Source organism: Sciurus carolinensis, chromosome 8 (assembly GCF_902686445.1).
Source record: "Sciurus carolinensis chromosome 8, mSciCar1.2, whole genome shotgun sequence".
NCBI lineage: Eukaryota > Metazoa > Chordata > Mammalia > Rodentia > Sciuridae > Sciurus > Sciurus carolinensis.
This window is the reverse complement of record NC_062220.1, coordinates 121,111,515-121,183,603: the sequence shown is the minus strand read 5'-3', so window position 1 is coordinate 121,183,603 and position 72,089 is coordinate 121,111,515. Positions and strand designations below refer to the sequence as shown.

At 39.0% G+C, this 72,089-nt stretch overlaps 1 protein-coding gene and 1 pseudogene across 1 annotated transcript; one reads left to right on the top strand and one right to left on the bottom strand.

Annotated features, from left to right (window-relative positions):
• Positions 1 to 16,718: 16,718 nt before the first annotated feature.
• On the top strand, positions 16,719 to 30,103 carry LOC124990773 (immunoglobulin lambda-like polypeptide 5). Its single transcript, XM_047561132.1, has 3 exons — positions 16,719 to 16,935; positions 28,083 to 28,201; positions 29,657 to 30,103. The coding sequence occupies exons 1-3, from the start codon at positions 16,721 to 16,723 to the stop codon at positions 29,974 to 29,976; spliced, it is 654 nt and encodes a 217-aa protein (XP_047417088.1). The 5' UTR covers positions 16,719 to 16,720; the 3' UTR covers positions 29,977 to 30,103.
• A 3,920-nt stretch (positions 30,104 to 34,023) lies between these two features.
• On the bottom strand, positions 34,024 to 34,491 carry LOC124990177 (acyl carrier protein, mitochondrial-like; annotated as a pseudogene).
• Positions 34,492 to 72,089: the final 37,598 nt, after the last annotated feature.

Genomic DNA, 72,089 nt, shown 5'->3' with positions numbered 1-72,089 from the left:
CTAATGTGAATTCTGGGGGAAGAGAGACGGGGAAGGCAAATTTGAAGCAATTCATTCTTTTGAGATTGAAATATTAAAATACTGAGGTGTCTGTCTTCATATAACCTCATAGCATCCAGGTCTAGAATACTGTGGTTACCACAGGCAGATAAGGAGCTATGGATTTCTGCTCAACAAACATAAGGTATAATTAGGAGTGGGTAGTTAGAATGTTCAGGCTCCCACGGGGGTGAATCCTGGGATACTTTTTGCTAACCTGGGAGGGATGAGGCTGAGCATGGTTAAATTCATTCAGCAATTCTCTTGCCTTACACCAGTCAGTGGAGATGACCTTCTCAGACTCTTGACTCTCACAATGCAGAATCTGCAGAGCAATAAACACTCAGCTGTGTGTGCTGAGTATGTGCTGAGAGTTCCCTGTGGGCCTCTTCCCAACACTGTCCATGGTGGCCTTTGATGCAGGCCACACAAATCCTGTGCTGGTGATGGTGAAGACGTGGGCATTTGTCTGGGACCACTAAAGGGCTTGTTGCTAAGTAAAGACAGCTTGAAAGTTAGGCTGACACTACTTATCTCAGGCAGTTGTGGGTAAGGGATGAGGGCAAGGGCACAGAAAAGTAGTGGGAGGCTCTGTGGAGAAGACACAGCCGAAGTGCACCCAGTGGGGGCAGATGTTTATAGCTGCCTTCGGTAATTTCAGCCATCCGGATCTAGTTCATTACCTAGCTAGTGCAGAAGAGAAACTTGGGCAACCTGAAGTGGAGCATTAAAGGATGTGGTCTCTGGGAGGCCTTCCAACATTGCTGGGAACCCCTTATGGTGTTGGGCATAAATTGGGTCTTCTTGAGGTGACCAAGCTCTTGTGAATGATGACAAAGGACCCTATGAATTAGGGACAAGGAGGGTTGAAGGAAGATCTGCTATAGAAGAACTCTACCTTGCAGGAGTGGTAGATAGGACAGAGCAGGCAAGTGACTGGTAGAGAGGATTAAGCCCCTGAAGGCTTGTTCCTCCACAGTGTCCCCTGTTCCTGGCTCTGTGCTGGCACTCAGGATTCATCATCTAGTCAATCTTTGTTTTTGCACGGGAGATCAAAACTGAAGGTGTTAGGTGTTACTTATTTCTTGAAGATAGTCACTGGAGTACTGTTCTGGGGGCTTATTCACAATCCTTTCATTTCTCATGTACTGGTCAAGGAAGAGTGGGTCCCATTTTACAGCTAACACCAGGGATGAGCCACCAGGTATTCTGGAGCCAGTGGAAATACACCTCAATCTCATCCAGCAGGGAAGAGTGAAGTGTTCTTCATTGTGCTGTCCTGTTTTGCCTATTTTAAAAACATGGGGAGGGTCTCTGTGCCCCCTGATGCTGGAAGCTGCACATTCATGAAGTACTATCCTCCATGGAGTGAAAATCATGAGGAAGATGGAACTGTCATGCATCTGGAGGGAGCAGTGGTCACAGGTACATGCTGTGGTTTCAATTGTCCAGATCTGATTCATCACATAGCTGAGGCAGATGTGTAGCTCCAGCAACCTCAAACCAGTACATTTTCTTTCTTTTTTAATTAATTTTTAATTTGTTCTAATTAGCTGTACATGACAGTAGAGTGCATTTATACATTTTGTTAGATCATACACAAATGGAGTGCAATTTTTCATTCTGATTGTACATATTGTAGGATCATATCAGTCATGCACTCATGAGGCAACAATGTCGGCTTCACTCTAGTACACTTCTCACCGCATACCCCTTCCTCTTCCTTCACTCCCCTCTATCTAATATAAAGTAACTCTATTCTTCCCTATCCCCCCAGCTTATGGTGAATTAGCATCTGCATATCAGAGAAAACATTTGGCCTTTGGTTTTTTGGGTTTGGCTTATTTCACTTAGCATGATTTCTCCAACACCACCCATTTATCAGCAAATGCCATAATTTCATTCCTCTTTAAAGCTGAGTATTATTCTGTAACATATATAGATATATATAAATATATATATAAATATATATATATATATATATATATATATATATATATATTACATTTAAACCAGTACATTTTTAGTCAACTTTTCATTGCTCTAACCAAAAGACCCAATAAGAACAATTTAGAGGAGGAAAAGTTTACTTGGGCTCACAATTCCAGAGGTTAAGTGCATGGAGGTCAACTCCATTGCTGTGGGTCTGAGGTGAGGCAGGACATCATGGTAGAAGGGCATAGTGATGGAAAGCAGCTCAGAACCATGGCAACCAGGAAGGAGAGAGAGAGAGAGAGAGAGAGAGAGAGAGAGAGAGAGAGAGAGATCTGCTCTGCTCACCAGGGACGAAATACAACCCCCAAAGGCATGCCCCAGTGACCTGCTTCCTCCAGCCACACCATACTTGCCTACAGTTACCACACATCAGTTTATTGAGTCATTTATTAGGTTACAACTCTCAAAATCTAATCATTTCACCTCTGAACATTGCGTTATCTCCACTTGTGAATTTTGGGAAACACCTCATATCTAAACCGTAGGAGTACATCTTCAGGGATTTCCCTGTGAATTTCTTCCCCCAATTCAGTAAGCTAGACTACCTCCACAAGGTTCTTATTGTCGTGCTATCTCTCAGGCCAGTTACACAAGGTGCTCAGGTAAGTGTATAGGAAAGTCCAATTGACTGGTGTTATTAGTTTCCCAGGGCTGCCTTTAAAAAAAGTGTCACAAACTGAGTGACTTAAAACAACAGAAATTTATTCTCCCATTGTAGACCACCATGATGTTTCACCAGCTCTGTTATTCTTAAACCTGCCAACTTAACAGTAACTTTAAACAATGGATCTTCTTGAGAACTACACAAAGCTCCTATCATTGCACTTTGCAAGTGTGGAAAAACTGCATAGATGTTTCTAAGTTTATGTAACTTTCTGAGTACAAAGAATAATGCTTGCGTAGTCTTTAACCTGATAATGAGACATATAAATAAAGATTGCTGGCATAACTCTTTAGTTCTTACTCTCCATAAGAGAGCAGAACTCCACCTGATCCCAGCTTTATCTTCAAAATCTGCATGTGTGTTTCTTTATTTTCTAATCCCCCATCGCCCCTCCCTGGAACCACAAGTTTGGCTGCACTGGTAGCAGTCAGAGGGATGGGGGCTAGGGAAGAATGGAGGAACTTTGGATTAGGCAGAGGGGAGTGAGGAGAAGGAAACGGGGTGGGGGGATGGGAAGGATGGTGAATGAGATGGACATTATTACTCTATATACATTTATGATTGCACAACTGGTGTGACTCTGCATCATGTATAGACAGAGGAATGAGAAGTTGTGCTCTATTTGTGTACAATGTGTAAAAATGCATTCTGCTGTAATATATAACTAATTAGAACAAATAAAAAAATAAAATATCACTTTGAAAAAAACCCAAAAATAACAGTGGAAGAATATCTTCAATAGTCTCATAAGTAGACTTGGTAGAGTCAAAGGAAAAACCAGTGAACTTGATAGACCCATAGAAACTATTCAACCTGATATAGAAAAAGTAGTGCACAAAATGTAGCTAACAACCAGGACTGTGGGACAAAACCAAGTGATCTAATCTGTCACTGGAATCCCAAAAGAAGAAAGAACAAGTTATTAGAGATGTTCGAAGAGATGATGTTTCAGAATTTTAAAAAAATATTGAAAGGCATCAATTCACAGATCTGAGAGCTCAAGAAGAATTAAAAATCCAAACACCTAGCCACACACTATTCAAGGTGGTGAAAACTAAAGATAAATATCTGTTTAAAGATAAGCAGAAAACCATAAAGACATTCAGAGAAAAAAGAATTCCACAGTGATTGGGCCATATATTAAGTGAACATAGTCTACTATTGCAACATTTAAAAAACTACTTCAACTGGACATTTTAAATAGTAAGAGTACATTCATAGTAACAAAGAGGAGAATTATAGCACATTTTTCACTAGAAAACAATATATAATACATAAAAATTGAGTTGGTTATATGCAAATATCCTTCCATTTTATATAAGAGACTTGAGCATCCATGGAGTTTGATATCTGTGGGGGTGTGTGGAACTAATCCCCCATGGATACCAAGGAACACCTGTATTTTTATTATACCATTTTATTTTCACCATTGTCTTAAATAAAAACAATGGCCAAGAGATATTCCTATTGAATTGTATAATAAAAAAATCTGGGGGCAGTTACAATTACAGACTTCAGAAAAAGGATTATTATCAAGAGTAAAGAGACACCAAGTAATGAAAAAGGACTCAAAACAAAGAAGACAAAACTATTCTAAATGTGAATTGATAATAAAACTTCAAAGTTCTTGAAATAGATATTAATAGAACTGAAAGGAAAAAATTCACAATTGGAAGAACTAGCAAGTGAGTTTAGGAAGGTCATGAGATACAAGAAAAATATTTAAGAAAAACCAATTATATTTCTGTACCTAATTTGGCCTGAATCTTTATCAAAAAAGAATGTTAAATTTTGTCAATTGTTTTCTGTCTATTGAGATAATCAGTAATTTTTATTCTTCATTCTGTTAATATGGTGTATTACATTGCTTGATTTGTGTATGTTGCATCCTGGGAATGAATCTCAGTTGGTTGTGATGTCTGTCTGGTTTTTGGTATCAGGGTAATGCAGGCCTCTTATAAAGAGTATTGGGGAATTTGGAAGTCCAGCTCAGTGATAGAGTACTCTTCTAACATGTGTGAGGCTCTGGATCAATCCCAACTACCAAAACCAAAATTTTGGAAGCATTCCCTGGTATACTTTTTAGAAAAATTTAAGGATTGATATGAATTCTTATTCTATAGTTGATAGAATTAACTTGTGAAGTCATTTGGTTCTGGACTTCCTTTTTGGGAAACTTTCATTCTACTTATTTTTTTCATTGATCTGTTCAGTCTGCTCATCTCTTCTTAATTTAGTCTTGGTAGGTTGTATATTTCTAGGATTTATCCATTTCTTCTAGGTTGTCCACTGTTTTTGGCATGTAATTGTTCATAATATTCCATTATGATTTTCTATTTTGGTGGCATACATCACAGTCCCTTTTCTTAAATTTCTCAAAATAATTTGATTTTTCATTTCTTAGGTAGTCTTCCTAAAGGTTTATCAATTTTGTTTTTCATTTCAAAGAACCAACTGTAGTTTTGTTGATGTTTCTAATATTTTCTGCTCTCCATTTCATTTATTTATTTATTTATTTATTTCATTATAAACAAATGGGTTACAATTGTTTCTCTGTTTGTACATGAAGTGGAGGCATACCATTTGTGTAATCATACATTTACATAGGGTAATGATGTTTTATTCCTTCTGTTTTTTTTCCTTCCCCTCACCCCACCCACCCCTCTTTTCCCTCTATACAGTCCCTCCTTCCTCCATTCTTGCCTCCCTCCAATCCCCCATTATGTATCATTATCCGCTTATTAGCGAGATTATTTGTCCTTTGGTTTTTTGAGATTGGCTTATCTCACTTAGCATGATATTCTCCAATTTCATCCATTTGCCTGCAAATGCCATAATTTTATTATTCTTTATAGCTGAGTAATATTCCATTGTATATATATACCACAGTTTCTTTATCCATTCATCAACTTAAGGACATCTAGGATGGTTCCACAATCTGGCTATTGTGAATTGAGTAGCTATGAACATTGATGTGGCTGTATCTCTGTAGTATGCTGATTTTAAGTCCTTTGGGTATAGGCCGAGGAGTGGGATAGCTGGGTCAAATGGTGGGTCCATTCCAAGTTTTCTAAGGAATCTCCACACTGCTTTCCAGAGTGGCTGCACTAATTTGCAGCTCCACCAGCAATGTATGAGTGTACCTTTTTCCCCACATCCTCGCCAACACCTATTGTTGCTTGTATTCTTGATAATCGCCATTCTAATTGGGGTGAGATGGAATCTTAGTGTAGTTTTGATTTGCATTTCTCTTATTTCTAAAGATGGTGAACATTTTTTCATATGTTTGTTGATTGCTTATAGATCTTCTTCTGTGAAGTGTCTGTTCATATCCTTAGTCCATTTTTTGATTGAGTTATTTGTATTCTTGGTGTAGAGTTTTTTGAGTTCTTTATATATTCTGGAAATTAGTGCTCTATCTGAAGTATGATTGGCAAAAATTTTCTCCCACTCTGTAGGCTCTTTTTTCACATTGCTGATAGTATCCTTTGCTGAAAGAAAGCTTTTTAGTTTGAATCTATCCCAGTTATTGATTCTTGCTTTTATTTCTTGTGCTATGGGAGTCCTGTTGAGGAAGTCTGATCCTAAGCCGACATGTTGAAGCTCTGGACCTACTTTTTCTTCTATAAGGTGCAGGGTCTCTGGTCTGATTCCAAGGTCCTTAATTCATTGTGAGTTGATTTTTGTGCAGGGTGAGACATAGGGATTTAGTTTCATTCTGTTGCATATGGATTTCCAGTTTTCTCAGCACCATTTGTTGAACAGTCTGTCTTTTCTCCATTGCATATTTTTGGCACCTTTGTCTAGTATGAGAAAATTGTATTTATTTGGGTTTGTGTCCATGTCCTCTATTCTGTACCATTGATCTACCTGTCTATTTTGGTGCCAATACCAATTCGTTTTTGTTACTGTTGCTTTGTAGTATAGTTGAAGGTCTGGTATTGTGATACCCTCTGCTTCACTCTTCCTGCTAAGGATTGCTTTAGCTATTCTGGGTTTCTTATTCTTCCAGATGAATTTCATGATTGCTTGCTATATTTCTGTAAGGTGAGTCATTGGGATTTTAATTGGAATTGCATTGAATCTGTATAGCACTTTTGGTAGTTTGACCATTTTGACAATATTAATTCTGCCTATCTGAGAACATGGGAGATCTTTCCATCTTCTAAATTTCTTATTCAATTTCTTTCTTCAATGTTTTGTAGTTTTTATTGTACAGATCTTTTACCTCTTTGGTTAGATTGATTCCCAACTATTTGATTTTCTTCGAAGCTATTGTGAATGGGTAGTTTTCCTAACTTCTCTTTCTGAGGATTCATCACATATGTATAAAAATGCATTGGATTTATGAGCATTAATCTTATATCCTGCTACTTTACTGAATTCACTTATGAGTTCTAAAAGTTTTCTGGTGGAATTTTCTGGTTCCTCTAAATGTATTATCATGTCATCAGCAAATAGGGATACTTTGAGTTCTTCTTTTCCTATTCATATCCCTTTAATTTCCTTGGTTTGTCTAATTGCTTTGGCTAGAGTTTTGAGGTCAATGCTGAATAGAAGTGAATAGAAGTGAATAGAAGTGAAAGAGGTGAAAGAGGTGAAAGAGGTGAAAGAAGGCATCCCTGCCTTGTTCCAGTTTTTAGGGGGAATGCTTTCAGTTTTTCACCATTTAGAATGATATTGGCCACGGGCTTAGCATAGATGGCCTTTATAATGTTAAGGAATGTTCCCACTATCCCTATATTTTCCAGTGTTTTGAGCATGAAGGGATGCTGTATTTTATCAAATGCTTTTTCTACTTCTATCGAAATAATCATGTGATTCTTGACTTTAAGTCTATTGATGTGGTGAATTACATTTATTGAACCAACCTTGCATCCCTGGGATAAAATCCGCTTGATCGTGGTGCATTATCTTTTTAATATATTTTTGTATGTGATTTTCTAAGATTTTGTTGAGAATTTTTGCGTTGATGTTCATTAAGGATATTGGTCTGAAATTTTCTTTCCTCGATGTGTCTGTCTGGTTTAGGTATCAGGGTAATACTGGCTTCATAGAATGAGTTTGGGAGGGTTCCCTCCTCTTCTATGTCATGAAATATTTTGAGGAGTATTGGAATGAGCTCTTCTTTAAAGGTTTTGTAAAACTCAGCTGAGAACCCATCTGGTTCTGGATTTTTCTTTGTTGGTAGGCTTTTGATGACTTCTTCTATTTCATTACTTGAAATTGATTTATTTAAGCTGTGTATGTCCTCCTCATTCAGTTTAGGTAATTCATATGTCTCTAGAAACCTGTTGATGTCTTTGAGATTTTCTATTTTGTTGGAGTATAGATTTTCAAAATAGTTTCTAATTATGTTTTGTATTTCACTCGTGTCTGTTGTGATATTTCCTTGTTCATTCTGAATTTTAGTAATTTGGGTTTTCTCTCTCCTTCTCTTTGTTACTGTGGTAAGGGTTTATCAATTTTATTTTTTCAAAGAACCAACTATTTATTTTGTCAATTTTTTTGATTGTTTCTTTTGTTTTAATTTTGTTGATTTCAGCTCTGATTTTAACTATTTCCTGTCTTCTACTACTTTTGGTGTTGCTCTGTTCTTCTTTTCTAGGGCTTTGAGTCATAGTGTTAGGTTGTTTATTTGTTGATTTTTTTTTCTTCTTTTATTGAATGCACTCCATGAAATAAATTTTCCTCTAAGAACTGCTTTCATAGTGTCCCAGAGATTTTGATATGATGTGTCTTTGTTTTCATTTACCTCTAAGAATTTTTAAATTTCCTTCCTAATATATTCTGTTATCCATTCATCATATAATAGCATAATTGTTTAATCTCCAGGTGTTGGAGTAGTTTCTGTTTTTTACTGTGTCATTTATTTCTAATTTCAATCCATTATGATCTGATGGAATACAAGGTAGTATCTCTATCTTCTTGTATTTGCTAACATTAGCTTTGTGGCATAATATATGGTCTATTTTAGAGAAGGATCCATGTGCTGCTGAGCAGAAAGTGTATTTGCTCTTTGTTTGATGGTATATTCTATAAATGTCTGTTAAGTCTAAATTATTGATTGTGTTATTGAGATCTATGGTTTCTTTGTTCAATTTTTGTTTGGAAGATCTGTCCAGTGGTGAGAGAGGTGTGTTAAAATCACCTAGTATTATTTGTTGTGGTCTATTTTATTTCTGGCATTGGAAGGATTTGTTCAACGTATATGGATGAGCCACTGTTTGGGGCATAGATATTTATGATATGTCTTGCTGATTTATGCTTCCCTTAAGCAGTATGAAATGTCCTTCTTTATCCCTTCTGACTGACATTGGCTTGAAGTCCACATTATCTGATATGAGGACGGATACTTCGGGTTTTTTGCTGTGTCCATGTGCGTGGTATGTTTTTCCCCATCCTTTCACTTTTAGTCTGTGGGTATCTCTTTCTATGAGGTGAGTCTCTTGCAGGCAACATATTGTTGGATCTTTCTTTTTAATCCAATCTGCCAGTCTATGTCTTTTGATTGATTAATTCAGGCCATTAACATTCAGGGTTATTATTGAAATATGATTTGTATTCCCGGTCATTTTGCTCATTTTTGTTTTTGACATGGCTTGGTTTCTCCTTTATTTGGCTGTTCCTTTAGGGTAGTTCTTCCCTTTGCTGATTTGCATCATTGTTTTTCATCTCTTCCTCATGGAATATTTTGCTGAGAATGTTGTGTAGTGCCGGCTTTCTTTTTGTAAATTCCTTTAGCTTTTGTTTATCATGGAAGGATTTTATTTCATCATCAAATCTGAAGGTAAGTTTTGCTGGGTATAAGATTCTTGTTTGGCATCCATTTTCTTTCAGAGCTTGAAAAATGTTGTTCCAGCTTTTAGGGTCTGGGTTGAAAAATCTGCTGATGTCTGTATTGGTTTCCCCCTGAATGTAGTTTGATTCTTTTCTCTCGCAGCCTTTAAGATTCTATCTTTATTTTGTATGTTAGGTATTTTCATTATAAAGTGCCTTGATGTGGGTCTGTTGTAATTTTGTGTATTTGGAGTCCTATAAGCTTCTTGTACTTGATTTTCCATTTCATTCTTCAGATTTGCGTAATTTTCTGATATTATTTCATTGAAGAGCTTGTTCATTCCTTTGGTTTGTATCTCTGTGCCTTCCTCAATCCCAATAATTCTTAAATTTGGCCTTTTCATGATATCCCATAGGTCTTGTAGATTCTGTTCGTGATTTCTTACCATCTTCTCTGTTTGGTCAACTTTGTTTTAAAGATTAAATATTTTGTCTTCAATGTCTGAGGTTCTGTCTTCCAGGTGTTCTATCCTATTGGTTATGCTTTCTATGGAGTTTTTAATTTGGTTTATTGTTTCCTTCATTTCAAGGATTTCTCTCTGTTTTTTTTTTTTTTTTTTTTTTTTCGGTATCTCTCTTTATTGAAATGATCTTTTGCTTCCCACATTTGATCTTTTAACTGTTGAGTGGTGCGATCATTCAAAGCGTGCATTTGCTCTTTCATCTCATTGTTTGCTTCTCTGATCATTTTAATTATGTACATTCTGAACTTCCTTTCTGACATTTCTTCTGCCTTGCTGTCATTGGATTTTATTGATATAGCATCTAGGTTTGTTTGGGAAATTTTCTTCCCTTGTTTTCTCATATTGTTCAGGTATCTACCCCTCTAGTAGTGAAACTTTTAGATATTGCAGATTTCTTCTGTTGACTTATAGTGTCCCTGTCGGTTTCCAGTAACTCACCTCCTAGCCTTCAGTAGCCCAAAGTCTTGGAGGAAGTTGATAATGCGGTGCTCCACAAGGAAGCTGCTCCTTTAGGGGTGGTGACCCTCAGGTGGGGTATATTCCCTGCTAGTGGGCAGAGGCGCCTCCACTTGTTGACCAATGGTCAGCCAAAGGGGGCCTAGACTGAGGGCTGGGCTTTGCTGGTCTGGTCCTGTATCTCTGGTTCTACTACCTTGGTGGGAAAGCCTTTGCTGGGTGGGGAAGACTCACCAAGTGGGGAGGTCTCACTGGGCAGCTCTCCTGCGAGAAGTTTCCTTCATTCCAGAATTACCACCTGGGTTTGGCAGCCCTCCTCTGCGACGTTCCTTGGGGATCGGAACTACCACCTGGGCCATGGAGCCTCGCCCTGTGCCAAAGTCTCTCACTGGATGGCCCTCCTCTGAGAAGCTGCCTGTAGTCCAGTCCTGCTGCCCATGCCTGGGGCCCTAGCTCTGCACCGAAGCCTCTTACTTGATGGCCTTCCTCTACAATGCTCCATTTCATTTATTTTTGTCTTTATTATTTCCTTCTTTCAGATAACGTTAGACTTAGTTTGTACTTTTTTTAGTTATTTGATATATAATGGTAGGCTATTCGTTTGAGATCTTTCTTTTAACAATATAAACATTTATTGCTATAGATTTCTCTTAGTACTGATTTTTCTGCATCCCATAAGTTTTGGTATTTTGTGATTTTATTTTCCTTTTTCAAGGTAGTTTCTAATTTAACTTGCAATTTCTTCTTTGATCCAGTGGTGTTCAATAGTGTGTTATTTAATTTCTGTATTTTCAAATGTTTGTTTTCCTTTTGTTACTGATTTCTAGTTTCATTCCATTTGGTTTGAAAAGGATAGTTATTTTTTGCAGACAGTTTTTGAGGTAATATTTTTGGAGATTGTATGCATGTGTATGAGTGTGTGTGTGTGTGTGTGTGTGTGTGTGTGTGTGTAACCCAAGTTGACTTAAGTCATGATCTGCATTTGTCAGTCTCTCTGGTAGTTGGGATTACAGTTGTATACCACCATACTCAGTTTACTGAAAAGGATAAGTTTCAATATTATTAAATTTGTGAAGATTTATTTGTGTTCAGGTCTGTGCTTTTTTTCTGGGGGATGTTTGGGTACATTTAAGATGAATGGAATGCTCTGTATATGTCTGTTATGTTCATCTATTCTGTAAGGTTATTCAGGTCTGCTGTTTCCTTGATAATTTTCTTTGTGTCTATTATTATAAATGAAATATTGCAATATTCTATTGTTGCTGTCTCCCTTCAAAGAAGTCAGTGCTCTTTGCCTATCTCTGTCTGTATGTCTTGGGATGGGGATCGATGTGTGGTTGCCAGGGCAAGTAGATATAGGAATAGGGTGATATGAAGGAACATGAGAGATTTTTCTTTGGAGAGATGAAGCTGTTTTACATCTTTGTGTGTGTGTGTGTATATATATATATATATATATATATATATATATATAGTGTGTAAATATATATATATATATATATATATATATATATATTTAGTTGTAGGTGGACATAATGCCTTTACTTTATTTTTATGTGGTGCTGAGGATGGAACCCAGGACCCTATGTGTGCTAGGTGAGCTCGCTATAACTGAGCCACAACCCCAGACCCCTGTTTTACATCTTAATGGTGGTGGTGATTATAAGACTAGATGCATTTTTCAAAACTCAGAAATGAACACTAAACAGGATAAATTTTCATATATATAAAATTTTATCTTGGTACACATGATATAAAAGAAGTTCACATACTAAGATCTCTATGCATGACCATGAAAGCCATTGGCAATGGTTTGGAAACAATTTGAGTGGGTCCCCCAAGGGTCCATATATCCGAAACTGGTCCCCAATGTGGCAGTGTTATGGTGATGGAACCTTTAGTAGGTGAGGCCTAGTGTAAGGTATTGGGTCATGGTGACAGGGTCCTTGGAAGGAATTAATGATGGTCTTACAGAGTGAATGAGTTTTTGAGAGAATGGGTTGCCTTTCTCCACATTGCAATGAAGCCAGGCGGTCCCTTACCAAGGCACTAACACTATGCTCTTGAGCCTCCAAAGCTGTGAACTAAATAAAATTCTTTTCTTTATAAAGTATCAAGCCTCAGTTAGTTTCTATAGCAAAAGAAAAGAGATCAAAACACCATCTGCCTCCCAGCAGAACTTGTACAAGGTTGAGTGTGAACCAAGTAGACAAGGGGAGAGGCAGCCCATGCAATTGAAGCATCCAAGACATGGGATCTCAGGTTGAAGTGTGCTCAGGGAGTTGTTTGAATGTTCTATAAAGAGCAAGATCATTGAGTGTATAGAGGGGAGGAAGAGGGTTGGGGGCAGGCTGAAAGTTTGGAAGGCATTGTAAAGACTTTGACTTTCCCCTAAGTTAATGGGGAGGTTGCTTCAAAACTTGTTTTTTCTTTTGTTTTTAATGCTCAAATTTTATTTTTAAAGTTGAGATTGTGTTCTGGTTGAAGGCACTATCTATATGAACCTGGGAGAGAACCCCCTAGGGTGTAAGATGGGCAGTGTATTAATGTTTACTGTTGCTATAACTAAGTACCTGAGACTGGGTATTTTATAAAGAAAAAAAGAGTTTACTTGACTCACAATTCCAGTGACTGGAGGGTCCAAATAGTATTGTACTAGCTTCCTGGCTGTCTCACAACATAGCAGTGAAACAGAAAGAGAGTCAACCACATGCAAAGGGGCCAGGTACATAGGATGGCCTTACTTTATAAGAATGCTCTTTAGAAAGAACTAGCTCACAAAAGTAGCATTAAGCCTTCTAGGCTGAAACCCCCGATGACATAATTACCTTTCACTACGCTAGGCCCCACCTTTTGAAAGTTACACCACCTGTCAACATCTTATGAACCTTTGGGAATACACTTAAGCCACATCCCAACCGTAGCAGGCAAGCATCAGGTAAAAGAGTCTGCACATCTGGGCCCCCTCTATCTGTGCTTGTGCTTAATGGTTCTGTGTGTCTTAGTGGTTTCTGACACAGAATTTTTTGAGAACTCTGCTCAGCCTCCATGTCTTGGAGGCAATCTTGTCTCGCACATGTAACACAGACTACTCTTTCAAATTTTCCCCTGGTTCTTGTATTGTGCTTTCAGCTCTTCCTAGCTTTTGTCATGGCCATTTGCTATCAGGGGCCATCAGGTAGGCCTTGGGTTGGGGATCTCTCTCTTCCCAGTGGTGTTAGCAAGGAAGAGGTAGATAGAGCTGGTCATCTGGGGGTGCTGGTCTCACTAACCCTCTAACTTGGGTCACTGTGGGTCCTGCATGGAGCTGCTTCCATGGCTTCAGTCAACCTCTGCTGGAAGGAGTAATGGTTGGGAGATAATTAGTCTTGCCCTCTGCCTGAAAACCTACTATACCTCAGTCATTTAATCCTTGGCAAAGGTGCCAAAACACACACTGGAGAAGATAGCCCAACCACCATTAAACAAATGGTGCTGGGAGCACTGATTAGCTACATGTGGAAGAATGAAATCAGACCCTTTTCTCTCACCCTGCACAAAAATCAACTCAAAATGGATCAAAGACCTAGGAATTAGACCAGAAACTATGCAACTCCTAGAAGAAAACGTAAGGTCAACATTCCAGCATTTAGGCACAGGCAATGACTTTCTCAATTGAACCCCTAAAGCTCAGGAAGCAATGCAAAGAGTTAACAAATGGAACAGCAACAAATTCTGCATGGCAAAGGAAACAATTAGGAACGTGAAGAGAGACGCTACAGAATGGGAGAAAATCTTTGCTAGCTATTGTTCTGACAGAGGATTAATATCTAGACTATACAAAGAACTCAAAAAACTTTATGGCAAAAAATCAAATAACCCAATTAATAAATAGGAAGGTGAATTAATCATACATTTCTCAAAAGAAGAAATACAAATAGCATGCAAACATGTGAAAAATGTTCAACATCATTGTTAGGAAAATGCAAATTAGAACTATACTGAGACTTCATCTCACACCAGTCAGAATGGAATACAAATAATAATAAATGCCGGAAAGGATGTGGAGAAAAAGGAACACTTTTGCATGTTTGGTGGGACTGTAAATTAGTATAACCACTGTCAAAATCAGTATGGAGTTTCCTCAAACATCTAGGAGTAGAACCACTATATGACCCAGCTATACCCCTCCTTCGTACTTATCCTAATGAATTAAAGCCATCATACTACAGTGATACATACATAACCGTGTTTATAGCAGCACAATTCACAATAACCACACTATGAAACCAGCCTATATGTGCATCAATAGATGAATGGACAAAGAAAATGTGGTATATATGTACACAATGGAATTTTATTCAGCCATAAAGTAAAATGAAATTATGGCAGGAAAATGTATGGTATGTAGAGACCATCATGTTAAGCAAAATAAGTCAAACTCTGAAGGTCAAGAGTTGGATGTCTTCTCCCACATGTGGAAGCTAGAAAGGAAAAAGGAAAATAAAGTTTGGGGGTGGGGAATCTCATGAAAATTGAAGGGAGATCAATAGAATAGAGGAAAGGGACCAGAAGAAGGAGAGGAAGGAAAGGAGAAATACTGGGGAATGATGTTGGCCAAGTTTTATTGTTATATTATGTGCATTGTTATATTACGTACAACAAATCCCACAACTATAATGCACCAATAAAAGTATGTGAAAATTAAAAAAAAAACAAAGAAAAGGTGATTGTGTTCATCTGTCCTGGGACTAATGGCAAAACCTATAAGGAGGGAGAAGAGAAGAGACTTGAGAATGAAGAACCTGTACCAGGGGGTGCCACCCCTGAGGCTGAGGCTGGGCTGAACTCAGGGTTTGAGGCAGGCCCAGCTCAGGGTCCTGTGGGGTTGAGCCTGTGGGCAGGGTGTGGGTGGCTGCATCTGTGCAAAAAGTGAAGTGGGAGAGCAGGATTGGGGTCCAGGCTTGGTGGAGATATCTCAGAGCACTGTCCCTGCCCACAGCTGGGGAGCACTCTCAGGCCCCGTTTTCCTTGGCTTAGGCCTTATGTAAATGTGACCCTGTCATGTCTGGGGGCTCCTGGTGGCTCTGAGCAGGGTTAATCTCCCCAGTTTCATGACATCTCTGAGGGCTTCCCTTCTGCCCATCTCAAGCAAGTGGGCTCTTGCTTTCGGAGTGTGATATGGTCAGGGTCCCAGAAACTTTGCTACTACCATCACTTTACAGCAGCTCTCAAATGTAGACTCAGATTCAGCAGGTCTAGGAAGGTACCAAAATGTGGCATTATTTATAGGCTTCCAGGTGATGCTGTTGCTACCAACCTGCAAACTATGCTTCGAAGGTTCAAATGCAACTATATAGAACAACCTTGTTAAAAGGTGTTTGCATTTGCCCAGGAGGTGATGGAGGCCAATGGCTGTAATTGACTTCACCAAGAGTTGATACCCTGGGGAAGTCAAAATCCACCAATTTAAATGCTAATCTCATCCAAACACCTTTTTCCTTAGAGCAGGAGCTCCACTGACTAAGGACCTGAACTGGAGACCCCTGGTGACTCCCCTAGCCAAGGGAGCCCTAATAGACATGAGCTTCCTATGCAGGGGCCATCGCATAGAGGAAGAGGCTTAGAAAACTGATATGTAATACTGGTCCATTCATTCACATGTCCACTAGAAAGTCCTGCTTGCTGTGTGTAAATCTTATTGCTAGACAGCAGGCATGCAATAATGAATGGGAAAAACCCCCTACCCTCTCTGTTTCAAGTCTAATGCAAGTATTCTTAATGGGACCCTTTTCTCACCATATTTCCCCTACTCTCTGCTGGTCATAAACACCCCAATCCTGCCCCACCCCCTGAACTCAAGCCCTCTGGGGAATCCTGTTCTGCAGGGGCTCAGCCGCTGTCTACAGAACCAACCCACAGCTCCAGCAAAATGCCCCACAGACCCAAGGTGTCCTTGGGGAACTGGAGAATGAGGGCCAAGCGTGCCCCACTGGGGCCCCAAAGGCGGGGCCAGATCAGCCACTGTGATGGGAAGCAGTTGAGCCCAAATCCTGACCACAGCAGAGCAGTTAGCAGGTGTTCCTCTGAGACAGACCCTTAGAGTTAACGGCCATGGGCTTTGTAAGGGGACAGGCTGGGGATGGGGACCAGAGCCTCCAGGGCAAGGACTGGTTACATAGACCCATGTGCATTTGAGTGGCTGCAGTCAGCAAGAGGATCAGGGACTTCAGGAAGTCCACGCAGCACTTGGGGCCAGAAGTGCCTTTGTCGCTGAGGACGGATGAAACCCAGGATAGGCCATGTGGGCCCTGAGGTCCCCAGGGGGCTGTGCCTTGGCCCCAGCCCATGCAGGGCCCTTCTGCTATTATTGCTGCTGGGCCTGGATGTGGGTGCCCAGGACCTTCTGCCTCCAACAGCAGCACCATGGAGCAGGGACCCAGGCCCCAGAGCCCGGGCAGGAAGCAGCCTCTCTATCCTACGGAACCTGTGGGGCAGGTAATGGGTCACGTGAGTTGTGGGGGGACTTATTGTTCCAGACATGAGTGAATGACCAGAGGGATTGAGAAGGAAGGATCAGCCTGAGATAGGGTCCTGGACATATGCTGGTTTAAAGTATTAATATTTTGTCTGCCTTGAATTAACTTGTAATAATTCTTATTTTTAAATGTTGTGTTAAAATATGATTTATCTTGACTCATCAGACTCTGGTTCTCCTTAAATTATGCATCAAGTTAAGTGCCTCACTGGCTTCCTCTTTTTTGGGTAAGACAGAAAAGGAGGTGCTGGTAAAGCCTGTGGCAGATGGCAGGTGGTAACAGTCCAGAACACCAAGAGATGGGCTGTAGCTGGTGTTGCAGGTGATGCCTCCCATTTGGTCCCTAGGTCATCAGACCCTCAGCAAATGTCTACCCCTTCCTCCAGGAGCCCAATTCCACCCAGGGAGTAGGTACCTCCATAGGAAAACACCAGGATAGGGTCTGCATGGGGCACAGTATGTCCCAATTTGTGATATGACCTGAGCCCCCTCCTGTCTGTGTGTAGTGGAAAGTCCCTAGACAAAGCACTGAGCATCTGATCAATTTACAATAATCTGTGACACAACAGCTATTCATCACTTGTGCACCTCATATCCAGTGGGTGCTAATCATTGAAGGGGAAGAACTCCCCCTCAGTGGCCCCTCAAGGGAGGTCCTGCTGTTATTTCCTTTTTACAGATGAGAGTAGAGGCCAGAGAGATGAGAGGTGATGTGACCTACCCAAGGTCATATGGATCATGGGCAAAGACCCCCAAGTCCTGAGTTTGATGTAATCCAGTTCTTTGCTGTTCCCTTCCTGTAAATTGGTGCAGCTGATGAATCCAGCCAAGTGAGGGATTCTAGTTGGGCAAGGGCCTTGGAGTCTAGCACCTGCCTAGGGGATGCTGGGGATGTCATAGTGAGAGGCTCCAGCTGCATGAGCGGCCTGGCCCTCTGCTACATTGGGAGCATGGAGGTTGGGTCAGTATCTGTGATGTGGCCAGGGCAAGGGACTCAACATACTGCAGGGACTGCTGAGCAAGAAATCCCAATCAGGGTCAGGTTCTCTGCCAGAGCTGAGATTCTGGAGAAACACAATTTACCCCAACTCAGACTACTGGGAGAGGAGACCCAGTGAGATGATAGTCACACAGGGTGTGATACCTGCAGGACAGAGACTGAGCTAGAATGGAAAACAGGTAGAGGGTTCCACCTGGGAAAGAGTATCGCAGGTGTAGAACTCTCAGGAAACTTCTGGTGGTTGGCAGGACTGCATCTGGTGGGTCCTGGGATCAAGGTGGTCTGAGAGGAGGTTGGACAGAAAACCAGGCCCAGACCCAGAGGTCCTATCCTGGGAGGACAGACTTCATCTAGGAGAATCCTGGGGAACATTTGCAAAGAAGCAACACGACTAGACTTAAATGGGTGGGTAGGTGGGGATCTGGAATTCCAGAGAGAATTTTGTGGTGGCTCAGGCAGAATTTAACAGGGACAGATCCAGGAGGTGAAGGGAACAGGAGAGAGAGGAACAAGAACTACCCATTTTTTTTTTTTTTTTTTTTTTTTTTGAGAGGTGGCTCTTGCTAAGTTGACCAGGCTGGCCTGGAATTCCAGATCCTCTCACCTCAACCTCCCAAGTAACTGGGATTACAGTTGTGTGCCACTGCACCTCACCCCTGACTTTTTGATGGGCAGTTAAGAAAACATGTGACCATATGGGAAGGTTCAAGAAAAGTACTCTGCAAAGCATACTGTGAGGGGAGCGAGAGCTTGGCTTGGTCTAGCCCAATAACATTCTCTTATCGATTTGTTCATAAACATTTCCTGGGAGTTAGACCTGTGGAAGCAGAGAGGGTGGGCCTGAGCCAAGGGGACCTGTCTATTGGGGACAGACCCTTTTCAGGGGCAATAAAGGAGGAGATTATTCTTTCACTGTTGGTGAATGCCCAGTCAGGTCTCACAGGTGGAGGGGCTCTGGCTGGTGAGAAGAGTGCCATGCAAAGGCAGCAGTGGGCAGAGGGTGAAGCAGGGAGCTCAGCAGGGGCAGGCCTGTGGACTGCAAGGTTCTTGAGTTCCTGGCCTTTGTCTTGCAGTCCAGTAGCAGGAGTTGGAAGGATTTGAAAAGAGGATGGTCAGGGTTCGACTTGTGTCTTGAAAATATTTACTTGTGATGAGAGGCTGGTGAAAGGCCAATTCCAGGATCCAGTCAGAGGTAGAAGACAGAGACAGGGTGGTGGCAGCGTTCAGAGAAATGGTGGGCTGGGACCACAGCCTATACCTGGGAAAGGGGATGAGGCACAGGTCCATGCAGTGATCAGCTACCAAGATTCCTACAAATTTAGTGAATTTTTTAATTTTGATTTTTCAGAGAACCATTATTTTTATTTACTACAGTCTGTCCCCTGAGTCCCTAAGATTTACTTTTTTCTCACATGCAAAATGTGTTCACTCCATCCCAACCACATTTCACTAATTTCAACTCTATCCTGGAATTTCCAAAAATCTCACACTATTACAGAATTAACTCAGTCTAAAATCTCAGCTAGATGTCATGAGCTCAAAAGTCTCAAATCTAATTTTTCAAATCATATATGGATGATACCCTGAATATGATACATCTCGAGGCAAAATTCCTCTCCTTTTGTGAATGTCTTCCTTCTTTTCCTTCTCTCTCTCTCTCTCTCTCTCTCTCCCTATACCTCCCTCCCTTTCTGCATTTTTTCTTGCTTTCAATATATTTTATTCTGATGAAGTTACAAAAGTAGATACAAAATACTTTTTAAAAAGTACAGTTAACTGACTTAGAAAAATAGATAAGGCCCCTAAAGGTTTAAAAATATAACATAAACTTTTATGTAAAGAACATTTTAAAATATTTTAGATGGTAACCAAGACTAACTTATGCAAACTACTTTCAATGTAGACCAAACATAGAATATTGCTCTATAATAAGTCTATAGCACACTGGTAATCCATCTGGATTTACAGAACACTTATTTGGAACAAAATCTAATAATGAAAAGAAAACCCAAGTGAATTTCATTGCAATTGCTTCAATAAAATTACTGCTACCATATGTCAATATTATCCCCCTCTTACAACCTGAAATATCAAAACTGAATGCAAAAATAGGAAGACTGAAGAACTATTTCCTTTTTGCCAGAATTCTTTAATAGTAGAAGCCAAGTCCACTTAGTGAAATAGTGTGTCTGTTGAACGTGCTCAGTGTCTGGTGTCCAGATCAGCATTTTTCTGGCTAGAGTTCCATACTGTCAGAAGATAGCTTCCTATCATGAGGCAGAAGTAACTTCAGCATCTAACTGGGGCTACCCAGGAACACATTTGGAGGACTTGCACTCTTTGGGCCTGATTTGTTTATACTTCTAAGGTAATGACATCACGTTTCAGAAGCTCTATTTATGGCGTGGTCTTGCTGCTTGGAGAGAAGCTATCACCATGGAACCTCCACAAGGTTTCCAAGAGTTATTATCACTTGGCAAAAGTTACTATCACCACGAGGATTGTCCCTTTTGCCTCTGCACTACGAGAAAAACTGTTATTAAAGTCGTGGTGAATACACATTTGCATTTTCCAGTAAGCATCCCCCAAAGCTAGAGCTCTGCAAGTCTAAGATGAACGGAATACCTTGCTAGTTGGCAGCCAGCCCCATAAAGTCAATTTATTCATGCAAATCTGAAGAAGAATAAAGGATACAATTGGCTGTCAATATAAAAACTGTAGTACAAGGTAGTTTGAATATTTAAACAAAAATCTATACATCATTGTCCAAGTGTTTTTAAAGGCCTGAAAATTAAAGCACCACAGGATTAGCTGCAGAATTTAGCAAGCACTCCCTAGCCCATGATTGTTATCACATATGAGGAGCAGAGATGTGACACTGAGGAAATGGTTTTCTCTTAGGAAGAAAAGGGAGTACTGTAGAACAGGGAAACCCTCAACATGAATAGGTAAATGAAAAGTGAGACCAAGACACTCCTTTCTGCATTTTAAAACTAAAATATATTGGTGGGACAGGCTTAGGACACCAGTTTTACATATTCTGGGTCAAGTTGGAGAGAAAATGGAAGGAAAAAAAAGGAGCCATAAATACCAAACAATATTAGAAATCCAGTCAGGCAAATTCCTTTAAATTTTAAAATCTGGTAATAGTTTTCTAGGGTTTACAACTCTACTTCTAGTCTTGAGGCTTTGGTCTCTGGACTTACGGTTCTATCCTCAAAGTCATCTTTCCTTTTTCAAGAATGGTTTCATGTATTTGCAGCTGAGTAGTTTCATCAGCCACTTTCCTAATTGTAGAAGTTTGAAGGTACAACATCTTTCTTTAATTTTATACCTAGAGAGTGAATTTAAAGCTAGAATACTAGAACCCTGACAAGAGAGGAGTGGTCTTTCTCACAGACTGTCAGTGGGAGGCTGCATTTCTGGATCAAATAGCACTGTGTATTATGATTCATAAAATATGTATTTCTTTTAATTAAGTAAATATTCTATAAATTTCTCTCAAGGTAATGATTAAAACTTCCACTAAATATTATAAATGTGTCTGTGGGGAAAAAAGTGGGAACAATCAAATTGTCAAAGGATAGGGGAGGGGAAAATAAACTATGGTTACTTCCATGGTAGGGAATATTAAATAGTTATTCAATATGATGTTTCTGAGGTCTGTAATGACATAAAGATTTTAAAACAAAATGCAATATGTCCTACTACCTATTTTATTTTAATGTACACAAAGTAAAATTTATTCTTTTTGGTGTAGCAAGAAAGTAGTATAAATTTAGAAAGAACAATAGAATCGTTTATCCACCACTACAGTCAAATACAGAATATTTCTATTATACCCCTCCCTGCAATTTCCCTATGCTCCTTTGTAGCCATGGTATCAACTGGTCTCTTTTTGATCCTATGATTTTGCCTTTTCCAGAATATTGTATCAGCGGAATCATACAGTTTGTAACCTTTTATTAAATTAAACCTTTAATTTTCAGGTAATTGTAGAATCACATGCAGTTATGTTACTTTTTTTTTTTTTTTTTTTTTTTGCGGTATTGGGGATCAAACTCAGGGCCTTGTGCTTGCAAGGCAAGCACTCTACCAGCTGAGCTATCTCCCCAGCCCCATGCAGTTATAAGAAATAAGAGGCATTCAACATACTTTTTACCCAGTTTCACCCAATGATAACATCTGCCAAACTTGTAGTAAAATATCACAACCAGGGCATTGACATTGATATTCAGGGAATAGAACCTTTCTGTCATCACGAACATCATGCATGATCCTCTTTTATAGCAACACTCACTTTCATCCCTCTCAAATGTCCTTAATCTTTGGAAGCTACTAATTTGGTCTCTATTTCTATAATATTGTCATTTCAAGAATGTTCTATAAACTGGTGTAGTGGTATATGCCTGTAATCCCAGTGACTTGGAAGGCTGAGGCAGGAGGATCACTAATTCCAAGTTCAAGGCCAGCCTCAGTAACTTAGCAAGACCCTAAGCAACTTAGTGTGACAGTGTCTCAAAAAAAAGCAGGGAGGGAGGTTGGGGGTGTGACTCAGTAGTTAAGCACCCCTGGGTTCAGTTCCAGGTACAAAAGAAGGTTCCTCCATAAATAGTACGTGTGTGTTTTACTGAGTATTGAACCCAGGGCTTTACATACCCTAAGCATGTGCTGTACCTCAGAGCTATATCCCAAGCCATGTTCTGTAAATGGAATCATGCAATACTTAGCCTTTTGGGAATGACTTGTTTTTCCCTCAACTCAGCCTCATTTTCTGGATATGGATGTATGATTTTTTTTTTTCTGAGTAGGATTCCATCTAAGTAAACTTTTGATCTATCTTCTTTAGTTCAGCATAATACCTTTGTAATTCATCCATGTTGTCTTATTTATCAATATTTTGTTCCTTTTATTGCTGAGTAGGATTTCATGTATGAATGTTTCACAATTTGTTCAGCCACTCACTACATGAGGGATATTTGGATTATTTCCTGTTTGGGAAAATGAATAAAATGAATCAAGTCGGTTTAAACATTTGCATACAAGTTTGCATTTAAACCTAAGTTTTCATGGCTACTTAGGAGTAGTATTTGCTTTGTGTGTATTTATTAGAAACCTCCCCTGACAACCACTGATCTGCTTTCTGTCTCCATCGTTTTTACCTATTCTCGATATTTCATATAATACATGGCCTTTTGTGTCTGGTTTATTTAACTTAGCATAATGTTTCCAACATTCACCCATGTTGTAGTATGTGTCAACACTTCACTCTTCTTAGGAACAAATAATATTCTGTTGAATGGATATATCACATTTTGTTCATTCATTAGTCAATGAACATTGCAGATTTTTCCACCTTTCGGTTATTGAGAATAGTGCTTTCATTAACATTTGTGTACAAGATTTTGTTTAAATACCTGTTTTCAATTCTTTTGTGTATGTGGCTAACCACAGAATTGCTGGGTCATAGGATGACTCTGTATTTAACTTTTCGAGTAGCCACCAAACTGATATTCGCAAGTGATGGTACCATTTTATATTCTCACCAACAATGTGCAAAAGTTATAATTTCCCTACATCCTTGTAAATACTTATTAAAAAAGCCATCCTACAAGCCATGAAATGGCATCTCATGGCAGTTTTGGTTTTAAAATCAGACCATAAATTATTTTTGAAAATTAGAATTCTGATTATTAGTGAATTACTTTTATTGGCTGACTTCAGAAATCATTAGAATCTTTACAGTATTTGTCCTTTCTGTCCAGTAACAGGGTTTTAATTTCTTGTGTACTTTTCTGAATTTTAAAAATAGTTTTATTCTTGTGGATTTTGCATCCATCTCCCTTCCTCCCTTCCTTCCTTTTTTCCTTCCTCGCTCACTCTCTTTTTCTGTTTCCCTCCCTCCCTCCTTTCCTTCTCTCTCTCCTCCTCCTCCTCCTCCTTCTCCTCCTTCTTCTTCTTCTTTTTTTTTTTTTTTTGAGATGAAATTTTGCTATGTTTCCAGGCTGGTCTTCAACTCTTGGGCTAGAGAATCCTCCCACCTGTCTCCTGAGTAGCTGGACTACAGGCACACACCACCATGTCCAGCAGTTTTGTATATTTCTTATTAAGATATAATAAGAATTAAGAATAAAGATATTTCTTTATTCTATTGCTACTCAGAATGTGATTTCCCCCTGTTACAAAACCTCATTTGTATTGATGATGAAAAGAAAGTTACTCTTTTTTCCTAGTCTTGGGGATTGAACTCAAGGAGGCTCTACTGCTGAGCTTTGTTTCCCAGACCCTTTTATTTTTATACTTCAAGACAGGGTCTTGTTAAGTTGCCAAGGCTGACCTTAAATTTGTGATTCTCCTGCTTCAGACTCCCAAGTTGCTGGGATTATTGATTATACATTGTGCCTAGCAAAAGTTACCAATTTTAATATACTGATTTCTTATTTCTTTTAGTAATTTTTCCAACCTGTTATCTTTATTTCTAATATTTATACCCCTAGTTTATCTTATTGCATTGTTCAGAACCTCCAGAATGATATAAATGAAAGTGACAAAGAATGTCCTGGCTTGTTTTCAGACTTTTATGAGAATGCATGTAATATTTCACAGTTAAGAGTGATTATTAAGCTAGGCGAGGTGGTGCATGCTTGTAATCCCAGCAGCTCAGAGGCTGAGGCAGGATTGTGAGTTCAAAACCAGTCTCAAGAACAGTGAAGCGCTAAGCAACTCAGTGAGAACCTGTTTCTAAATAAAATTAAAAAAAAAAAAATAGGACTCAGTGGTCAAGTACCCTTGGGTTCAATTCCCAGTACCTCCCCCACCAAAAGAAATGAGTGATTATTGCTGGCATGGTGGTGTAATTCAGTGGTGGAGAACTTGCTAGCATGTGCAAGGTCCTGGGTTCCATCCCCAGCTGCAAGTACATCTTCTCGTCATAGCTTAAGAATTATTTCCTTTTGTTTTTGGGAAATAGATTTTGGATTAATTTTAATAGGTTTTAATTGGTAATTATTTTTAATAGGTTTTGTATTACTTAATTAAAAATTAGTTTCAAAAGTTTTCTGTAATACCAATGAATCTTAAAGACTTTATGCTAAGTGAAATAAGGAGACTCAAAAAGACAAATACTATATAATTCCACTTATGTAAGGTACTTACAGTAGGCAAACTCATACAGATAGAAAACATAGTAGAGGTTACCAGGGGCAGGTGGCGAGGAGGGGATAAGTTATTGTTTAATGGGTACAGAGTTTCTATTTAGAGAGATGAAGGCATTCTGGAGATGAATAGTGGTGATGGTTCCACAACAATGCACTGAATTGTATTGTTAAAAATGGTTAAAGTGGAAAATTATATACTATCTATATTTTGCCACAATTTTTAAAAAGAGAAATGTAACTAACAGGAGAAAGATGTAATGATAAATGTTGTACCTTTATTTTTTCATTTTTTTGAGGTACTGGGGACTGAACCTACTACTGAGTTACATCCCTAGCCCTTTTTTATTTCTTATTTCCAGACAAGGTCTCACAAAGTTGCCCAGTCTGGCCTTAAACTTGCGACCCTCCTGCTCCAACCTAATACTACATTTTTTTTTTTTTTTTTTTTTTTTTTTTTTGGTACTGGAGTGCTTAACGACTGAGCCACATCTCCAGTCCTTTTTATTTTTTGTTTTGAAGCAGGGTCTTGCTAAGTTGCTTAGACCTTCACTAAGTTGCTGAGGCAGGTTTTGAACTCATGATTCTCCTGCCTCAGCCTCCTGAACTGCTGGGATTACGGGTGTGCACCACTGTGTCCTGCTAACCTAATATTAAACTTCTAAAATGCATTTCTACATTGCTTGTGTAATATTCTTATAATCTTAAAACAGTAAAGATTTTAAAGCAGAAAGTCATATATTTCCCAACTACTGCTCATTGGATCAGCTTCCAAGGTGGAAATAAAACCTCCTGATAGAGATGCATGCATCCAGTTAGTATAAACTCAAAGCTGCCTCTTTGTAAGAAATTGAGGGAAAAAAGTAACAGAATGAATCAAACAACATTACCCTATGTAAATTTATGATTACACAAATGGTATGCCTTTACTCCATGTACAAATAGAGAAATAACATGTTTCCCATTTGTTTACAATAAGAAAAAAGAAATTGATTTGATAACTAAAATCAGCAAAGGCAAAACCTAGAACTTATTGTAGATTTGGGTTTAGAGGGTGGTTTTGGTTTTCTTATATTTCAGCTTTATTTTAACTTCAAAAAGGGATGATTAGATGCAGTATCTAAAGACAGAGAGGTCATTTTACTGTGGGAGACCAGGTGATTCAGTCTACAATGACTCTAGGTTTCCATCCTGAGGAGCAAGAGCATTTATGGTCATTGTGAAGAGACAGAAAAAGAACTGGGTAGAGGCAGGGTGTCAATCTCATTTGGACATGATCAATTTGAGCTTCCTGTTGGGCATCCAGCTGAAGATGGTCAGTAGGCAATTTAGGTGGAAGCAAGATGATTTTCAGCTGAGATGGACTTGAGCCTCAGCATACGGACAGCAGTGGGAGTGCACAGTGTGAGAGGAGGGCAGGGGTTGGTCTGGGGACTAGCATTCAGCATGTCCTGGGACAAAGGGAAGCCAGAGGAGGATGACAGTGGGTGGTCTGAGACATCCCAGGGAAGAGAGTCTTTTAAAAAACATTTATTTGTTCGTTTTAGATATGCATGACAGTAGAATGTATTTTGACATATCATACATATATGCAGAGTACCTTTTAAAATTAGAATCCAATTCTTACGGTTGTACATGATGTGGAGTTTCACTGGTCCGTTTATTCATATATGAACATAGGAAAGTTACGTCTGATTTATTCTACTGTCTTTCCTATTCCCATGCTCCCTCTCTTCTCTTCACTCCCCTTTGTCTGATCCAGTGAACTTCTATTCTTCTGTCCTCCTCCTTATTGTGTGTTAGCATCTGCCTATTAGACAGAACATTTGGCCTTTGGTGTTTTGGGACTGGCTTATTTAACTTAGCATGATAGTCTCTGGATTCATCCATTTATTGAAATGCTATAATTTCATTCTTCTTTAAGGTTGAGTTATATTCTATTGTGTATGTATACCATCTTTTCTTTGTCCATTCATCTGTTGAAGGGCACCTAGGTTAGTTCCTTAGCTTTGCTATTGTGAATTGAGCTGCTATAAACATTGATGTGGCTATGTCACTATAGTATGTTGATTTTAAGTCCTTTGGGTATATACTGAGGAGTGGGATAACTGGGTCAAATGGTGGTTCCTTTCCAGGTTTTCTGAGGAATCTCCATACTGCTTTCCAGAGTGGTTGCACCAATTTTGGAAAGAGGAGAGGACCTCATGTTGTATCCTGCAGAGACATCTGGTACAACAGGAATGGGAAAGGGACCTTGGATTTGACAATGATGAGGGCTTTGACCTAAGAGGGGTCACAGGAAGATGGAATTGAGAGCCAAGGGGACTATGCCAAATCCTCAGCATGCAAAACAGTGCCTGGTGCAAACAGGATGAATGAACGGATGGACAGATGAATGGATGGACAGATGAATGGATAGACAGATGGGTGGACAAATGAATGTAAAGATATATGGATTTTTGGACAGAGAGATGACTACATCGATGGGTGGAAAAAGTGGCCTGAAAGTTGGAGAAGGCCTCATGAAAGAGATGGCACTGAACTGAATCTCCTTGAATAGAAATGAAAGCAGAGGAGTCTCCATGTAAGAGCACTTTAAGTCAGGAATGACTCAGTGTTTGTGGGTCCAGGGAGGACCAGCCCAGCTAGACCATGGGAAACTTGTGGAAAGGAGACTCAGAGGCTCTAAAATGAGCCAGTCCAGGACTCCCTGCCATTCCACACCCACCTGAGAGGACACATCACTCAGGGATTTACTGAGTACCTACTATGCCCAATGCTGTAATCAGCATCATCTGTCTCAGAGATGGGGGAGGTGGGGGCAAACATGTTGGTGACTCCAAGGCCATGGGTGGAACCTGCCTGAGACAAAGGGACAGGCCTCCTGGGAGCTGATTGCCCACCTGCCTTCCACTGGGGTCATAGTTCACTCTGTTTTCATCATTCCCAGCAGGTTCCCACTCCAGCCTGGCCCTCAAGGGGCAGGCCCTAGATGCTGGCCTCATGGGTTTTGGTCTGAGCCTCAGTCACCATGGTTTGTCTTTGGTGGTGGAACCCAACTCACTGTCCTAGGTAAGTGACTCTCACAACCTCTCCCAACCAACTCCACCCTTTTGCTGTTTTAGGAAAGTCCATTATCTTTTTCTGTGTGTTTCTTCCCCTCTGCCATCCCCAGACTAAAGGACTGATCCATTACCTTTTTCCATGGAGTGTGGGGGTGGTAGGTGATCTTTGGTAACCATCAGGAAGGGCCCCCACAGCAAGAGCGGCTTCAGATTCTGTGGGATGCAGTCTGCCCAGGGACCTGGGCTGGGGTTTAGTCAGGGATGGGGGCTCTTCCCTTCTTCTAGGGCATATGCCAAGTGGGATCCAGGGACCAAGTTTAATGAGGGAAACCAGGCCTTAAAGAGAGTTTCTGGACCTCTGTCATCTGGGCTGAGGGGCAGATGCAAACCAGAAAGACCACATAGGAGGCCCAGAAACATGACTGGGGCTCCTGGGACCCAAGAAATCATCACAGGTAGAGACCAACAGAGGGCAGGGAGAGGGGTCTGACTCACTCTAGGCTCCGGCTCTTTGGCACTCTGCTGTGCCATAAGGACATGACATAGAGATGGGGCAGAATGGGCAAGGTGAGAAGAGTCTGACCTTCTCAGTATGGCCATTGGAAAAGAGGGGGTCCCATAGGACAGGGACTCATTTGTTCCTGAAACCCTTTACCTCTGGGGCCTTATGTCTCACTTGTCCACTTTCCTCAAGGGGCACATTAGATTAAAAAAATGAGGAATGGTGGAATAAATGGGGGTGTTGAAAGAGATACCTGACTTCCAGGTAAAATTAGGAGTTATAAGAGGCTGCTGATGTGAGTGTGGGGTTGCTATATCTCATAGTCTAGGGGGAAGCAGCCCCAGGAATATAACCAAGGCAAAGGGTTTTGTGATCAGGCCAGTGGTGACAAGAGAGATAGCAGAGTGTTGGAGGAACCTTCAGGAACTGTCTGGTTAGAACCACCACTTGCCACCAAAGCTGAGTGGACTGGAGCCTCCTGTCCTCTCAGAGGACAGGCTCTGCTTCATCCCCCACCCATCCTGTGTAGTGGGCACAGACTTGGGACCTCCACACATACACCCTAGGACCATCCTTCTAGGTTGAGTGCCCCTACTTCACAGAAGAGGCTTTGGACACTGAAAGAATGAATGGAAATGGGATGAAGGCTTAGGAGGTAAGGGTTAGATTCCAAACTCAGACTCCAGAAACCAGGGAGGAGGGAACACACCCTGCCTTGGGGGCTGCAAGAGGAGGGACTGGGCCAGGTAACCTGGGAGAGGTAACTTGGGAATAGGAACATTCAGAGCTGTCTGCTTGAGGGTGCTCAAGTGCTCAAGTGGAAAGGAGGAGGGAAGGAGGATCCCCAGTTGGACAAGCTGGCCACACTGTGAATGATCATACAGATTTTAGGTGTGTGTGGGTCACTCCAACACTTACATTCTCCTCTGGTGACTCATACTCTATCTTCTATCCACATAGGTCAGGCCAAGGCTGCTCCCTTGGTCACTCTGTTCCCACCCTCCTATGAGGAGCTCCAGGTCAACAAAGCCACACTGGTGTGTCTGATGAATGACTTCTACCCAGGCATTCTGATGGTAGCCTGGAAGGCCAATGGCACCACAATTACCCAGGGCGTGGAGACCACCCAGCCCTCCAAACAGAGCAATAACAAGTACATGGCCAGCAGCTATCTGACTGTGACACCTGACCAGTGGAAATCTCGTGGCACATACACCTGCCAGGTCACTCATGAAGGGAGCACCGTGGAGAAGAGTGTGTCTTCTGAAAAGTGTTCTTAGGTCTCCAACCCTCACTCCATATGCAGAGACCTGGAACTGAAGAACCCTGGGGAGGGTTCTCCTCTCCTATCCTTAACCATCCCAGTCCCTTTCCCTGCAACAAACAAATGCTCAATAAAATGTTCCATTGTCAATCGGAAATCCTGCTCTATCTCATATTTCATTTGCAATCCTCCCCAGAAGTTTCAGGGTAGTATAGGGGAATCTTGGTACACAGTGGGATAGTAGCTCTGGGGGAGAGTTTCATGGTCTCTCAGAGGCAATACCAGGAAACAGTCTAGTCGCTAGGACATCCGTCCCTCTGTTTGCTCTTCCTCCATTTCTGCCTCCCAAAACAGGGTACTCCACTCCCTGCCTCCTTTCTAGATGAATTTGTTGGTGGCCAGGATCTCCAGAATTACATTCTCTCCCTTCCCTGGTCTGAGGGGACAAGTCTTAAAAGCATTAAGGAAATGGCCCAGGGTCGTACCACATTCATAACTGGGATTGGAACCCAAGTATTGAGTTCAGTCCCTTTACGTGTAGACAATAGGTACCAAAGTTCTGTGCTTCTCATGATTTGGATTTATCCATCCACCAAACTATTCATTGATTCACTCACTCAAGTGCCTACTCAATCATGCACCCACCAATTCACCCACTCATTTACCCACATACATATGCATTGGCCCATCCCTCCCTTTCTACCCTCTGCTCTTTTCCTTCCTCTTTCTTCCCTCCTTTCCTTCTTTTTCTTTCTTCATTTAATTGGGAGCCTTATACGTACCAAGCACCAGGCAGGGGATGAGGTGAGATGGAGAGTGTGGAAATATGGGAAGCGGCTGCATCTCTTGGGGGCTACAGCTTTTCCTTGGTCAATGTGGGTTCTCAAGGAGTGGGTGGGAGCCCTTTAAATCAGGCCCTTCAGGATTCTGGGACCCAGGATGGGACTCAGAGAAAATCTGGGGAGGCAGATGATCCTGCAAGGTTGGGGAAGCAGGGAGGAGTCTGGTCTCATGGTGAGCGCAGAAAGAAACAATTAAGGGATGCTTTGTAGATTGTTCATGAGCAGGCAGATCTCATCAAGCACTCCATAGTCGTTATATAGAGAGCAGACTGAAGAGTCTGAAAGTGGAAGGTAGGTAAGTTGTGAGGTGACCACTGATTCTCTGACAGCTCTAAGAGGAGTTGATTTTGATGTTTGCAGACTTAGTATGTTGTGAGGACATTGTTACCATTTCCGAGCTCCTTACCTTATTTATTTATTTATTTATGGTAACAGGGACTGAACTCAGGGGCACTCAACCACTGAGCCACATCCCCAGCCCTATTTTGTATTTTCTTTAGAGATGGGGTCTCACTGAGTTGCTTAGCTCCTCTCTTTTGCTAAGGCTGGCTTTGAACTCGCAATCCTCCTGCCTTAGCCTCTCAAACTGCTGGGATTACAGGTGTGTGCCACTGTGCCCAGCTCAGAAGTCCTTTTAGATCATTTAAAATTATTTTCCTTTTGAGGATGGGAGGGAAAGGGAAAATACTGGGGAATGATATTTACCAAATTATATTGTTATATTGTGTGCATGTATCAATATGTAACAATGAATTCCACTATTATGTATAAGTAAAATGAATAAAATAGGTAAAAATAAAATAAAGTCCTTCCCCTGCTGTGTTTTATATGGGACAGTTTCTTTGCTATGACTTCAAGATCACTAATTTTTCCTTTACCCATGACTAATCTCTTAATCCTATCTCTAGATTGCATCTCTGGTACTTCCCCTTTATGATTAATTATATCTTATATTTCTTTGCCATAACTTTCAGTCTCTACATTCATTTCAAGATGCTTCCTAGCATCATTTTTTTTGTTCTTTTTAGAGATTTATGACAGTAGAATGTATTTTGACATATTATACATATATGGAGTATGACTTATTCTAATTAGGATCCCATTCTTGTGATTGTACGTGATGCGGAGTTTCACTCATCATGTATTCATATATGAACATAAGGAAAGTTATGTTCAATTTATTCTATTGTCTTTCCTATTCCCATCCTTCTTCCCTTCCCTTCATTCCCCTTTGTCTAATTCAAATAACTTCTATTCTGCCCTTCTGCCCCCCTTATTGTGTGTTAGCATCTGCATATCAGAGAGAACATTCAATCTTTGGTGTTTTGGAACTGGTTTATTTCACTTAGCATGATAGTCTCCAGTTCCATCCATTTACTGGCAAAAGCCAAAATTTTATTCTTTATGGCTAAATAATATTCCATTGTGTATATACATTCTACATTTTCTTTATCCATTCATCTGTAGAAGGGTATCTAGTTTGGTTCCATAGTTTAGCTATTTGTGAATTGAACTGCTATAAACATTGATATGGCTGTGTCACTGTAGTATGCTGATTTTATCTGAGGAGTGAGATAGCTGGGTCAAATGGGGTTTCCATTTCAAATTTTCTCTTGCATTGTTTTAAAACATCTGGTTTAGATTCTTTGCAACATATTATCAGTTGTGATAATGTGTGTCCTATTTAGGTCGACAGGGTTATCTATTCATTGTCCTTCCTGTATCAGTTGAGATTTTCCTGGTTCTTCATATGCTAAGTGGTCTTGTTATCTATCCAAGATATAAATAATTTGATGTTATGATATTATGATACTACTTAAAATTCATGTTGATATTTTTGTTTTTGCAGACTCTCTTCCCAGTTGTATTTAACCAGCTTTCTATAGGTTGTGATTTCTACATTGTATCAATTAAGAAGACCTTGCCATGATATTTGGATATTCCTTAAATGTGAGCTACACAATAGTTACCTGGGGTCAGGGTAATAGTATACACCTTAATTATTTGTCTAAAACCTTTCCTGCCTTCTTTAGGTAAGATCCAAATAAGGGCAGCTCAAAGTTGAACCTAAGTTTCAGGGTGGTTTTCCTAAACTCATTCCTCTCCACATCTTTCTAGTATGTGAGGATCCTCAGGTCTTCTCTTCTGGTCTTCTGGCAACAAAACAGGGACTTTAGTTTTCTCACACTGATGGGCACTTTGACTGAGGTCATGCCCACATCAAGTACCAAGAGGACAGAGAGTAACAAAAATAAGGTGTTAAATGTCACTTTCTTGGGAAATCAGTTCTTCAAATGAGAGGGAAAGCCCCCAGAGTCTCCAATGTCACTCTTGTCCCCTGGAAGAAATTTCTGGAGTCTGGATCATGCATAATGGAAGGGAGAAAAATATCAGAAGAATGTGCATATTCTAAATGTTTCTCAGAGCATTAGGAGTTCCTTTTCTCAGAGCAGTGGGAATTCTTCTGGAATGCTCTCTCTTTTTTTCTTGCAGTTCTGGGGATTGAACCCAGGGCAAGCACTCTATGAATTGAGCTATATCCCCAGCCCTGGAGTTCTTTTTGTGCAATTGTGTTGTCTAAAGCTGGTGCCCTTCCAGGTCCCAGGCTGCCTTGAGAATAGGGAAATGGGGGGAAAGTGGAAAACTCTGCTGGTGTGGTGTTTCTGGTGTGCTGGCGTCTCCTGCCTTCAGTGGTTCACTTTCCTAAGAGGTCACACAGATGTTCCATGCATACTGCCCCAGGTTTTAATCCCTGGATTGTGTCAGAGAAAAGGTGGTGTGTGCTTACAGTGTCTTAAGTAGAGTCCAAAAATGTGTAATGTCATTTTTAATTTGGAAATCAAATTGGTCTGAACCTTTATGGTGCAAGAACTAGAAAGACAATTAGTTTTAAAAGTCCTTCCTGAAAATAAAAGGGGAGTGGTGGATATTTTAAGGGTAATTGTTCTGTCCTTATTATACGCTCCTTGATTAAGAAAAGTCAGTTTTATCATCCCATGTTCATGGGGTAGGATGGAAAAACACCCCCACTTCTCTCTCTCTCTCTTTTTTTTGGTTTTATAGATTCATTTTCAAAGGGCAGTACACTTGGAGAAGTTAAATACAAGTCCAGGAGAGCTTCTCTGTCAAAGTCAGTGGTGATGCCAGAATGGATTCTCACTTCCACACACTTACCAGTATCATCTGAGTCCTCTCTCACTGAGGAAAAGGGGTCTGATATTTTATTCATATACATCCTTCTTATCTGCAATGCAATCAACAATTTCTTGTGGACACATTAAGTTTTCTGCATCTATATCAGAATTTCAAACCTGAATTCGTCTTTCATGGCCAAGATAATTTCCACTTGGTCCAAACTGTCTAAGCCTAGGTGTTTCAGAAAATGCGAATTTACCGAAAGCTTTTCTGGATCGATTTTGTCATAGAGCTGCAGGACGCACAAAACAGGGTCCTTGATTCCCTCTAACGTCAAAGGGGGTGCGTCGCTATACTGGCGGCACAACTGTAACTCTCCCTGGAAACTGCGTGAGCACTAAGGCCGGCTACGTGGTCCCGGGACTCGTCGGGTTCCCCGTGGGACACAAAGCCGTGCTGAGCTGCAGGGCCAGGGCCGGTGCAGGGACCTGGGGCAGCAGCGCGAAGGGCGCGGGAAGGCTGTGGACACAGGCGGGAAGGACACGGGCCGCCATGCCTACACCAAGCCAGGATGCACTGCCACCCCCTCTCTTGACTTAATGAATAAACATAAAACTGAATAACATTGTTAGAGAAGCATGAAGTTTATGATAAAAATAAGCGACTCTTATGCTTGGTGAAATAAACTAGGCACAACAGATGAACACAGCACGATTTCAGTTATGTGTGGAATCTAAAAGAGCAGAACTCATACATGAAGAGTCGGATGGTTATTCCATTTACTGCGGGGAGGTGGGGTAGGGGATGGGAAGCATCATGTTAGTCAAAGGGTAAAAGGTTTCAGTTAGTAGGGACGAATTATATGATCTATTGAATGGCACAGTGACCAGAGTTAATAATAATGTATCATACATTTCAAAATTGATAAAAGACTATATTTTAACATGACCAGTGTAACTCCACATTATGTACAACCACAAGAATGGGATCCAAATTGGAATGGGTTGTAGTCCATGTATGTATGATATGTAAAAATATACTCTGTCAGGTATATCTAAAAAGAACAGATATAAAGAATGTATTTTAAACATTCTTCTCATAAACAGATTATTTGAAAAGTTCAGAATGAGAAGTATATAGAAATGGAAAGTAGAAAGGCAAGTTTTTCAGCAGGTAGGTGGAGTAGATATGGTGAGAGGAGAGAAATGACTGCTAAAGTTTATGAAGTTTCTTTCTTGGGCAATGAAAATGCTCTAAGATTGATGGTGGTGTTGGGCACACATCTCTGTGAACATGCAAGAGCCATAAGATTGTATACTTCAAATGGGTGAATTATTGATATGTGAATTGTAACTCAATAGTGCTGTTTGAAAAGCACAATAAGTGAAGTGATGGACGTTAGTTTGATTCAAACAATCCACAATGTATACAAGTATAATATCACCACATTGCACCCCTTAATGTAAAATATCAACTAAAAAGAAAAAAGTAAAATAAAAATAAATGCTCTTATTTATATAGAAATGACCCATTTCCAAAACTTTCCTGTCTCATCTCACTCTCATCTCCCCATAGATCCCCTAAACAGAGTAAGGATTCATGGTCTGCCCTTCTCAGGTTGAGATTCAGAGGCTGAGAAAGGACAGGTCATTACTCAGGAGTGGACAGGGCAGAATGGGAGCTGTAGACTTGAGTCAGGACTGTGACCCTAGCCAGGGTTCCGTGTTCCCTACACTGGGTTCCCTCTCATATGTGCCCTGGATGGTCCATATGCTTTGTGTGAGTGGCCTGGGAATCACTGACATGCTAGTGGAATTTGATGCTGCATATGCTTCCACACTTGGTATAGGGGTGGGACAGGAACAAGACTGCAGCTGGGGAGACTCCAGCACCAAAAACCATCACTGTTTCTGGAATGGGCAACATTGTTTCCTAACAGCATAAGACCCAAGAGAGTGGGCACCAGCAGAGGGCACTGTGGGATATGCCTCAGGTCTGGAGGCTGACAGAGACACATCACAGCAGAAACATTGAAGAGCCAGAAGCTTGTTGAGATGTGGGCCTTCAGCAGATCTTTCTCTCCTGTGCAAAGCAGAAATAAACAATTCCTGATCCTGATCCTTGGAGAACCCATGACATTGTCCAATGATACAGAAGGATCTACATAGAGTCCAGGACAGGTCAGATGGAGTTGAGGAGAGGCAGGTGCAGGAAGTAGATTTGTATGGAGGCCTCTCTGTTCTTTGAGGCAGGGGAGGGGATAAGAGAGGCCCAGGGAAGGCAGGCTCAGTGCTGGTGTCTCAAGAGGCAGTACTCTTGGAGTGTTTCATGCATGGCCTGGGGTCTACTCTTTCTCACACACCTCACTCAGGGCACCAGTGACACACAAGGACATCTGAGCTATTGCTTTGTCTCCTTTTGCTCAGGTTCACCTGGGCCTAGTATTAGCTCACCAGTGTGTTTTCTTCTTTTTTTCAAGGCCCTGAGCCCAATCTTACCCCACTCAGCCTCCCTAAGTCTCAGGGTCTCCTGGATGAATGATCCTGTGCTGGAACCAGAAATGACATCCGGGTATATAACTCTGTCTCCCATACCAACAATTTCCAGGCATGATCCTTAAACTTTTAATTTATGTTAATAGTTGGCCCTGATCAGGGATCCCTGATTGTCTCTCTGGCTCCAAGTCAGGCCCCACAGTCTCCCTGAACTGGATCAGATCTTCAGTCTGAGGATGAGGCTGATAATCACTGCCATTCATGTTCAAGCAGCAACACTTTCCACAGTGGTCCAAGTTCATAAGGAAGCAAGACTCAAACCTGCCCTGAGCTCACAGATTCCCCCTAGCTCAGAAAATACTTCTTCAGCCTTGTGCAGAGGGTATTTCATACAAAAAAGACTAGAAATTCAATTCTTTTTCAGACTCCATCATCTTTCCATAGTGAAATAATACAACATATTTCCTCTCCCCCCTGCCTCTTTTTGAGCAGTGACACTTCCCTCTGTGGTCTGAGTGACATGGGCTCAGAATGCGTATCTTTCCAATGCTTCTTTGGCAGGAACAGAGGGTCAAGTACACACCTGAAGGTGCAGCTCCTGCACTTTTTAGGGAAATCCTCTGTAAATGTCTCCTTCTCCCAGTATGGTGCAGACCTGTCTTGATTCAGTTTTCCATCAATGATATTGTCTTATTCCATTCATGTCCACCATGCTATAGTCAGGGTGACCATGGATGGGTTATTCTGCTTTTCTCATGTTGAAAGAAGAGTGACTGAATTATATCGTAGCAATGTTGCAAAGGGAATGAGACAAAGGGATTTTTTCAATGTTAATTCTTACCCATATGAACGAATCTGAGCCCGGGAGAGCATGAGTCTAGCCTCTGTTTTATGTAATTTAAACCTGCCATAGATCAATGAACTCCTGTCCTGGCAGCAACCTTGCATGTGGACTGTTCCTGGATGGTGTGGGCTCTTACTTCAATGGCTCCACTGTTCCATAAAGCAAGAGATATCAGTTGGTGTTTATCTTTCATTCCTCAGGGATTCCCAAAGTATTTGATTTTCACCAGGAGTCAACCTGATTATTAGGTGGAATTTTAATTATATTAATCACTAAATAAACACAAATTTTCCATGACTATGGTGATTTCTGTTCTGATAAACTCACTGTAGTTGAGAATATCATGTCAAAATGCATTTAACCTACTGAACATGATAGTTGAGCAATCCAGGGCAGTGTAGAACATTAGTTGTTTACCCCTGTGATTGCAAGGCTGGTGGGGAGCTCCACATCATCACAAATCCCTAGAATCACAAAAAAAGAGTTCCAAATATCATCTTTATAATTTGGGAAAAACAGCCAAATTCTAAACTTGAAGTATGATTTTTTAAAAAAACGAATGGGTAGTGCTTTTATATCATTATAAACTCAAAACTTCTAAACAGAACCCTTGTAGGTTGTAGACTATAAATAGATAAACACATGTATATGTATTTTTAGATATGTGATTGTATTTGCATTTGTGTGACTTCAGGAACTCTTTGTCCAGCTGCGTGTAGACCCTAGAGGACCCACGTCAGTGATCAATCCTTACAAGCTTGCCAGAACTTGCCCAGTGTTAGCAATTAAATTATCAATGTTAACAGTGTTAACAGTTTACCAGTATTAGCAATTAAATTACCCAATATTAGGTACTGGGGAATGAGATTGATCAGATTACGTTATGTGCATATGTGAATATGACATAATGAATTCCACTATTATGTTTAATTATAAAGCACCAGTAAAAATAAATTTAAAAAACCACCATGTCTTAATTCTTACATGCTCACTCTGATGTGACATTTCTGGCACTACTATTTTACTAGGTATCTTATTTTTGAAGAAACTCATAATACATGAACTTTCTGTGCTTCTCAAACAAACTATGCATAGTTTATTAATTTTTAGAACAAGAGAAAATGGTAATGTTAGACTAAGATAACTTGAAGTGTTTGAAGTTTTCATATTTCAAAATACCTACCAGTGTTTTGCTCTTCAATGCCATGGGGGACTTGGCACTTAAGGCAATTCTCATTACCTTTAGAAAACTCCTCAGCAAAGATTCAAGGCTACATTCTTGCCTCATTCTTTGACCCTCCCAAAGGTGTGTCTTTCCTTCTTTTCCATCTACTGCCTGGACCTGCCCTGCATGTGCTGGAGGGGAAGAAAAGCAATGCGGGCTTTGACCTCAGCCTCATCAGAGCAGTGTGAGTGATAGTGTCTGTTCATTGGCTCCCATCTTTGTCTTTCCATTTACTTTGTTCATGCATTGTGAATGACTTTGTTCCCGCCACCCGCAAAAGAAACCACAGGGATCTTCTTTCACTCTATTCTTGCTGATTTTTTTCTAATGGAACAAATTTCTAGTTTTACTTTTACTCCGAGTCCCTATTCTTTGTAGTTCAGGAAAGCAAAGTAATTCAGGTACATTTCACTTTAATATTTAAAATTTATTATTGTGCAATAATACTTAAGTAATCCTCTTAATAAAGAGGATTTCATAAAATAAATACTTCCACTCTAATAACTAATAATAAATGGTAAACATGTCTTTATAATCCCATATCTACTTGGCCCTAGCAGACAGGCATAGTGGGAAAAGACAGGGTTTTTCCTCAGTTGGTTATCTGTCATTGCTGAGTTGTGTGCCAGATAAAGGATATCCAGTAGGAATCTTGTCAGGGGATCATGTTCCCCATATTCTCTGCCCCTTACCTAAGCAAGATAGTTAGCATTTAGTCTGAGAACAGTTCTTTTGCTGGGAATAGGGTGGGAGATAATTGAGGATGACAGAATTTTGTCCATGAAGGGAAAATAAGAAACTTCTTGTTCATGATCCAGACAAGAATAGCAGAGATACTGGGCCACACCCAGGCATTACATCCTCAGAATTCATGAATTATAAGATGTTAATGCTGCCAGCACATTGGCAAGTCACTTTCCCCAGATGGAAGGGTCTGAATGGGAGTGATTATTGGCACATAGCATTCTCCTTCTGATACCATAACACTAGCACTGTCTGGACTCCCATTCTTTCGATCTTTGCTTTATCTCCTGCAGAGGATAAACCAAAGTAGAGAGGGCCTGGTGGGCAGTGCATAGACAGTGAGCAGGTGGATTCACCAGCTTCATTCATTGTAACTTGAGTCAGCCCTATACCTACCAGTGCCAAACTGCAGTCATTGAGATTTATACACGTGTTTCAGGATGGCTCATTGCACACTGAGGATTCTGCTTTCTCAGATAGACCTAAATCAGATAACACTTTCCCAGGTTCACATGTATGTGAACGAATTTTAAACATTGCAATACAGTTTAAGTGGGGTCATGAAGGAGCACAGATTGGCATGTGTTCATACATTTTCAGTCAGCATAATAAATGAACACTACCAGGTTTATCTTTCATGTTGGTTTGCAGTCAGGGTTCTCTGGAGGAACAGAATCAACAGAAAGTATGATTATAAAAAGGGAATTTATTAGATTGGCTTACACGACCAGAAGCTGGATAGTCCACAATGGCTGTCTGGAGCTGGAGAGCTGGAAAAACCACCGGCTGCGCAGACCAAGAGGCAGAAGCCCCCAAACAACAGGGATCAACGGTGCTACCCTAGTCTGAGACCAAGGCTTCTGGAAACTACCTGGAGAATCACTGGCAGAGTCTGCTTTGGAAGAATGAAGAAGCGAGAGTCTGATATCCTCAGATGATCCAAACAGCAATTAAGAACCCGTTCAAGAAGAGCAGAGCTTGCATCTGTATTTGCTTCCTTGTTCTTCCAGTTTTTATTCCATCCTATTGGGTGGTGCTGCCCATGCATAGAGAGGGGCTCCACTTCAGTTTCTTTCCCACATTCCAATCATTTCTAGACACGCCTTCACTGACACACCCAGAAACCTCTTAATCGTAGTCATCTCTTAATCCAATCAAGTTGACAATTCAAATTAACCTTTACACAGGCTATGAATAAAAAGGTCGCCTGTGATGCTAGGAACAGAATCCAGCACCTACAATGGAAGAACGGTAAGGTGTCTTAAGACTGAAATTTGTGTTGTGACCAGGAGGGTGAAGTTATAAAGATGAAATTTTCTCATAAAATATCTAGGGAACACATTTCTGTTGCTGATATTTTACTAGCTATCAAGTAGTTTCTGAAGCATAGAGTTCTAGAAGGTTTTCATCAAAATAAGAATGTTACGTTTAATGAGCCTGCATGTGGTTCTCTTCAGGTTTTTGTGCTAACATTCATTGAACTTGTTGGATCTATATATTTAGTTGTACTTAATGAACCACAGATTTGATTATTATTTCTGCTTATGTTTCTTCTCTTTGGAGGACACTCATTACCAAACAATGATCTACATATTTATTCCACAGGTATCTGATAATTTTCCTTTTATTTTTGAGAGAATCCTTCTTTTTTTTTCCCTCCTGTATTTTACTCAGATTAGTTTAAATTGTGAGGCCTTCAGGGTTACTCATCTGTAGTATTTACTCTTCCCTTCATAGCACCAATGATTATTTTAATCTGAAGTCATTCCATTAGGTTCTCTTTTACTTCCTGTAATTTCCTTCCTGTATTTTTCTAGCTTTTTGTTCACTTCAACAGGGTTTGTCCTTATATATTGAATGGTTTTTATAATATACCCTGAAGCCTTTATAACAAAACTCCAACCCTGTTCCATCCCCTGATTGTCTTTCACATGAACATGAGGTTTTCTGAATTATTTGTATGTCAGGATTTTGGATTCCATTCTGGACTTGTCTGATATTATTTTATAAAACTGTATCTTATTCAAGTCCTGTTTGCATATTTTGATCTTAGCAGGAAATCTATCCAGTTTGGTACAGAGCGGAGGTTTCAACCTCCCTTGGGTAAATGGTGACCTCTATGTGAGTTCAATTTCAAAAAATATCACACTGCCAGTTGCATCTGTCCTGTGTGTACAGCATTCAGATTCCCACCTTGGAACTGGGTAGTAGTCTATCCCTTAACTCTGCTTCCAGTTTTCCTGTCTTTTTAAAGTATCAGATCCATGTTGATGCTATTCACAGGCAAGATCAGAAGTTCTTATGCAATTTGGGAGGTTGCTTCACAACTTCATCCCTCTCATTAACCTCCTCAGTTTTTCCCAGTCTCTGATGTTCTCCCTTTTCTTCCTCAGGTCAAAAATCTGGCACATTCATCAGTGTTTATAGCAGCTCAACTCACAGTAGCTACGCTATGGAACCAACCTAGGTGCCCTTCAGCAGACGAACGGGTAAAGAAAATGTGACATACATACACAATGGATTATTACTCAGCCTTAAAGAAGAATAAAATTATGGCATTTCCTGGTAAATGGATGGAGCTGGAGAATATGCTCAGAGAAATAAGCCAATCCCCCCAAACCAAAGGTCAAATGTTTTCTCTGATATGCAGATGCCAATTCACAATAAGTGGGTGTGGGGGCTAGGGAAGAATAGAGGAACTTTGGATTGGACAGAGGGGAGTAAAGAGAGGGGAGGGGGTATAGGAGTAGAAAGGATAGCAGAATGAATTAGACATCATTACCCTATGTGAATATATGATTACACGACCAGTGTGATTCTACATCATGTACAACCAAGAATGAGATGTTATACTCCATTTATATATGATGTATCAAAGTGCATTCTAATGTCATGTATAACTAATTATAACAAATAAAAAAAAATCTCGCAAATGCCAGGGGTGGTGGCGTGCATCTGTAATCCCAGTGGCTCAGGAAGCTGAGGCAGGAGGATTGCAATTTCAAAACCAGACTCAGTAACTCAGGGAGGCCCTAAGCAACTTAGTGAGACCCTGTCTCAAAATAAAAGATTAAAAGGGCGGGGATGTGGCTCAGTAGTTAAGTGCCTCTGGGTTCAATCCCCAGTACCAAAAAATAAAAAATAAAAAAAAATCCAGCACATTTGTTGCTGTACACATCTGTTCCTGTGTACACGCTCAGGGTAAACACCAGCAAGACAAGGAGGAATAAAGCCAAAGGAGGTTTCATGTCATCATTATAGAAATATGTTCCTACAATAATAAATGAGAAGAACTGTCCGACCTCCAATGTGACTGCTGTTAGCATAGGAGAATATCCTTGAGGTTGGTAAACTTAGAATGGATAATAGGAAGAAAAAAAAGAAAGCAAAAATATGTTTTCTCAATTGCACTGAGCATCAGAAGTCACCTCGTTTATGATACAACCCTGAACAATGGACTTTTTGCAGGGTTCCCTTCCAATTCCAGAGCTGCTGGGAGTCCAGGCCAGGGGAGACAAAGAGAAAACTCACCTCTGTATCAGTGTCCTGTCTTCTTATTCTTCCTTCTAAGAGTTATATATTTCCAGCTTCACTCATCATCTTCATGTATTCTAGGAAGTTTTGTCTTTTTTAATTGCATTGACATTGAGGGACACAGGAGAATATGGGCTTCCTACACCTGAGATGAAATCAAATCACATTCATACTGTTTTTGATATGGAAATTTTGTTAGTATAAACTAACGAACTTGAAAAAATGATGCAAAATCAGTATTGTACAAATTTTCATTAGAAACATCAGGAAGAAATATTTTCTAAGTAGTTCTAAACTTTTGTGTCAGTTTTTTAAAAGAATGACAAATATTTTTCTCTTTCTGGGGTCTATCATTTGACTGGGATAGCTCTCCCTAGGTTGCAAGTCAGGATTGATTCTGTTCCATGTCCCTTTCATTTCCAGGACCAGCAGTTATGCCTGACATACTCTTCTCCTGGAACAGGTTGGGTTTGGGGATTAGTCTCATTTTCCTGCTGGCCTTGCCTCTCCTCAGTGAAAGTTCAGTGGTCGTCTTACTCTGGAGTATATAACTGGTGCCAAGTTGAGAGACTGCCTATAGGCTACAAATGGAAAAGGAGACCTATCTTGCCCCCAAACTTTCCTACTTGCTACCATGTCTGTCAGACTTCCCACATTTCTCACATGAGAGAGCCTGTTATTTGAGTTTTTATGGCATTTCCCCCTATTCAAATGTGAATGTAATAATAATAATAGCTGAAATATATATAGTTCCAGGCACTGTGGCACAGACAGGTTAAATAACATGCTGCAAATCACACAGTTGGTAAGTAGCAGAGCCAGGATCTAATTCAAATGGACTGTTCCCAGTGTCTTTTTTAAAAATTGGACCTTTTTTATTGTTTGCTTTTAGTAATAAATAACATTGGGATTCATTGTGTCAGTTTTATCATGGCTTGTGGATGAATGGTATGAGGCAGAGGAAAACAGCAGAAAAATACATCTTTGTAACCTCACACATTATACATAGGTAAATTGGAATGAGTTTTCAGACTATTATGAAGATCATAATGAAAATAAATGATTCTTTTTTCCTTTCTATTAATTCTTTTTAGCTAATCATAACATTGGGATTTGTTTTGACATAATTATAAAGGCACAGAATGTAACTTGCTCTAATTCAGTTCCCAGTATTTCCCTTTCCCTCCACCTTCTCCTTCCCCCTGTTCCCTTCCCTCTACTCTACTGATCTTTCTGTTACTTACTTCTAGCCTTTTTGTGTTAGTGTCTCGTGGATATACAGGTGGTGAGATTCACTGTGGTATATTCATATATGTACATAGGTGAGTAAATGGCTCTTGTTCGGATAGAAATGCTTGTTCTCCATGCTTTCCCTTTCCTTCTCTCACTCATCTCTCCATGGATCCTCTGTGTGGGTAATTCCATTGACAGTTCTAATTTTTTGGTTTGAAAAGTGAAGACTGAGAAAGGGCAGGTCATAAAGTCATGGACTATTTCTTTTTCAACATTTTATGAAGCCAATGCATCCTCTTCTCCTCCCATTTTTCTCACACAGCCTTCCTTTATAATAGGCTTTAATCTATCATTCAATATTTTCTTGGTGCTGAGTTCACAGTTATCTCAGGAGCACTGATCCTATCTATGACAGGCAGGCCTGGGAGGAGCAGAGTCCTGAAGGGATGGGTCTGGGCACCCGGCATGGCAGGAGACGCATTCTATCTGGATGGAAGCCAGATAACAAGGGAGATGGGCCTGAAGGGGGTTCAGGGGACAAGGGGACTGTCTTGAGCTGAGAGATCGGAGGGGAGAAGAGGAAGGGAGCAGGTGAGGGAGGTCTAGCTTCCTCTCAGCTGTCACCCTTGGGGCTGATCTTGCTGATCTTGGTGAGGCCACCAAGGGGCAGCGATGGTGTGAATTTGGGGAAGGAAGTTACTGTGTTTTACCCTGCTCTATATGCAGTCTCAGAATTTCTTCCTTCTGATTCCCTCTAAAAGGGGACACACGAGTCCCAAAATCGATGGCATTAATTTTATATTTAGAAACACCTATACATACCATAGCCCTTTGTCCCAATCCTGTGACTGACTGTGCCATAGGGACCTGTTAATAGAGCAGTAGAAGAAAACCCAACCTAACTGAGGGACTTAGAAAGGTTTGGGAGAAGAAGAGGTCCCCAGCTCAGCCTCTGGTTTCTGGAAAGAGGAGTGATTGGAACTCTCCCTTGGCATTCTGTGATTTCTTCACCCTCATTCCACAATCAAGGAAGGAGAAATCCTGGGCTATCTAATTTTGGAACTATCATGAGTACCCAAAAAGGAAGTATAGGGACATCTCTGGGATGGCTCTATTTCTTGGGCATTGTCATGGGCTCTTTGTGTCTCTACTCAGAAAGTTCACTTAATTAACTTTGTTCTCCTCAGCTGAGACCTAATCTCCAGCAATACATCTACACTCAAGGGCAAATCAGAGTCGGGTAAGGACAGACAGGTTTGGGAAACAGATTTGCTTGAAGGCCCTTCCATCCTCTGAGGCAGGGGAGGGGATGAGAGGTCTAGGGGAGTGGGGCCCAGTGCTGGGGTCTCAGGAGGTAGTGCTCTTGGGGCATCTCCATATGGCCTGGGCTGTGCTCCTCCTCATCCTCCTCACTCAGGGCACAGGTGAGACCTCCAGGGAAAATATCATGGGGACATCTAGGTTGGTGCTTTGTTTCCTCTGCTGAGGTCCACCTGGGCTTAACACTGCTTCATTGGAGTGTCTTTTGTCCTCTTTTCAGGGTCTGGGGCCTAGTCTGCCCTGATTTAGCCTTCTTCAGCCTCTTGGTCTCCTGGAAAGATGGTTGCTATTTCCTGTGCTGGAACCAGAAATTACACTGGGATTTCTAACTATGTCTCCTGGTGTCAACATCTCCTGGGAACTTTCCCCAAACCCTGATTTATTGAGTCAAAAGACTTCTCCCAGGGATCCCTGATTGCATCTCTGTCTCCCAGTCTGGCAACATGACCTTCCTGATCATCTTTAGACTGCAGTTTAGAGATGGGATTCATTATTACTGCTGATCATATGAAGATAACACAACAGTGGTTCTAGTTCTTGGGGAAGTGAGAACAAACTTCCCCTGAGCTCATAGTTCTTATCTATCAGTGACAAAATTTCAAAGGTCTCACATCCAACTGTATGGTGTGGCTGTGTACACATTATTGCTAGGATAGCATGATTCCACATCTATGGAGAGGAAATTGGCATAGACATAGACCATGTGACCTATATTACAAAAATCAGAATGGCGATTATCAAGAATACAAGCAACAATAAGTGTTGGCAAGGATGTGGGGAAAAAGGTATACTCATACATTGCTGGTGGGGTTGCAAATTAGTGCAGCCACTCTGGAAAGCAGTATGGAGAGTCCTTAGAAAACTTGGAATGGAACCACCATTTGACCCAGCCATTCCACTCCTTGGCCTATACCCAAAGGACTTAAAATCAGCATACTACAGTGATGCAGCCACATCGATGTTCATAGCTGCCCAATTCACAATAGCTAGATTGTGGAACCAACCTAGATGCCCTTCAATTGATGAATGGATAAAGAAACTGTGGTATATATATACAATGGAATATTACTCAGCCATAAAGAAGAATAAAATTATGGCATTTGCAGGTAAATGGATGGAGTTGGAGAATATCATGCTAAGAGAGATAAGCCAATCCCACAAAACCAAAGTCTGAATGATCTCTCTGATAAGCAGATGATGTTACATAATGGGGGGTGGGAGGGAGGCAAGAATAGAGGAAGGATGGATTATATAGAGGAAAAAGAGGGGTGGGAGGGATGAGAGGAAGGAAAAATAACAGAATGAGACAAACATCATTACCCTATGTACATATATGATTACACAAATGGCATGACTCTGCTTCATGTATAACCAGAGAAATAAGTTGTACCTCATTTGTCTACAATGAATCAAAATAAATAAATTATTTAAAAAATTGGGAAAAAACCCCAAAAAAACCACCATGGTTTTCATATACATTTCTCTTGATGAAATGATTCCACAGTTAAATATTATTTGGAATTACTTTTAATGCTTTATGTAGGGCTATGTTCTTAAAAAGGGAATGTTTAATCATCTGATGAATATATCCTATTTGTTACTAAAACAAACAAAAAAATCTGTCCCAAAGACAGATGACAAACATTATGAAAAGTCTCACGCAATTTGTGGCAGTATTAGTCATCTTATAGCAGATTTCTAAATCCAATGTGCACAGAAATCATATTAAAAATTGAGCACTACTAGCAATAAATGAAAATAATAATCAAAGTATACATTATGAGACAACAAAGCTCATTACACTGAGAGAAATGTATACCCATATTTATGTTGGATCAAAACATTATAGTATACCCCATAAGTAATACCATTATTATAGGTCAAGTAAAAGTGTAAACAAAGAAGAGCAGAAAAACTGATAATTAATGAAGCAAATACCAAAATTATTTTGGTTAGAAAATAACATTAGAATAAAACAAAACTAATGTATATGAGAGTATCCAAATGAGAAACTCATGAAATAGAAAATGAAATTAGTAGGGGAAATTAAAGTTAAAAGTTCATTCTTTGAGAAAAGTAGAGCAAGACTTTAGTGAGATGTTTCAAGAAAAGAAGGAGAAATCTCAAATATTTATTTCACAAATTAATAGGAAGACATCTTCTGATGTAAAATAAAGATAGTAAATGGATATTATGAACACATCTATGCCAATATATTTGAACATGTGTACAAAATGGATAAACTTTCCAAAAGTGATTCATGAAGAAATGGTAACCACAAATATCACAACAGCTAGTATGTAAATTTAATCACAAGGCAAGAAGTATTTCTCTGTCTCTTTCCCTTACACAAACACACTCACACACACACACACACATGCACATGCGCACACACAGATGCACACACATACATGCGCACACACACACACACACACACACACACAAGCAGACTAAAGACCAACATTTCAGAAGTCATCATTCCAATCTTATTAAATATTTTTGATAAATTGATGAGGATTTATACTCTAATTAATTCTGTAAGAACTATAATGTGAATATCAAAACCAGACAAAGATGAAGCCAAAGGAAAGACAATTATATTTAGTTTTACTTGGGATCTGACATAAAGAACCCAAAGGACTAGAAGGTATTAACCCTTCTTCCAATTTGAAGACTCAAAACTAAAAATGATCACTGTATAGCTCATGACATGTCCTGAAAAACTAAACTTTGTCAGTGGTCTAAAATATTTGGTAAACACAGACCCATGAAAATGATTGTTGGGGGAAATTTTATGCAGGAACAGAGGTTAGAACTAAGTTTTCAAAAATTACTCTTTTTTTTTTCTTGGAGAGGAGGTAAAGTTATTGCAGAGAAATTTATATAGGGAAAATGAAGAGACATGCATGAATTAAATGGAGGAGTGTATTATGCAGAAAACTGAGTAATTACATTGGGTAAGAAGTTGAAGTTAGAGGCTTAATTACAAATAATCAAAACTGATTTGTTGAACCTGGTAGTATGTGACTGGGAAGAGAGCACTGTGGAATTGATTGACAGCTCAGTAGGGGGCCCTTGGTTCCTTGAAGGCATAAAGGTGAATGGACAGATTGATGGACCGGCAGATGAATGGGCAAATCTGATATGGAAATAGTTGACTTGGTTTTTTGTGTTAGAAAGATGATAAAGTTTCAGGTTGCCATAAATCTAACAACCTCCTTAAAAACTGAATTAAGTGGCATTTAAAATCACTGAACCAAATCAGGCGCACAGAGCTCTTAGTGGAAACCAAATGTAAAAAACATATTACCTTCTTCAACACCAAAATCAGCTTATACTCATATTTTCTTCTGCATCTAAATTGGTTTGTTCCTCTGTACTGTTTCAAAGAGGTTGGCGCAGGTGATAACAGCTGTGAAGAAATCAAACACAAATATGTTAGTGATGGGTAAATGCTTATAATAATAATAATGAAATGCTCATAGTAATAAATAATAATAAAACAACTCTTTTTTATATGCTTTTAAAAAAACAACATGAGAATTATAGAACACAAAGGAAGGGCTCCTATTACACTTACTCTGTGAAACACACTAAATATTTATAAAGTTTTCTGTTTTAAATATTCTTATACAAACCTCTAAAATAATATGAGCATACCATCTATTTCTGGATTTATAACTTCATAAGCAATAAGGAGTTTGTTCATTTATGTTATCCCCTTAATTTACTCAATGTAACTGTTCTTAGTCTCTGAATAATAATATTCAGTTCAGAGTGGTTGCTTTTGCAACTCTTTATATATCTTCTAAGCTCTTCCTTCTAGTTCTACGATCTGTGCAGTTAAATTCTAGCGACCTTGGGCTTGTCCTCAAGTTGCAGCTTACATAGAAAATAATCTATCTTCAAATAAGAGTATAGATCTATTATTCATTAGGAACATTTTTGGTTATTAGTTCCAAACATTGTCAGTATGAACCCCAAAATGACAATCCTGGCAAAGTACAGACAGTGCACTCCACAGAGGATCTGCAGACAGCCAAGCAATCTCTGTTTCATCTACAGATTCTGTGATCATATGGTTATCTCCCAAGAAGCCCCTGCCAAGGAAATAAACAAAATCATAAATTTTAGAATAGATAAGCCATAATGATAACCATTCTACTATTCTCAGTGTAGGGACCATCAACTTGAGCACAAAATTCATGAAGCCAGAAAAGCTGTGGATACATGTGTGTTTAGTGGTGGGCTGTTGCTCTCCATAGTTCTACAATGGTATTGCACTTTGAACTTTTCTATTTATAGGAGACTAATAAGTCCTGTCCACCCTGATCCAAGCTCTATAGGTTTGCACAAACTCTAATTATGTAAAGGTTTATAAATGGTATTCACTTTAGAACAAACAGAATTGATGTTAGGTAATTTACAAAAGTGATATTGGTACTGTAAATTTTAGTAAGTTTTTGTCAGTTGAAAGCATTTATTTTCTCCTAGAAGTTTGTATGGGTGGGGATATGTGTCCCATATTTTCCTTTCTAAGTCAAGATGTTTAAGGAAAACAGTACTAATTAGAGGTGAGGAGTATGAGCTTGGGTGGAGAGAGACCTGAATCAGAACGTCAGTGACTGCACATTGTAATACTAAGTATAAGATGTGAAACTATTAACATCTGTATGCCTGTTAAGCATCCATAAGTTATTCTAGTAAAAATTCCTCATATTGTATGTGAAAATTGCAACTGAAATACTTTAAACCCAGACTAGGGTTTTGTAGCTCTCAAATTCTCAAAAGAAGGGTACCATCATTATCTTCAGGCTATAAAGAATCAAGTGACTTGTTTAAGATCACAATTCTACTAAGTTCCAGAGTACAGACTGGATACAGACAGTCTGACTTCAAAATCTGTGCTCTTTAGCACTGTGACACACATTTCCTAAGAATTACATGCACTATAGAATAAAATGTATATGTATATACTTGAGTGAACATTAGGAATTGTGGTCAGCTGAAACTGAAATTGAGATGAGGTTACAAGGTAAAAAGAGGGACATTCTGCTACCCCAGGGAAATAAACTTTTTTTTCTCACTTTGATATTAAAATGAGTTCTTAAGTTTACCTACCTCTTATCGTATAAGATGGCAAACAGGGAGACATCTACAACTGGACACCCACTGCAAATTATTGAGTATAATTCATTTAGAGATGCTGTGCTAGCAGGACCCACAATATGCTGATAGGTTGTTAAATAACCTGGAGATAAATAAAAGAATTATATGTATCTATGTTGGGCTTTAGTTCTTCCATTTATTCTTCTAAAAAATTTTTTTTATTATTGTAAACAAATGGGATACATGTTGTTTCTCTGTTTGTACATGGCATAAAGGCATACCATTTGTGTAATCATAAATTTACACAGGGTAATGTTGTTTGATTCATTCTGTCAAAAATTTTTAATTTTTAAAATTTGTTTGGAGTTTTCCATTCATTCTTGTAGCCATTTATTTGTTCTCCTACTCTCATAAATTTAGCTTCGGGATCTCACATGACCACATTAATGATTACTAGTTAATAAATGTCTATAAATGGTAATCATATACCAGATTAAGCAATCATCCTGAAATTCATTGACATATGTCTACACTTGGATAATCATTCTCAAATGAAATATGCGTAAGGTATTCCTTAGCAATAGCAAATTGCTGGTTGTGTTTATAATCAATTATTTGTGTGATAAAACAGATTGTCCTTTTCTCACCCTAACTTGAAGAAAAGTAATTCAGGTTACCTAGGTTGGAGTTAAAATAGCATCCATGCTCCATAAATGGGGGAAAAATTCCAATCTGTGTGCTTTTCCACTACAATAGTCTTGCAGTGTGAAAGAATTCTTAACATACTGGTAAGTGGTCAAAACTTTGCACATTATCTTTCCCCCTGTTTTTAAAAAATATTTTTATTATTTTTATTTGTTCTTTTTAGTTATACATGACAGCACACATACATATAGGAAAAACACATACACATGTAGGAAAGTTATATCAGAATCATTCCACTGTTTTTCTTATTCCTGTCTGCCTCCATTCCCTGCTTTTCCCTTTGTCTAATCTACTGAACTTCTATTCTTCCCTTCCCCCTTATTATGTGTTGGTATCCACATATCAGAGAGAACATTCGACCTTTGATTTTTGGGGACTGGTTTATTTTACTTAGCATAATAGTCTCCAGATCCATCTGTTTTCTGGCAAATGTCATGAAGTCATTCTTTTTTATGACTGAGTAATATTCCAGTGTGTGTGTGTGTGTGTGTGTGTGTGTGTGTGTGTGTGTGTAGGTATGCATCATATTTCTTTATCCATTCATCTGTTGAAGGGCACCTATGTCTTATGTGAATAATAAAAACAATTTACTACAATGTCCATATAAAGTCATCAATCCTCTGTTTACCTGAAACAATAGTTCTGTAAAGGGGAGAACAAGCATTTGGGCTGTAGACTGTGACATAATTACATAGTTTAATCTTTAAAAACATTTACAACCCTTTGACAACAGTGCATCAAATCATGGAAAGTCTTAGCACAGGCTAATAGTGTCTATTTAAAAAATATGAAGTGGAAAGTAAAAAAAGAAAAATACCAAGCACTCTTTCTACTCATTCCCTTTCATCCCACTGCCCTCAGGGTTCCCTGGTCTGACATAACTTTGGAAGCAGACTCTTGATCTGAATTTCCTTTGAGTCTGTACTTTCCTATGTTGTCCACATTGCTAACAAATGTAGGTGGCAAAATTAATGTCACTGAGTGGATGACTTAATCTGATATCTCTTTCACGTGAACATGGAGACCTCTAGAGAATGCACTCTAATAGAAGAGTAGGGTAGAAATTTTACACTCTACAAAATCACTGATATAGATTTTAAGTTCAGTGGATTAGACAAAGGGGAATGAAGGAAGGGCGGGGGGAATTTGACACAACATACCAATGTACATTTATGCATATGACTCAGTGAATCTCCCCATCATGTACAATCTCAAGACTGGGATCCTAATTAGAATAAATTATACTCCATGTTTGTAGGAATATGTCAAAATATACTCTATTGTAAAGTTTATCTGTAAACAACAAATAAAAAAGGAAAAGCTGAAAAAATACTGTTATGGAGATGTCAGTCTGGGTGGGGTGTGGAAAGAGAGCTAGAAATAAGGAACATTTGGTAGCATTTGTGATTATAAAGAAAAAACCATTTTCTTTATATGTGTGCCCACAAGTTTTTTTTATCAAATATCCTCTGCTGTCCTCCCAATCTAGAACTCTAGGATTTCTTTTTTTTTTGTTGTTTTGGAACTGGGGATTGAACCCAGAGTTGCTCTACCATTGAGCTATATTCCTACCCTGTTTTATTATCATTTTAAGACAGGGTCTCTCTGAGTTGCCGAGGGTGGCATTGAACTTGTGATCCTGTTGCTTCAGCCTCCTACGTCACTGGGATTATGGTGTGCACCTGGCTCTATGATTCGTTTCACTGGAATGATGCTGTGGAGACTCTAGTTCACGTCTATGTCTGCACCTTTGTAGGTTTATTTCAGAAAGAAACCAGGGTTCACTTACCCTCTAGCTGTACAGAGTTCTTTCTAGTTAATGTCTGTGACTGGACCTTAGTGTACAGGTGAAGATGGTGCTCATGCTGGTGAAGTGGAGTTCTGGAGCCAGAAGATTGGGAGACTGGGTGAACTGATTGCCGATGATGGTCCTCCAAAGATTCAAGTGTCCTCTGTAATACTGATGGACTTCTGTGCTGTACACGTTATCACACGGAGTTTCCTGAAACTTTAGTGACGGTCTGAGAATAATCCAGTCTAGAACTGAAGTTCTCAATACAAATATAGAAATCATTTATTAAAGACCAATTTTGGAACAGAGGAGAGTTTTGGATCATCTTTTTTTTTAAGGGAGAACCCTTGACTTTCTGGAAAATTAGAAAACTGGGGAAGAAGAAGCCATCCTGTTTGTGACTAGGGTGAGGAGTTGAGGATGGAAATGTGCTCGAAGTCAAATTCTCTCTTCTCAGGACAAGGGAGCTTCTGCAGGGAACCCAGACCAAATATTCTGTTACTCACCCCTGGGAATGCACTTTATACCAGGAATAAACAGTGAAGAGAGAAACACAAAGATGCTGCTAGGAGTCCTAAAAGTTCAGAAGGAAAATATTTATTTCTCCTATATCTATTTCTAACACTAGGAAGAAATATGTCTCTAGGTTTAAGGATGCACCTGTCAGAGAGAGGGGGGCTTACCCCAAACTCAACCTAAAATCTCTGCACAATTTCAAAGGAGGACTACTCATCAAAACCAAAAACTTTGGTGTTTGGCAGTGGTAGAGCCAGAAAAAAGCAGGTGTTTTGGAAAGATCTTTAAATAACAGAAAGAGACACAGTAAATTCAAAACCCATGCACACAGAAATTGTTACCATTATCCAATTAATCCATCGAAAGGACAAGACAAACTTACACACATCTTTTCTTTTTCACTATTTTTTCCCCCCAAAATACAACCTCGGATAAACCTAAGGAGAGCACCATTGCTTCCAAGAAGTGGAGGAACTTGGCTTTAGGTTTTTACCCAATCAATTTTTTCTAACACTTTCACTATCCTTATTTCCTTCAGAAACTCAGAATCAGGGTTACTCTTCAAAGAGAAGCTGGTAAGGCTATACAGGTGTCTTAGTATTGAGATTGTTTTTCTCACCAAAAAAATCCCAGAATACTTATTCTTATCAAGTTGTCTTCTGAAGATACAGAAGTGAAAACATTGTCAGGATTATGTCATGTTATGACTTGTTTGCATGCGGTTTTGGTTCTCTTAGTATTGAAAGGACATGAGAAACACTGGAAAAAGCCAGTTTCCCTAAAAGAATAATAGGGTACACCTTTGGAAAGCACATGATCCTTTCCTGGGGAATGTATCCCAAATCTGTTTAGGTCATCAATTATGAAATACATAATCCATGGGAAGAGAAATTTCTTGCAAGCAGGATGACCTCTAGCATAAAATATATAACTTGATGATGCCATTGGCAATTGTCTTTTTGTATCCAGCATCTGTTGGGAAGATCCTATTCTCCCACAACTCCAGAAACAGAATCTCATTGCTATAATGTACACTTTCATACTTTAACAGTTGAATTCAACTAAAAACAGGAAATCAAGAAGCAACACTTCTACTGTAGACCGTGAAAGTCACCTTACCCCAGCTTTGGATGACATCTCCTCCTCCTCCTTTCCAGGCAACTCTTACTCTTGCTCTTCCTGAGCATCTGGGAGGACAAAGTTCATCATTGGTAGTGTTGCTGATTGTTTACTCCGAGAGCTCTGCTAAGCTCAGCAAACAGGATAGTGTGCACGGTTGTACTGTAAAATGCACAGATTGAATTATTGCTGGAGCATTCTGTTTAGAGGAAGCAGAGATATGAGGAGGAAAAAGGACATGAGAAACCAAGTCTTTGGATTTCCGTTCATGGCAATGGAAGGCAACAAAATATTTAATCTTCAATGATACCAGAGCCCCATCATTCATAGTGCTTGGAATCTCAAATAAATGCTGTTCTAAAACCCATGAAATTGCAGCTATAATTTGTGCCAAGTGGCATGTAATAAATATCTCAAGAATAACCTGTTATGCATTAAGTCCCAAGGGTATTCAAAAGAATATGGAATAGTGAGTGACATTAGAAACCTGGAAGGAATAAATTCTGCCTTAAATTCCATCCGCCACAATATCTCTTAGGTATTTCAAAATTCTGGAAATTAGGCAAAGCTTTCCTTAATACAAGGAGAATTAACTCAAGAAAAATGGACGAATGCCAATAAGACCAATAAACTTTGTGACATTTTAATATGTCATAGCTTCATTCTTCCATCCCCCAGTTCTGTGGTGTGGCTTGAAAAGTGGCAGTCAGATTTGGGGTGAAAACAAAAATTCTTAAAGTCACTGGAATGTGAGTAAGAGCAGGACTGGAATGGAGTTTAACATGCCTCTCTCATCATAGCTCCTCCAAACAAAAACCAAATAAAGAAGCTACAGAACTAAAAAATACAAATAATAATTTAGACTTAACAGACATATAAGAATACTTCATCCATCAATGACTGAATTCAATTTCTTCTCAGAAGCACATGGATCCTTCTCTAAAAAAGACCATATCTTAGACCACAAAGCAAATCTTAGAAACTACAAAACAATAGAAATAATATCTTGCATTCTATCAGATCATAATGGAATTAAATTAGAAATCAATGATAAAGGGTTGGGGTTGTGGCTCAGGGGGAGAGTGCTTGCCTCGCATGCATGGGGCATTGTTTTCAATCCTCAGCACCACATAAATAAATAAAAAAATAAAAATGTGTTCATCTACAACTAAAAGAAAAATTAAAAAAAAGAAATCAACAATAAAATAAAAAAGAGCAGCTACTCTAACACCTGGAGACTAAGTAATAAACTTTTGAATGACAAATGAATATCAGAAGAAATGAGGGGAGAAATAAAAAAATATTTAGAGGTAAATTAGAATAAGGACACACATATAGAAAGTCACCAAATAAATAACCTAATATTGCCTTTAAAAGCCCTAGAAAAAGAAGAACAAATCAATACCAGAAACAATAGAAGACAGAAAATAATTAAAATCAGAGCTGAAATCAATGAAAATGACACCAAAGAAAACAATTCAAAAAATCGACAAAATAAAAAGTTGGTTGAAAAAAATAAATAAAATTGATAAACCCTTAACCAAGCTAATGAAGAGAAAGAGAAAAAAACTCAAATTCCTATGGAATATTGACAGACTATAATCTGAGCCATAAATACACTTCATCAAATTGTAAAAGAATATATTATGCTAGAGGCAAATAGTTACCACACAGTAAAAAAAAAAAAAAAAAAAAAAAGCAAACTAGTTTTATTTATACTTTACTTAAATTAGTGCTTCATGTACATATGTAAAGGTGAACTCACTGTGGTATATTCATATATATACATAGCATAACTTGGGTCACTTTTATTCCACTATTCTTCCTTTTTCCTGTCCCCCTACACCCCACTCAGGGAACAGGGGGAGGGAGGAAGGTAGGGAACGAGGAAATACTGGGGACTTAGGTGGAGCAAATTATATTCCATAAGTGTATGATCAGGTCAAAATGAACCCCAAAGTTATGTATAAGTATAATCCACTAATAACAATGTTAAAAGGTAGGAAACAAGAAACTGTCCCCAAATTACCCTCTAATCCCCCATATAACATACACTGTCCCAAAACCTAACTTGTAATTGCCTTGAGTTGACTGGAAGCCTTGCCAATAACAAGAAGAGTTGAATAAAACACCTTTGGCATGTTATAGGTCTCATATGTGGTGAGAAACATGGCATAACCACAAGAGATCAAGTTCCTACAGCAATATGTGATTTTCTGGAGATACGAACTGCTCACAAGGAAGTGGTCAGTAGTCACAGGGATATTATAAACCAACAACTGGCAATACTCGACTTCACTGAGATAGCAATCACAGGTGAAGTGTGTACTACTACAGGAGATTTTATGTAGTTATGACTTAATACTGCAGCATCATGTGTATTTACATTTCTCTCAAAGGTGAGGCACCATGTATGCTACCTACCTCTGTGTGTAAATTGTGGTAAATTTTAATCTTTTAAAATAGTTTTGGGGGTTGGGGTTGTAGTTCAATGGTAGAACTCTTGCCCAGCACATGTGAGAAACTGGGTTTGATCCTCAACACTGTATATAAAAAAAAATAAAATAAAGGTATTGTTTTCATCAATGACTAAAAAAATAAGTTTTGGGCAGCATGGCACTAGCACCAAAACAGACATGAAGACCAATGGAATAGAACAGAAGACACAGAGACAAACCCACACAAATACAGTTATCTGATACAAGACAAAGGTGCCAAAAACACACGTTGGAGAAAACATAGGCTTTTAAACAAATGATGCTGGGAAAACTGGAAATCTATATGTAGTAGAATGAAATTTAACTCCTGCCTCTTACCCTGCCCCAAACTCAACTCAAAGTGGATCAAAGACCTAGGAACTAGACCAGAAACTCTGTACCTGCTAGAAGACAATGTAGGCCTAAGACTCCAACATATTGGCTCAGGAACTGACTTCCTTAACCAGACTCCTAAAGTGCAAGAAGTGAAATAAAAAACCAATTAATGGGATAGCATTAAATTAAAAAGCTTCTTCACTGCAAAGGAAACAACTGAGAGCACGAAGAGAGAGCCTACAGAATGGGAGAAAATCTTTGCCAAAGTGTTGGGGACTGAATTAGAACAAATTATATTCCATACTTCTACAATTATGTCAAAATGAATCTTATTGTCAGATACAACTAAAAAGAATCAATAAAAATGTCATTTAACAATAATTGTGTTAATATATACACAATTTTATTTCTTAATCACATCTCAATAAACATGGGGAAAAACAGTAAAGAGAGAATATGTGTTATTTCAGAAACTGAGTCCCAGATACACACAGGTCTTTTGCTTACTGGTGACATGAGAAAATCAAATGAAATGGTGTTCCAAGCAGTGGACACAAAATAAAGCATAGATAGCACTTTCAGAAAAAGGCATAGTCTTTGCATGGAAGATTTCCCAGTCTCAAGTTTTGTTGGCACAGTTCTTTTGGAACCAGGAAAAGGTGCTACAGAGGAAATTTCTCAGGACCATACAGTTTGTAACTAATCTTGTCTTTTAAGAACACCCCCTCAAATCAGGTATCAGTTGAATAAATACTTTTTGACATTCCTCCACAAAATAAATAGTTTAGATAATATATAATGTCCATGGCCAGAATTTCATTTCTGAAGTTGAATGAAAAAGGACAAAACCAAAAAATGACCTCTCCATCTCAGGCAAAGAAGGGCAACCTTACTTCGGCAATACAGTGGGCCTCATCCTCTGCCTTATCACTTTCAAGCTTCTCCACAATATACTCAGATGGTGCAAGAGAATTTAGAATAACTGTGGGTATGCGGCTAGAGTACAATGAGGCAGCCGATTCAACATGGACTGAATTGCTGCTACAATGTGCTCCTTAGTGAATAAAGGAGGGAAAAGGAGTAGAACAGGAAAGAAATGAAAACAAGTCCCAGCAGAGGGGAGAGGGCACTCATCATTCTACAATAGACACTGACAGCCCTGAGCCATGCATTCTGGGCCCCCAGATACAAAAGAAACATCCAGCACTTGCAGCATTATCTAAACACACAGACTAGGGCCTCTGGACTGACAAATAAGCACCAGTTGGTAAGAAAACCATAGCAACTAGAGAAGTAGCTATTGTGCCCCAGAATTGCTCAGATGGTCTGCAGCTGCAAGTCCCAGAGTTGTCAGTTAACTCAATTCTCATTCTGGCACATGGACCCACATAAGGCATTTTTTTTCTTTCTTTGTTTTCTTGGAAGGCATTTCTTTAGGAAAATCCCAAGTCGCCATCAGAAAAACTTATGCATATAGAATGCAGTAAACACCACAAAGGGGCTTACAGAGGAGTGTTCAACAGACACCAGCCATTACCCGGTGTCCCTAGACACAAGCTCATCCACCTGCAACCTGTGCACTCCAGAGGGGGACAGCAGCCCTGCAATGCTACAGGCCACCCAGTACCACTTCAACCAGATCATAGCACCTCCACCTTAGACCATCACACCCTACACACTGTGAAATATACATTAGAGAGCCCATACTGGACCTGGCACTGCTGAATATATGGAAATTTTATTCAGAATGGCACACAAGACTGTACTCCCTAAGAGAGAATAACCTTGCTACAATTAGGGACCATATTATCTGACCCTCCAGAAAGCTAGTAGGTACCTGGGTGTCAAAGAGGGGCCTCCTAGAATTGTACCAGTAGTCAGCTGGTGGGATCACACCCAGGGAAACTTAAAAGTAAAACTGAAGATATATGAATACACTACAGTGAATCTGACCATTATGTATATCCACAAGAACGAGGTCCTAATTAGAATAAGATATATCCCATTCATGTATACTTATATCAAAATGGATTCTGCTGTCATGTTTAACTAAAAAGAATCAATAAAAAACAAGCAAAGCTGAGGAGCAATGGGCATCTTCTAAAGGTCCCAAATCCTGATGAAATCCAAATCAGGAAGATTCATTAAGAAATTCCCTCTTCCTCAGAAAACATGGAATGGAACCACCATTTGACCCAGTTACCCCACTCTTCAGTTTATACCCCAAAGACTTAAAATCAGCATACTACAGTAACATAGACACATGAATGTTTATAGCAGCTCAATTCACGATAACAAACTATGGAACCAAACTAGGTGCCCTTCAACAAATGAATGGATAAAGAAAATGTGGCGTATATACACAATGGAATATTGCTCAGCCTTAAAGAAAAATGAAATTATGGCATTTTCTGGTAAATGGATGGAGCTGGCTAAGTGAAGCAAGCCAATCCCAAAGAACCAAAGGATGAATGTTTTCTCTGATATGTGGGTTTCTATTCACAGTAGGGGTGCTAAGGATGAACAGAGGTACTTTGGATTGGACAGAGGAAAGTGAAGGGAGGGGAGGAGGTATGGGGGAAGGAATGATAGTAGAGGGAAACAGACATTATTATCTCATGTACTGTGATCCTGTAATATGTATAATCAGAGAAATGAGAGATTATACTTTATTTACATATGATCCTGTAATATGACTGTGATCCTGTAATATGTATAATCAGAGAAATGAGAGATTATACTTTATTTACATATGATCTTTCAAACTGTATAAATGCATTCTACTGTCATGTACAACTAATTAGAACAAATAAAATAAAAAAATAGAAAAAAATAACTAATTTTTTAACCCTTTCAAGAACACTATTCCAATTCCATATTTGAATTAAAGGAATTGTGGAGAAAGTTTTCAATAATTTTTTCCCCTAAGGTTTGTTAGTATTTGGTTTTGCTCTGAAGTTAATGCAGTTAATAGGATTTAGTATCTTTTCACAAAGTGTGCTGAATACTGGGCTTAGCAGAAGGTATCCAATGAGTGGGAGTATCAATACTTAGATATTTGCCCAGCCTGAGGCACTTAAGCAGAAGAAACTCACTAAATAGACCCTGCATAAAAGTGCAAGAGATAGTCATTCCAGCAGATGGGTAGACACATACAAGCAATATGAAAACACAGGAGAACAAGCCACAACAAACAGGCCACAACAACTAATCCCATTGATATCCTAGTAGAGTAAATGTCAGATAAAGAATTTAGAAACTTCATAGTTAAAATGTTGAATGAACCAAAATACGGTGCAAGGAATGAACTATGAAAGAAAATACAGGAAGTAAAAGACCATTTTAATAGATAGAAATTCTTAAAAAGAACCAAACAAATTCTGGAAACGAAAGACTCAATAAATCAAATAAAAATTTCAGTTGAAATCACCACCAATAGATTAGGCTACATAGAAGACAGATTTTTCAGGCTTGAAGATAAAAGATAAATCATGTTAAAAATAAAGCCAACAATAAAGAAAATATGCTAAGAGACCATGAACAGAATATTCAAGAAACCTGGGACAACATTAACAGTCCAAATTTGAGAATCACAGGTATACAAGAATACTAAGTAATGAACTACAAAACCTTTTCAATAAAATAATATTAGAAAACTTAGGAATGAGATGGAAATCCAAGTACAGGATACATTTAGAACCCCAAATAGGATCAAAATGATCCTCTCCAAAACGTATTATAATTAAAATGTCTAATATACAGAATGAGGATAGAATATTAAAAGCCAGAAGAGAAAAGTGGCAGGTCACATTTAGAGGTAAACTGATACAAGTTATCCCTGATCTCTCAGCTTAGACTTTAAAAGCCAGGAAGACTTGGAATAATACATATCAAGCTCTGAAATAGAATGGGTGCCAACCAAAACTGCCATACCCAGGAAAACTATCCTTTAGAATTGGAGATAAAATAAAAACTTCCCTGATAAACAGAAACAAAAAGAATTCATAACCACTAAGCCAACACTATAAAACATACTCAATGAAATAGTACATGCAGAAGAAATAAAAACATAAAAATGATAATCAGCATAGGGATGAATTGCCCTAGAATAATAATCTACTAAAGGAGAATCAAGGCTCATTTACACATTAGAAATAAATAAAAATGATAGGAAATAAAAATAATCTCTATAAGATCACCAAATGTAAATGATCTAAACTCTTCATTCAAAAGACAGATTGGCAGAATGGATGAAAAAGACAAGACCCAGTCATATGTTATTTATAGAATGCTCACCTCACAGGCAAAGAAATACTAAGATTGAGGGTGAAAGGAGGGAAAAAGATATACCATGAAAATGGAGACCAAAGGCAAGCAGGAGTAACTACTTTCATATCTGATGAAGTAGATTTCAAGCCAAATTTATTTAAAAGGAACAAAGAGCATCACTTCATATTAGTTAAGAGAATCATTCAACATTATTATATAATGATTGGAAATATTTATGCCCCAAACAATGGTGCATCTATATTCATAAAACAAACCTTTTTCAATATAAAGAATAAAATAAAACATAACACAATAATACTGGGTGATTTTAACATACTTCTCTTACAAATAGGTCATTCAGACAAAAACTAAGTAAAGTAACAAATAAAAAAACTAAGTAAAGTTTCTTCAGAAATAAAAAAAATACTATTAGTCAAATAGACCTAATAGACATCTATAGAATATTTCATCCATCAACAACCAAATTCACTTCCTTCTCAGCTGCATGCAGAACTGTTCTTAAAATAGACAATATTTTAGGACACACAGCAAGTCTAAGGAAATCTGACAAAATAGAAATAATTACTTTTGTCCTACCAGATCCTAATAAAATAAAATAAAAAATTAAATACAAGATAAAAAACAAAAAATATTAACACATGGATATTGCACAATACGCTTTTGAATTAATAGACCATAGAAGAAATTATAGGTAAATAAAAACATCATTCTTAGAAACAAATAAGACCAGAGATACAACATATCAAATTTCTAGGACAGTATGAAGGCAGTGCTAAGGGGAAAGTTTATAGCATTGAGTGCTATATGAAAACAGACAAACCAGAAAGATCCCAAATAAATAATCTAATGCTGAATCTAAAGGCCATAGAAAAACAAAAACAATCTAATTCCAAAATCAATAGAAGACTGAAAATAATTAGGATCAGAGCCAAAATTAAAGAATTTGAGAATGAAAAGCAATGAAAAGGATCACTGCAACAAAGAGTTAGTTCTCTGAAAAGGTACACAGGATTGATAAACCTTAGCCAGTTACCAGAAGAAAGAGAGAGAAAACTTAAATCAGCAAAATTAGAGATGAAAAAGGAGATATCCACCAATGACATTTCTGAAATTGAAATGATCATTAGGAGCTATTTTGAAAATTTATACTCCAAAAAAACTGAAATATCTAGAAGATATTGACAACTTTTTAGAGACATGACCTACCCAAATTGAACCAAGAGGATATAGAAAGTCTAAACAGATCAATATCAAGCAGTGAGATTTTACAACAAAGAAAAGCCCAAGACTGAATGGATTCTCAGCTAAGTTTTACCAGACCTTTAAAGAAGATCTAATGCCAACCTTCCTCAAATTATTCCATGAAATGGAAAGGGAGGAAAACTTCCAAACTCATTCCACAAGACCAGTATCACCCCAATACCAAAACCAGAAAAAGACACACCAAGGAAAGAAAATCACAGACACACATTCCTGATGAACATAGATGCAAAAATACTTAAAAATATCAGCAAGGTGCATTCAAAAACACATTAAGGAGATGGTACACCATAATCATGTGGATTTTGTCTCATGAATGCAAGATTAGTTCAACATATGCAAATCAACAAATGGAATTCACCACATAAATAGAATTAAGCACAAAAATCACATGATCATCTCAATAGATGCAGAAAAAGCCCTTGACAAAATTCAGCAAGCATTTATGTTAAAAACACTGAAGAAACTAGGGACAGAAGGAACTTATCTTACAAAGGATATATATGATAAACCCAAAGCCAACATCATACTAAACAGAGAAATACTGAAAACATTTCATCTAAAATGTCCACTCTCACAACTCCTATTCAACAGTTTTTTAAACTCTAATCAGAGCAATCGGGCAAGGGAAGGCAATTAAAGGAATACAAATAGGAAAAGCAGTCGAACTCTTTGCTGATGACATTGATTCTATGTATGTAGAAGATTCAAAACACTCCACCAAAAGACTTCTAGAGCTGATAAACAAATTCAGTAAAGTAGCAACATACAATATTAATACAAAATCATTAGTTTCCTACTAATTAAAACCACTGAGAAAGAAAGAAAACTATTCCACTCACAGTATCCTTAAAAAAAAAAAACCTAACATAAATAAATCTAACAAAGGAGGTGAAAGACCTCTATGATGAAAACTACAGAACACTGAAGAAAAAAATTGAAGACCTTGAAGACTTTAAAAAATGGAAAGACCTCCCATCTTCTTGGATTGGCAGAATTAATACTGTAAAAATGATCATATTACCAAAAGTGACCTAAAGATTTATTGTAATCCCTATCAAAACACCAATAACATTTTTCATGGAACTAGGAAAAACAGTACTAACATTCACATGAAAAAATAAATGACCCACAACAGCAAGAAGAATGAACTTGGAGGAATCACAGTGCCTGACCTCAAAATATACTACATAGTAATAAAGACAGCATGTCATTAGGATCAAAACACACGTGAGGACCAATGGAATAGAGCAGAAAACAAAGACAAGTCTATATAAATAGTCATCTAATCCATGATAAAAGTTGCCACAAACACATGTTGGAGCAAACATAACAAATGGTCCTGGAGGAATCTGACTATCTATATGTAAAAGAATGAAGGTAGGTTATCTCTCATTGGATAAAAAAAATAAACTCAAAATGGACCAAAACCCTAGCAATTAGTCAAGAAACAGTACTACTGCTAGACAAAAACATAGGGTCTCCTAAAGCTGAAGATACAAAACCAAAAATCATTAAGTGCAAGGAAATCAAATTAAAAAGTTTCTGCATAACAAAGAAAATAAGAGCATGAAGAGAGAGCCTGCAATATGGGAGAAAATCTTTGCCAGTTATTTCTTTAACAGGGGATTAATATCCAGAATACATGAAGAACTAAAACAAAAACAAAAACAAAACAAACAAAAAAAAAACAACTTAACTTGGAAAAAAAAGAAACCAAGTAACCCATCAATATAAACAGACATTTCTCAACAAAGAAATGCCAATGGCTAACAAATATAAGAAAAAATGTTCATATATGTACATAGGAGAGTTAGGTCGGATTCATTTGACTGTCTTTCCCTAGCCTACCCTTCTCACTTCCCTTAATTCCTCTTGATCCACTTCACTGATTTTTCTTCTATTTTTTATCCTCTCCTTATTTTGGATTAGCTTCTGTGTATCAGAGAAAACAATTGATCCTTAATTTTTGGGGACTGGCTTATTTTGCTTAGCAAGGTAGTCTCTAGATATTATTAAATGGGGGGGGAGCACAGTGCAGAGCTGTTTACTATGTACTATAAATATCTTTTAGGTCTGTTTGTTCTAGCATGCAGTTTAAACCCAATGCTTTTATACTGATTTTCTGTCTGGATGATCTGTCCATTGATGAAAGTGGGGATTTTGCAATCTTCTACTCTTTCTTCCCTTAAACCTCTTAATATTGTTTTATATATTTATGTGATAGAGTGTTGTTTGCATATGTATTTATACTTGTTATATCCCCTTGCAGTATTGGCCCATTTGTGACTGATTATATCATGGCCTTTGTCCCTTTTTATTGTTTGGGACTTAAAGTTGATCTTATCTTGTATAAGTATAGCTACCCTTGAAGTCTTTTGCTTCCATTTGCTTGGAATATCTTTTTCCATCCCTTCAATTTTAGTCTATGAGTATCCTTGCAGAGGAAGTGAGTCTCTATAGAGAACACATAGTTGGAATACATATATAGGTATAGATACGGTTATAGATACAGATACAGATATATAGTTTTATTGCAGAAGATCAATGCAAGCACATGAATCCTATAAGGACATTTCACACACCACATTTTTCTTTTTTTCTTTTTTTTTATTATTGTAAACAAATGGGATACATGATGTTTCTCTGTTTCTATATGGCATAAAGGCATACCATTTGTGTAATCATAAATTTACATAGGGTAATGTTGTTTGATTCATTCTGTTATTTTTCCCTTCCCCCCATCCCCTCCCACCCCTCTTTTCCCTCTATACAGTCCTTCCTTCCTCCATTCTTGCCCCCCTCCCTAACCCGAACTCTAACCCTAACACTAACCCCTCCCACTCCCCATTATGTGTCATCATCCACTTATTAGCGATATCATTCGTCCTTTGGTTTTTTGAGATTGGCTTATCTCACTTAGCATGATATTCTCCAGTTTCATCCATTTGCCTACAAATGCCATAATTTTATCATTCTTTATGGCTGAGTAATATTCCATTGTATATATATACCACAGTTTCTTTATCCATTCATCAATTGAAGGACATCTAGGTTGGTTCCACAATCTGGCTATTGTGAACTGAGCAGCTATGAACATTGATGTGGCTGTATCTCTGTAATATGCTGGTTTTAAGTCCTTTGGGTATAGGCCAAGGAGTGGGATAGCTGGGTCAAATGGTGGTTCCATTCCAAGTTTTCTAAGGAGTCTCCACACTGCTTTCCAGAGTGGCTGCACTAATTTGCAGCCCCACCAGCAATGTAAGAGTGTACCTTTCTCCCCACATCCTCGCCAACACCTGTTGTTGCTTGTATTCTTGATAATCGCCATTCTAATTGGGGTGAGATGGAATTTTAGGGTGGTTTTGATTTGCATTTCTCTGATTACTAGAGATGTTGAACATTTTTCCATATGTTTGTTGATTGCTTGTAGATCTTCTTCTGTGAAGTGTCTATTCATTTCTTTAGCCCATTTGTCAATTGGATTATTTACATTCTTGGTGTAGAGTTTTTTGAGTTCTTTATAGATTCTGGAGATTAGCGCTCTATCTGAAGTATGATTGGCAAAGATTTTCTCCCACTCTGTAGGCTCTTTCTTCGCATTGCTGATGGTTTCCTTTGCTGAGAGAAAGCTTTTTAGTTTGAATCTATCCCAGTTATTAATTCTTGCTTTTATTTCTTGTGCTATGGGAGTCCTGTTGAGGAAGTCTGGTCCTAAGCCGACATGTTGAAGCTCTGGACCTACTTTTTCTTCTATAAGATGCAAGGTCTCTGGTCTGATTCCAAGGTCCTTAATCCATTTTGAGTTTAGTTTCGTGCTTGGTGAGAGATATGGGTTTAGTTTCATTCTGTTGCATATGGATTTCCAATTCTCCCAGCACCATTTGTTGAAGAGGCTATCTTTTCTCCATTGCATATTTTTGGCCCCTTTGTCTAGTATGAGAAAATTGTATTTATGTGGGTTTGTGTCCGTGTCCTCTATTCTGTACCATTGATCCACCTTTCTATTTTGGTACCAATACCATGCCGTTTTTGTTACTATTGCTTTGTAGTAGAGTTGAAGATCTGGTATTGCGATACCCCCTGCTTCACTCTTTCTGCCAAGGATTGCTTTAGCTATTCTGGGTTTTTTATTCTTCCAGATGAATTTCATAATTGCTTGCTCTATTTCTGTAAGGTACATCATTGGGATTTTAATTGGAATTGCATTGAATCTGTATAGCACTTTTGGTAGTATGGCCATTTTGACAATATTAATTCTTCCTATCCAAGAACATGGGAGATCTTTCCATCTTTTAAGGTTTTCTTGAATTTCTTTCTTTAGTGTTCTGTAGTTCTCATTGTAGAGGTCTTTCACCTCTTTTGTGAGATTGATTCCCAAGTATTTTATTTTTTTCAAAGCTATCGTGAATGGGGTAGTTTTCCTAATTTCTCTTTCTGAAGATTCATCGCTTATGTATAAAAATGCCTTAGATTTATGTGCATTGATCTTATATCCTGCTACTTTACTGAATTCACTTATGAGTTCTAAAAGTTTTCTGGTGGAATTTCCTGGTTCCTCTAAGTATACAATCATATCATCAGCAAATAGGGATAGTTTGAGTTCTTCTTTTCCTATTCATATCCCTTTAATTTTTTTGGTCTGTCTAATTGCTCTGGCTAGAGTTTCAAGGACGATATTGAAAAGAAGTGGTGAAAGAGGGCATCCCTGCCTTGTTCCAGTTTTTAGGGGGAATGCTTTCAGTTTTTCACCATTTAGAATGATATTAGCCATGGGCTTAGCGTAGATGGCCTTTACAATGTTAAGGAATGTTCCCACTATCCCTAGTTTTTCTAGTGTTTTGAGCATGAAGGGGTGATGTATTTTATTAAATGCTTTTTCTGCATCTATTGAAATAATCATGTGATTCTTGACTTTAAGTCTATTGATATGGTTAATTACATTTATTGATTTTCTGATGTTGAACCAACCTTGCATCCCTGGGATGAAACCCACTTGATCATGGTGCACTATCTTTTTAATATGTTTTTGTGTGCGATTTGCTAAAATTTTGTTGAGAATTTTTGCGTCGATGTTCATTAAGGATATTGTTCTGAAATTTTCTTTCCTCGATGTGTCTCTGTCTGGTTTAGGAATCATGGTAATATTGGCTTCATAGAATGAGTTTGGGAGAGTTCCCTCCTCTTCCATTCTATGGAATACTTTGAGAGGTATTGGAATGAGCTCTTCTTTAAAGGTTTTGTAGAACTCAGCTGAGAACCCATCTGGTCCTGGACTTTTCTTTGTTGGTAGGCTTTTGATGACTTCTTCTATTTCATTACTTGAAATTGGTCTATTTAAATTGTGTATGTCCTCCTCGTTCAGTTTAGGCAATTCATATGTCTCTAGAAACCTGTTGATGTCTTCGAAATTTTCTATTTTGTTGGAGTATAGATTTTCAAAATAGCTTCTAATTATGTTTTGTATTTCAGTCATGTCTGTTGTGATATTTCCTTGTTCATTCCGAATTTTAGTGATTTGGGTTTTCTCTCGTCTTCTCTTTGTTAGTGTGGCTAAAGGTTTATCAATTTTGTTTATTTTTTCGAAGAACCAACTATTTATTTTGTCAATTTTTTGTATTGTTTCTTTTGTTTCAATTTCGTTGATTTCAGCTCTCAGTTTAACTATTTCCTGTCTTCTACTACATTTGTTGTTGGTCTGTTCTTCTTTTTCTAGGGCTTTGAGCTGTAGTGTTAGGTCGTTTATTTGTTGAGTTTTACTTCTTTTATTAATGCGCTCCATGAAATAAATTTGCTCTAAGTACTGCTTTCATAGTGTCCCAGAGATTTTGATATGATGTTTCTTTGTTCTCATTTACCTCTAAGAATTTTTTAATTTCCTTCCTAATATCTTCTGTTATCCATTCATCATATAATAGCATATTGTTTAATCTCCAGGTGTTGGAGTAGTTTCTGTTTTTTACTCTTTCATTTATTTCTAACTTCAATCCATTATGATCTGATAGAATACAAGGTAGTGTCTCTATCTTCTTGTATTTGCTGACATTAGCTTTGTGGCATAATATATGGTCTATTTTAGAGAAGGATCCATATGCTGCTGAGAAGAAAGTGTATTCGCTCTTGGTTGGATGGTATATTCTATAAATGTCTGTTAAGTCTAAATTATTGATTGTGTTATTGAGATCTATGGTTTCTTTGTTCAATTTTTGTTTGGAAGATCTGTCCAGTGGTGAGAGAGGCATGTTAAAATCACCTAGTATTATTTTGTTATGGTCTATTTGGTTTCTAAAATTGAGAAGGATTTGTTTAACATACATGGATGAGCCCCTGTTTGGGGCATAGATGTTTATGATTGTTATATCTTGCTGGTTTATGCTTCCCTTAAGCAGTATGAAATGTCCTTCTTATCCCTTCTGACTAACATTGGCTTGAAGTCCACATTATCTGAAATGAGGATGGATACTCCAGCTTTTTTACTGAGTCCATGTGCATGGTATGTTTTTCCCCATCCTTTCACCTTTAGCCTATGGGTATCTCTTTCTATGAGGTGAGTCTCTTACAGGCAACATATTGTTGGATCTTTCTTTTTAATTCAATCTGCCAGTCTATGTCTTTTGATTGATGAATTCAGGCCATTAACATTCAGGGTTATTATTGAGATATGATTTGTATTCCCGGTCATTTGGTTCATATTTAAAATTTTATTTATTTATTTATTATTTATTTATTTATTTTTGACACACCTTGGTTCCTCCTTTATTTGACAGTTCCTTTAGGATAATTCCTCCCTTTGCTGATTTGCCTCTTTGTTTTTTATCTCTTCTCATGAAATATTTTGCTGAGAATGTTCTGTAATGCTGGCTTTCTTTTTGTAAATGTTTTAGCTTTTGTTTATCATGGAATGATTTTATTTCATCGTCAAATTTGAAGGTAAGTTTTGCTGGGTATAAGATTCTTGGTTGGCATCCATTTTCTTTCAGTGCTTTAAAATGTTCCAGGCCCTTCTAGCTTTTAGGGTCTGGATTGAAAAATCTGCTGATATCCGTATTGGTTTCCCCCTGAATGTAATTTGGTTCTTTTCTCTCACAGCCTTTAAAATTCTGTCTTTATTTTGTATGTTCGGTATTTTCATTATAATGTACCTTGGTGTGGGTCTGTTGTAATTTTGGTGTATTTGGAGTCCTATAAGCCTCTTGGACTTGATTTTCCATTTCCATTCTTCAGATTTGGGAAATTTTCTGATATTATTCATGAATAGATTGTTCATTCCTTTGGTTTGTTTCTCTAAGCCTTCCTCAATCCCAATAATTCTCAAATTTGGCCTTTTCATGATATCCCATAGTTCTTGCAGATTCTGTTCATGATTTCTACCATCCTTCTCTGTTTGTTCAACTTTGTTTTCGAGGTTAATATTTTGTCTTCAATATCTGAGTTCTGTCTTCCAGGTGTTCTGTCCTATTGGTTATGCTTTCTATGGAGTTCTTAATTTGGTTTATTGTTTCCTTCATTTTAAGGATTTCTGTTGTTTTTTTTCAATATCTCTACTCTTTATTGAAATGATCTTTGCTTCCTGAATTTGCTCTGTTAACTGTCGATTGGTGCGATCATTCAATGCCTGCATTTGCTCTTTCTCTCATCGTTTGCTTCCCTAATCATTTTAATTATGTACATTCTGAACTCCTCTTTCTGTCATTTCTTCTGCCATGCTGTCGTTGGATTTTATTGATGTAACATCTAGATTTGTTGGACTTTTCTTCCCTTGTTTCTCATATTGTTCAGGAATCAGTGGGTCATTAAGATATTGCAGATTTCCTCTATCGACTTATAATGTCCCTGAAGATTGCTAGTATATCCCCTCTTATCCTTCAGTAGCCTGACGTCTTGCAGGAAGTTTATAATGTGGAACTCCACGAAGAAGCTGCTCTCTAGGGGTGGTGACCCTCAGGTGGGTATATTCCCTGCTAGTGGGCAGAGGTGCCTCCACTTGTTGACAATGGTCATCCAATGGGGAAATACGCTGCGGGCTGAGGCAAGTCCTGTTTGTGCCTGTGTCTCTGGTTCTACCGTCCCTGTGGGAAACCTCACCCGGCAGGGAAGACTCACCTCGGTGGGGAGGTCCGCTGGTCAGTTCCCCTCTAGAGGTTCCCCTCAATCTACAACTACCGCCTGGGCTGGGCTGTCTTCCTCTGCAACGATCCAGGGGCCCGGACCTACCTCCTGGGCCCGGGAGCCTCACCATTCACAGGCTGAGTCTTCCTTAGGTTGCCCTCCTCAGAGAATCTGCACGCAGTCCTGGAAACTTCGCTCCGCCCCTAGGCGTGCGGCTCTTCCAGAAGAAGCCACACTAACTCCTGGGACCCTGCTCTGCACCTAATCGCCTGGCTATGTGGCCCCTCCTCTGAGCCACCACCTGGAGCCCCGTACAATAGCTCCGAGACCCAGAGACCCGCCACACACCTCCTCCTCCGGACAGCCGCCCGGGTTTCCGACGCAGTCACTAGGAGTCCAAGCAACTCACTTCGCGGTCTCCTCCTCCGCCAACTGCCTGTAGCCCTAGGCAGTCACTCCAAGTCCAAGTGACCCGCCCTGTTCCTCCTCCTCCTCCTCGGGGTAGCCCCTGGGTGTCAGGAGCAGTGGCTCTGAGACCAAGTGACCCCACCGCGCTCCTCCTCCAGGCAGGCCACTGGTGTTCAGGAGCGGTCGCTTTTAGTTCAATCAACTCACCACTCGCCTCCTCCTCTGGCAACCGTCTGTGGCTCTGGGTAGTCCCTCTGAGTTCAAGCGACCCGCCAGTGCTCCTCCTCTTTCTCCGGGCAGCCTCCCGGTTGTCAGAAGCAGTTCATTCTGAGTCCAAACAGCTCACCACGCAGCTCCTCCTCAGGAAGCCGCCCGGAGCCCCCAGTGGTTGCTCCAAGTCCAAGCGCTGTGCTGAGCCGCTCCCCTACGATGATCCCAGTTTTCTGTGTTTACTGCTCCAGTGGGGGGAGGGGCGTCTTGCCGAGCAACTCTACTTCACAAGTTCCCTGCTTCCGGGGCTACCGCCCCATCCGGGACGCCTCCCAATGGGAGAGACTCACCCGGCGGCTTTGAGTCTCTCACTATCTCCTCTTTGAATCTTGCGTCCTGGAGCAACGTGAAACTGCAGAGCCGCCC

Coding starts and splice junctions, on each gene's coding strand:
- LOC124990773 (XM_047561132.1), top strand. CDS start 16,721: ATGAAACCCAGGATAGGCCATGTGGGCCCTGAGGTCCCCAGGGGGCTG. Junction 16,936..28,082: donor CTACGGAACCTGTGGGGCAG/GTAATGGGTCAC, acceptor CATTCCCAGCAG/GTTCCCACTCCAGCCTGGCC. Junction 28,202..29,656: donor AACCCAACTCACTGTCCTAG/GTAAGTGACTCT, acceptor CTATCCACATAG/GTCAGGCCAAGGCTGCTCCC.